The following is a 72,089-nucleotide window of genomic DNA, read 5'->3' on the forward strand; positions in this document are numbered from 1 at the left end:
GCTGAAGCTGGAAAGAACCCAGATGCCCTTCAACAGAGGAATGGATACAGAAAATGTGGTACATCTACACAATGGAATATTACTCAGCTATCAAAAACAATGACTTTTATGAAATTCGTAGGCAAATGGTTGGAACTGGAAACTATCATCCTGAGTGAGCTAACCCAATCACAGAAAGACATACATGGTATGTACTCATTGATAAGTGGCTATTAGCCCAAATGCTTGAATTACCCTAGATGCCTAGAACAAATGAAACTCAAGACGGATGATCAAAATGTGAATGCAGATCGCTCATGAGAGACACAGCCAGAATACAGCAAATACAGAGGCGTATGCCAGCAGGAAACCACTGAACTGAGAACAGGACCCCTGTTGAACAATCAGAGAAAGAACTGGAAGAGCTTGAAGGAGCTCGAGACCCCATATGTACAGCAATGCCAACCAACCAGAGTTTCAGGACTAAGCCACTACCCAAAGACTATACATGGACTGACCCTGGACTCTGACCTCGTAGGGTTGCAATGAATATCCTAGTAAGAGCACCAGTGGAAGGGGGAAGCCCTGGGTCCTGCTAAGACTGAACCCCTAGTGAACTAGACTGTTGGGGAGAGGGCAGCAATGGGGGGGGGTGGGAGGGAACACCCATAAGGAAGGGGAGGGGGGGGATGTTTACTTGAAACCGGAAAGGGAATAACATTAAATGTATATAAGAAATACTCAAGTTAATAAAAAAAAAAAATACTCAAGTTAATAATAATAAAAAAAAAATAAATTAAAAAAAAAAAAAAAAAAGAGGCATTTGGTTGGTAAATTTGTGACAACAGACAGATGATAGCTGCTAAAGATTTGGGAGACTAGACACCAAGTGTATTGGGGAGACCATGGCACAGACATACTTTATGATATCCACCTATATTTGGTATTTTCCTAAGTATACAAGATTGACTTCCATTATGTGTATTCAAAGCTGCCTGTGTGTTTTCAGATGCACCAAAGTGTTCAAAAACTGTACTAGTATAGTTCTACTTATGTAATGTTTTCGATTCTCGGTAGTGTATAATATTATTTGCCTAAAATTAATTTGAGACTTTTATTAATACTGAAGAAATTATCAGTGTCCTTTTATACATTGTGTCTTGATATATTTTTTCTTATTCCTTAAACACACAAGATTTTCATTATTTATTTATATCTTCTATGTCAACCACAACAATGATCAAGAGCAAATGCTCAAAGCCTAAAGCATGAGGATTCTTTGTGTTTTTGCCATGATACCTAACTTTTTTGACAATTCAAATTATATATTCATTTAATATAAAATAATCATATAGGATGCTTAGCTTAATTTGTCAAATAATATGCTAAATTCAGGCATAATATTGCTGATGGGCATAGAGTATTCTCCAATTTATTTTAGTTGACAATAGAAACATTATTACGCTATGTATGCCTCTCGAAGTGTAGAGTCCCTCAACAGTGAAATGAAAGAGCATCTGTAGATGTGTGACTTTCAAAAATTATGAGAATTAAATATTTCAGACTTGTTCTACCAATTTCTTTCTGGCTTCTACATTACTAAATTAATTAAATTAAATTATTAAATATGTGTATCATATGTATTGGGAATCTAATCTTCTTTTCTTTTTATAAAACTCTTGGATGTATTTCAAAATGTACATTAAATTTATTCTCCTGTCTGCTTGCTGTCTCTTCTCTACTGAGACAATATCATTGTCTGTGTCCATGTTTTATATTAGTGTGTGTAGCAATCATACAATGAGTAGTTTTTGTTATATTATGTATTCATAAATATATTTTCTTTACTGATATCATTCCTTACACCTTCTTTTATGTACAATGATTACACATACTTGTTCCCTTCTTCTCTGTAGAAACCCTCCTTCTACTTCTATGTAGTATGTATTCAATTTCACTCATTTAATTCTGGCCCTGCCTACTTATGATTGTTTTATCCTATCATATCATCCCTTTATACATTCATGAAAAACAAACAAATATATATTCAAATTACAAATATTTAAATGCAGAACTTGAATATGAGACATTACATTTAATGTTTGTATTTCAGACTTGTTAATATAAAATATAAAAATCAGTTTTATTCAACTTCTTATGAAGAATATAACTATATTCTTTACATTGAATGACATTTTATTCTTTTTTCAGTTTGTTTTATTAGATATATTTTTTATTTATATTTCAAATGTTATTTCCTTTCCTCATTTTCTGTCCATAAATCCTCATCCCCTCCTCATCCCCCATACGGGTTTTCCCACCCATCCATCCACTTACTGCCACCCCCCGACGTTCCCCTACATTGGGGGTCCAACCTTGGCAGGCAAAAGGGCTTCCCCTTCCACTTGTGTCCCAACAAGTCTATTCTCTGCTACCTTTGCAGTTGGAGTCCTGGGTCATTCCATGTACAGTCTTTTGGTAGTGGTTTAGTCCCTGGAAGCTCTAGTTGGTTGCCATTGTTGTTCTTATGGTGTTGCAAGCCCCTTCAGTTCTTTCAAATCTGCCTCTAATTCCCCCAAAGGGGGTCCTGTTCTCAGTTCTCAGGTTTGCTGCTAGCATTGACCTCTGTATTGGACATGCTCTGGATGTGTCTCTCAGGAGAGATCTATATCCGGTCCCTTCCAGCATACACTTTTTAGGTTCTTCAATCTTATCTAGTTTTGGTGACTGTATATATATATGGGCCACATGTGGGGCAGGCTCTAAATGGCCATTACTGTATTTGCTGCTCTAACATTTGCCTCCATATCCCCTCCTATGGATATTTTTCATTTGACATATATGTATTATCTGTCTGTGGACATCTATGCTGATTCTTATTCTTGCTGTTGAGAGCAGTGTATCAATAAACATACATGTGCAAGTATGTCTGCTGTAGGATATAGTTTGTTGGGTATATGCTTGGATATGGAGGGAAGTTGGGAGCCATGGAAGGAGTATGTGTGTTGTTTGCCAAGTAAATGCACACAGATATGTAATTACACATCAATAAAATCATATTTGCTCTCAAGATGTTTTAAAGATTACTGATATGATATTGAAGGACCCTAGTTCTTACTGAAGTGTAAGAGCTATTAAGACGTTTGGCCTGGTAGAAATTAGGTAGATTATGCAGTTCCTGTGAAGGACCCTAAGGGCTTTTGCCAGTTTTACACCCACTGCCTCGGGTCAAGATTATGCCAAGTACCAGCTTTGGGCCTCAGGTAAAGGCCAGGCCAAGTTCCATTCTCCACCCACAGTTCTCTGGAGGAGCAGGAACATTCTCGAAAAATCTGAAGAATGTACTGACATAGTCACATATACTGGGCCCAGATATAGTGCGAATGCATGTCATATGCTTGCCAGCCAATAGATTCAAAGGTCAATATGCTTAGCAAATTGCTTGCATATGCAACCTGTACCCGTAAAAAGTATAAAAACTGCTTATTTACAGCCATTCCGGGTCGCCTTCCAGTCACTCTCCACTAGGGGCTGATTGAAGGTCGACACCTACACACCTGAAAATAAACCTCTTGTGTTTGCATCGAACTCCAGTCTTGTATTTTGGGGGATCTCCCGGTAGTTAAGACTCACTCTGAGTCTTACAGTATCAATTTTCTTATATGCCTAATTATATACTTGTTTTTCTCTTGAGTGAAATCAATTTTATAGTAGAATTTATATATAAAATGTGTATATATATTCGTTTTACAAAGAAATTTATAGTTATATATATATTTTGTGAAAGTTTTCTCCTATCATCCTTTAATCAATTACAATATTCCTTTCTTCCAAAATCTTTACAGAAGATATTTTCTGTAGCATTCAATAGTCAAATTTATCCTTGCTATATTATTGGGTTTCTGCATCATTGAAGGCAAGCACTAGTTCTCATATTCACAATGATTTCTATTTTACATGAGAATGAAAACATTCTAATATTTCAACAGATGTTTCTTTCTCCTGAATGTTTGATAGGAATAGAAGGGAAAACAGTGGTCTTTGATGACACAATATTTTCAGATGATAGTTATAAGAACAAATAGTCTAAATATTGTATTTCAAACTATATGAGCCAATTCAGGATGAAATGCTAAAATAAAAGAAATCACTGTTCTTTTTAGAAGCTAAAAAGAACTGTTTCGAATGTCTAAATAAAACCCAAAATTTATCCATGCATAATATTAACTCTACAAATTGTAAAAGTATGTTTAATATCATAGATGAAGCCATAGATAAGCATTCATGAAAGACCTCAAAATACTATAATGTACAATGAGAAATTACTTAACTCCAAATTTTTGACAATTTTAATTATGTCTATCATTCTTAACACATGAGATCAAGTCATTATTTTTCTAATTGTGTCTAGGACATCCTTATTTCTCAGAGTATAGATTAGGGGGTTAAGCATGGGGATCACCACTGTGTAGAATACAGAGCCCACCTTGACTGTGAGCCTAGAATTCTTAGAGTTGGGCACACAAAAAAGGAATAAAATGGTACCATGGAAGATAGTGATGGCTGCTAGGTGGGATGCACAGGTGGAGAAAGCCTTGCGACGCCCACTGGCTGAATGCATCTTAAGGACAGTGACAACAATGAACAGGTAAGACAGCAGAATAATGAGTAATGTGCTGACAGCATTAAATGTAGCAAAAACAAATAGCAGTAATTGACTGATGCGAGTATCAGAGGAAGAAAGGGCTAGCAGTGAAGAGAATTCACAGAAGAAGTGATCAATTATATTGACAGTATGAAAAGATAATTGCACAGTAGAACATGTCAGTGTCAAGGAACATGTGAACCCCCATGTATAGGATCCCATCACCAGTGTGAAGCAGAGTTTCTGGGACATGACTGCTGTGTAAAGCAGAGGGTTGCAGATAGCCACAAATCGGTCATAGGCCATAACCACTAATAAAAAGGCTTCAGTTACTACAAAGATACAAAATAAAAAATATTGTACTATGCATTCTCTAAATGAAATGGTTCTGTCCTTTGCAACAAGATTCACCAGCATCTTGGGAGTAATGATAGAAGAATAGCAGAAATCCACAAAGGAGAGGTGGCTGAGAAAGAAGTACATGGGGGTGTGTAGTTTGGGATTAATTCTGATCACGAGGATCATGCCAATATTCCCAACCACAGTGATGCTGTAGATGATGAGAAATACTAAAAAGAGAGGGACTTTCAATTCAGGATAATCTGAGAAGCCCAAGAGGGTGAATATCATCTTACTATTGTTTCTCCCAGACAGCAACATTATGTGCCTGTTAGAGTTTGAAGATTAGCCCTGAAAATGAGAAAAAAAAAATAGAAATAGGTTAATTAGAAAACACATTTTTGCCTATGAAGCCTATAGGTAAAGTAAAGTATACATCATCTGCGTACGTATTTCTTAGACAATTTTTAAGAAGGATCTTGGCATAAACTAATAAAATCACCAAATTTTAATTTCTTTTTAAAATACATTGGATTAAAATGTAAGTCCTTGCCTTTTATTTCTGATTATACAATAATAAAATTGTTTTACACTTACTTTAAGTTAATTAGAGTTTTTATTATAATTCTCTATGTTCCAAATGATAGGGGTTATGCCAATGTAGTCACTGATTATCTTAAATTGGTATTCAGCACTACAAACTCTAAAATGATGAGCTATATTTCTGTCATATCTTTACATAGTCTTAACAGTTGTGTTGTGCTTCTTTTGTTATATCTTATCTTATGGCACTTTATTCTTTACTCTGATACTTAGTACAATTTAAAATTAGATGCATGCTTATCATTTTTTGTTAATATGCTCTTTACTTCAGATAGATCTAATTATTAATAATTGTACATCAAATAATAAAAGTAGAGCAGAAAATTTACTTCTTTTTAGTAGTATTTTACTTCTTTATAGTAATTGATAAGATTTAAGGCAGAAAAATTTGACTTTATCAATAGCATACATATAGGGACCACCTACATATTTATATCTACATCTCAGGTCATTACATAGCCACATATACACTTCCATACATCCTAACAATTCATGTTCTAGATCCTTAAAATGACATACTTCCTGTTTAATGATCTTCTTGTTGAGTGTTAGAAACTACTCTTGGGAAAATCAGAGCATTTATAATAGTAAATAGATATGCTTATACATTTACACTATTGCTAAGAACAAGCACAAGAAAATGGAAAGCAAGGGGATAGTCTCTTCTAAAAATAAGCTCTCATGAAGACTGACAAAAATATTGCATTTCTAAGTCAGTCTATCTGTTTGCTTGTCTTTTCACACTTTTTTCTGTCTTTCTAGTTTCCCTTCAAAATAGTTAATATTGTCATTCTGTCCCTCAATTATCTGAGGAGAAAAATGTAAAACAAACACTAACATTGCTTTATACAGGGTTTTATTTTTTATAAAATAGGTTGGTAACAAAAATAATACAAAATTTCTTCATCATATTATTTCCTTGGAGGTCAAACCTCAGATTCAGCCCTGTACAAGAATATCTACCTCTTTGCTTTCTCACAATATTCTTATGACCACACAGAGCATGAGATAATTTTAGATAATCCATTGACAAAGAGGTGAAAATATATGTAGAAATAAGTCATACATTTGTCCTTTCTGTTCTTATACTAATGAATTTGACTTAAGGCACCCTATTATTAAGGTAGGGATTCTAGTTGTCATAATGCATTCATTCACAGTGTGATTCATTTTACACAGTATTTCAAGTCACATAAGCCAGCATTGTAGAGAATGCAGTGGCTTCAGGAGAATAGTAGTTATTACATTGCTATAAAATGATATTACTCTTTCTTATACTCTTTTCTTATTTCTTGGTTCCCAAAACTCACAATTCTAGTGGAAACTGACACTTAACTCATAATTCTAATGGAAAATTGGTACTTTTGATATTTTTCTCTAGTGTAGACTGTTTGACATCAATTTGTTTGTTTAGTTAACATAAGCAAAGACCTTTTTTACGAAAATTTCCTTCTGTCTTCATCTCATCACCAAATCTGTTCTGATTGCACTACTCTCTGTCCAGTGTTCCTCTCCACTTTCAAATAATATGGGTTTTACTACCCTCACTCACTTTTTTTTTTAAAATCAGCTTTTCCTCTTTCATGATTTCTCAAAAATAATTATATGTTTTATGTTCTCTGTGATTCTACCCACTTACAGAAGCTAGACAAATATTTTTTCAGGTTTCCCCTTTTGTTTTATCCTCATATCCCATCTGGCCCTCTTTACAAGAGTGCTGAGAAGCCTGGCTGAGTCCCTCACAAAAGTTCAGCAGAAACAAATTATACCAAACCTGGGCAGAAAAAAAGGACTGGGATCTTCTCTTCAAAAGTGCCTTGATGATTGGAGGGGGGGGACTTTTCTTTTGAATCTGAAACCTTATTGTAAAATGTGTAGGATATCTTTTTGTCTGCAAGCGACACTTACCTTATTATATGAATAGTTACAGCCTTGGGAATGCAGAAACCTCTGGGACAATCTAGTCCCATTCTCTTGAGATCTTGAAATAGACAGCGGAAATTAACCACTTCTTTTGATGTAACTTTTGTAAATCAGGGATTGTGACATTTATTGCCTCAATTACATTTAACATTTTGGGGAGATAAACATGCTAAAACTTTAATTCTTTGGTTTAGCATTTATATCACTATTTATACTGTGATTTTTAAAAATCCTTTCATTCTACTTGGATAAACTTTTCTTTTTATTATTGACTATCTATATTTGTTTTATGTTCATATGTGTTTTACCTCCATTTTTGTCTATGCATTACATGTCTACTTTAGAGAGCCTTTTGGGGCTTCTTGCTTGGGTTTGGGTTAGACACTTGGGCTAGAATTCGACATTATCAAGCCAAAAGAAATAAGTTCAAGGCAGGAATCTGACTTTGGGCCAGGACTCAGAAAATAGGCCCAGATTAAGAACACTTACATTTGAGTTAATGCAAAGCTGAGAGTTGGGGCTCAACTGAGGTGTATGTGGCAGTCCTTTTGTCTTGGTCATCCTGGCTAGCCCCTAGAAATGTGTTTACAGGATTTTGTTTTTTGTCTTAATTGTTACTTGACTTAAAACTGATCTTATTATTCTGCATGTAATTAAAGTGGTATAAAAGCATATTGGGAAATAGAAAATCTGCTTCAGCCTCAGTACTGGCTGGAGTCATGTTAAATGTTGTCTAATTGTCATTTTCTTTTTAATCCTAACTCCTGCCCTGGAGAATGACTGAGCTGGCTTGATCAGTCTACAATACCAAAAGAACCAGGAAAGGGTGTCATATAATCTGGTTAAGTAGTAACAGACGACTGTTAGCCACTATGTGGGTTCTAGGAAGTGCTCTTAACCAGAGAGCCAACTGTGTATCTCGAGGTGTATTTTGAGTTTAAATTATAATTCCTGAAGCTGTAATTAAATAGCTATTCATCTATTATCATTCTGCCACTAATACTGGCCTTATTGTGACAAATTCCCATTTTAGGATTATCATAGTATTCCAAAGTCAATGCTTTCCATCGTTGTTTTTCAGATGTATCAAACTATCTTTTGTTTCATTGAATCCTTGATTACTAATGATTAAGTTATTCAGCTAGTCCATGTTTGTGCATTTTCACTTACCAAATACAATTTACAGAATCAACTGAATCCCAGTCAAAATCCTAACACAATTCTTCACAGGTATTTAAAGGTCAGTACTTAGCTTCATTTGGAAAATAAACACAAATGGCAAACACACAAACAAAAAAAATCATCCAAACAAACAAAAACAGTATGTCTAAAATAATCCTAAAAAAGAACTGCTGACCTACATGATGAATTCTACCAAGTCACAAGGTGGCAGATCTCACATGAGAGAGTTATTGGGGAGAAGTATAGAGAGGCTTAATCTGGGAAAAGGTGGAGGGAAAAAGACAGTACAGAGGGGAGGAAGTGGCTTTTGGTAAGGGGATATAGTTCATGTGCATAAGGAGAATATGTGACTCGTGGTGACAGTGGAGATGTGATAGAGCTTGGCAGCTGGTGACAGTGGAGATGTAATAGAGCTTGGCAGCTAGAGATGATGTATCCTGTTGTTGTTAGGTTCCTGTGGCAGGCAGTAGAGTTGTCTGGTTACAAAAATCATCATCCCTAATTTCATATTAGGAGTATTGAGGTCTGACCACCAATTCCACAAGTGTATCTGAAGCCGTTTTATCCCTTACCTGCCATCTATTTCATAATGTTTCTGTAATATGCCTGAAAGTTATTGACACATACCGAAAATTAACTTGATTTAAAGCAAGATCAGGCTGATCACATGTGCCATTTTGTTATGTATGAGGGTTGTTAGTTTTAACAAATTCCAGAATGCTTTATATAGGACTAATCAAATTAAAGATCAATATGAATTGTTGTTCTAAATTGGCTTGAGTTAGAGTCAACCACTGGCGACACTTCCTGCATGTGCATCTCAGCTCACTGTAGTTTTGGCAGTCTTAGCCTTTATAAGCTAACAGAGAGAGACATTCATTGCCATACCCTCAGCCACTAAACACTGAGCAACAGCTATGGACTATCAGTTATAGGATGTGTATTCAAAATACTTTTCTGTCTGAGATCAGTGTTTGTGTGGTTTGTGGGTGAATCTTGGACCCCAACATAGAGCTATAGTAATAAAAGCTCCATGGTATTGATACAGTAACAGGCATATCAATCAGTGGAATCTAATTGAAAGTTCGGACAGAAATCCAAACACATATATGACAACCTGATATGTTTATAATGAATAAAGAAATACATAATGGTTAAACGACAGCATTTATAACAAATGATTCTGCTTAAATTTTATAACTACATGTAGAAGACTCCAAATGCATGCTTATAACCTTGCCCAAATTCAAGACAAATTTGATCACATTTCTCAACCTGATAACTGAACCTAATAGAATAAACTAAAGATAAGCCTTGAACACTTTTGATATAGGAGACAACTTTCTCAACATAATACCTATATCCCAGGAAATAATATCAACAATTAATAAATGTGACCTCTTGAAACTGAGAAGCTTCTGTACATCAATGGACACTGTCAATCACAGAAAGCTGTAGCCAACAGGGTTTTTACCAAGTCCATTTCCCATAGAGGGCTAAAATAAAAAGAACTCAAGTACTCAATAGCAAAACCCAAATAAGTCAATTTCAAATGGGGTACAGATCTAAACAGAGTCTTCTCCAAAGGAGAAGAAACACTTGAACATTCAACATCTATAGCCATCAGAGAAATGAAAATCAAAACTACTTTGAGATTCTATCTTACTTGACTAAAATCAATAACACACATGTTGGCTCATGCTGGTTGAGTATGTGCAGCAAGGAAAAAACTTTTCCATTGCTAGTGGTAGTTCAAACGTATACATTCACTATGAAAATCAGTGTTGTGGTTGATTAGGAAGGTAAAAGCAATCTAATTCAAAATCCAGCTATGCTTCACATAGCGTACACTACCTACTACAAGGACGTGTAATCACCCATGTGTCGGGGACCAGTCTGCCGGACTGGGCAAATCTAGAGCCCTACCCTGAGCAGATTCCTGAGAAGGGCTTGACCTTTTCAAAGAAAGAACATGTTCCCGGAAAACTGTTGCCTCAAGGTCTAATAAGAACATCTTGCAGTTTAATTCCTTATGTCCTTGGGCACTTCCCAGTACTCCCCTCCCCCCCCCTGCCCTAAGCTTCAGTTCCTGCTTTAGAGCTTTAAATGCTGTACACTCCTCTCAATAAACAGAGCTTGACAAGGACACTGCTTGGCCTCACTCCTCTTTCTCGCCCGTTCTTCCACAGGTACAGGTCTCCCTTGACTCCCACGAATACTGAGTCCCCGCTGGCAGGGCCACCCATGTTCATTGCTGTTCTATTTGTGAGATCTAGACACTACAAACAATCTAGGTACCTCAGTCTGTTAGGGGTTCAGCAGAGACCTAGGAGGGGGGCAAAAAATGGGAAGAGGAGGTACAAAGAAGAAGAGCATGTCAATTCTCTGATCAAGCTCTCAAACTTTATTTCAGTGCAGTGGCTTATAAAGACAAGCAAGTGGGAAGTCCATGCAGGGCCCAAGACTGATCCATTACCGCCACCACCCTCCCTGTAGCCATAAACTGTAAATTGCAGGTAAAAACTGATGAGGACACATGGAGACCGAGGCTGTAAAAGTGATAAGAACGGACATCTGGCTGGGTTTTCCTGGGGACAAAGGTCATAAAATGAGAGGAGCATTCCTGAGAAAAATTCCTGAGACAGAGCATGCTTGGCTCCTGGCACCTAGGTACTCAAAAACAGAAGAATGAAAACAGAAAAGGTGATACATTTTCACAATGCAGAATTATTAAGCTGTTAAGAAATGGTATCATGATACTTGCAGGCAAATGACTGGAACTAGGAAAAAAAATCCTGAGTTAATATGAATATATCCACTTATATTTGCATATGAGTCATTTCATAAATGACAAACAAGCTATGATCCATAGACAAAGAAAGGATAGCCTGGCATTGAGGAAGGGGGTTATGTAGATACGTGGATGTCGCTGAGAATGTAAAATAGAATAGATTTTATAGGTGAGATAAAGTGGAGGAAGGGGACATGAAAAGAGGAGAATAAATTAGGAAGTGGGAGAGGAGATGGGATTGATGGAAGGAATGTTGTCAGAGACCCCCATAATTAAATGGCATTTGAGAAATAGTATGGAAAGCAAGTATACTGGAAAGTAGGGATTAAAATATCTCCTAAAGAGATTCTCCTATACAATCAGATTGGTGCTTTATTCAGGTATTATAAGAGAGGCTTCCTTCTTCAACAGATGGGTTCACATAAGTAGGCCCTTATAGACGAAGTCTAATTCAGCAACATAGCTGCGGCTCTGGCAAGCGATCACATCCAAAGACCTTCTAGGTCTGTGTGATCCAGCTGGAGTAGACGCACACACACCTTTAAGCAGATCACTTTGTTTAAAGTTCTTTGCCAGAACAAGTTTCAGGTAAAAAAAAAAAATGTTTAGGGCCAGGAACAATTGTGGTATATGACTTTGATCCCAACACTTAGGGGACAGAGCAAGGTATATCTCTGATTTCTTGACAGTCAAGTTGAGTCCGTGAAATGCAGTGGAGTTTGTGGCATTTCAGTTCATGGAGTTCAGAGGCAGTTTTTATTAGGACAGTTTTATAGAGACAGGTTGCAGAGAAAACGAGCTAGACACAGGTGAAGAAAGGAGCTGGAGAATGAGAAGCAGCCAAAAAATTAGAACAGATTGCCAACATTAGTGTGAGGTTAACAGCAATTTTCTGACAGGACAGATTGAATTAGCTTGGAGATGAGTTTGAGCCAGAATAGATGAGTTGAACCAGCCAGTCAGAAGGAACTAAAAAGCCTGAGCTTATTCAGTAGGTAACTCTCATAGGATGAAAATATTCTAGACCTACCTTACGTTGTATACAAGCTAGATATTTTCATGACTAGGCCTAGGTCAGCAAACAGGCAGTAAACCTCCAAGAAAACAAGTACATTTGGTTAATAGTTTATTTTACAGACCCTCATTAAGAAATAACAAAGAGAACAGAGAGAGAGAGAGAGAGAGAGAGAGAGAGAGATGAGAGACACCCAAAATTTAAGGAGATGTCTCCATTTAATCCCTAAACTGAGAGCTCAGGGTATCTGGAAGAACAGGCAGAAATGGGTGGAGGAAACAGAAGCTATGGAGGACAGAAGAAGAACAAAACCTTATTAGAGAAATGATCGCAATATGTTGTGGTAATTATTAAATAAAAAATGGCATCTTTTATCCTGAGCTAGTGCAGGCACTGCAGGGCCACATGGCATCTGTGAGGTACCTGCATCTCAGTGGTGGCTGGTTCTAGTGTGGCACCATGCCCAATTACCTCTTGTTATACTCTAACCCTGGCAGTCTCCTGGCCCCCATTGTTAGTCACCCTCTTCAGGCTGTCTCTCTGCCAGCAGGGAATTCTCTGGTCCCTGGCCTATCACTTCCAGCAACCGCCACCTGGTAGTTAAAGTATAAACTCCCAACAATCGTTAAAATCAAGACTCAATAATGTATAGTTTAGCAATCAGATTTATATGTTAAAGTCTCAATCCAATATACATCCACACAGTAAACTCACAACCAATTGATAAAGATATAAGCCAACCACCTAGATAAAATAAAGTGACCTATAGAAATCCATCCTTTAAGAAATACTCATAACTACCTATGGCCAATTAAGGCCACCCAGATCTGGGTCATCCTTCTCTGTCTCCATCTTGATTCTTCTTATTTTCTCTTCTCCCTCACCTTACCAAAACTTTGTACCCACCTTACTTTTTACTGTACAATCATGTACCTTGACTTAACCTTTGCAACCTGAATATGGATATCAACCTACAAAAGTGCATATGATTAGAAGTGCAGACACCCTGAGACTTCAGGACAGACTGCCACTTTTGCACACATCTGTCCACATCCCTAGTCCAAGGAGGAAACGGCACAGTGCCTCTGGACACAGGATTATAGGAATGGTCAGCCACTGGTGTCTGTGGTTCTGGTCTGAGCCCAGGACTGAACTGAACTGGCCAAACAGAACCCTGAACCCAAATCCTGTGGGAGAGAGAGCTGGAACCTCAGAAGTGTGGAAACTCTTGAGAAATCAGAGGAGACTACACTCTGACTCCACATTCCAGACCCAACAGGGGATCACCTAGTGCCAACTGTGCCCCCTGGGTGCAAGGACCTAGGAGTAATCAGGGGCAGGACCCTTCTGATTCCTGCCCACTCCTAGAGCTGAAAGACTGTCACCAGCAGCACCAATATTCCTGGAATCAGAATACCTGTTCTCAGAAAAGGCTGAAAGAAAACAGAAAAAAAGTTCTACAGGAGTGCTGACACAGAGGCCTACAGGAGGGTCAAGCCACTCTCAGAACAGCAAGACAAGCAAACACCAGAGACAATTCAATGGCTCCAGGCATGTGCAGGAAACTAAGCAACAGAAACCAAGACTAATTGGCATTATCAGAGCCCAGTTCTTCCACCAAAGAAAATACTGGATATACAAACACACTGGGAACGGCAAGATTTAGATTTATAATTACATTTTATGATAATGATGGAGGACATTAAGGACATAAATAATTCACTTATTTAGGTAGGACAACACAAGTAAATAAGTAAAAGCCTTAAAAAGGAAACACAAAAATCCCTGAAAGAATGACAGGAAAACACAGCCAAACAGATGAAGGAATTGAACAAAACAATCCAGGATTTAAAAGGGAAATAGAAACAATAAAGAAAGCACAAAGGGAGACAACACTGGAGACAGAAATCCTAAGGAAACCTAAGGAATAGACAGGGAGTCATAGATAGATACAAGTGTCACCAACAGAATACAAGAGATAGAAGAGAGAATCTCAGGGGCAGAAGATACCATAGAAAACATCGACACAACTGTCAAAGATAATGTAAAATGCAAAAAGCTCCTGCCACAAAACATCTAGGAAATCCAGGGCACAATGAGAAGATCAAACCTAAGTATAAAAGGTATAGAAGAGAGTGAAGACTCCCAACTTAAAGTGCCAGTAAATATATTCAAGAAAATTCTAGAAGAAAACTTCCCTAACGTAAAGAAAGAGATGCCAATAAATATATAAGAAACCTACAAAACTCCAAATAGATTGGACTGGAAGAGAAATTCCTCCCATCACATAATAGTTAAAACACCAAATGCACAAAACAAAGAAAGACTATGAAAAGCAGTAAAGGAAAAAATCAAATGACATATAAAGGCAGACTTATAAGAATTACAACAGATTCCCACCAGAGACTATGAAAGCCAGAAGATCCTGGACAATTGTCATACAGACCCTAAGAGAACACAAATGCCATCCCAAGTTACTATATCCAGAAAAACTCTCAATTAACATAGATGGAGAAACCAAAATATTCCACGTCAAAAGAAAATTTACGCAATATCTTTCTATATATACAGGCCTCCAAAGATAATAGATGGAAAACTCCAACCCAAAGAGAGAAACTACACTGTACAGAAAGCAAGAAAATAATCTCCTTGCAATGAAACCAAAAGAGAGACACACATACGTAATTCTACTTCTAACAACAAAAATAACAGGAAGCAACAATCACTATTCCTTAAAATCTCTCAACATCAACGGATTCAATTCCCCAATAAAAAAACATAGACTAACAGACTGGATAAGTAAAGAGAACCCACTGGAGTTGCACTCTAATATCAAATAACATTGACTTTCAACCAAAAGTCATTAAAAAGGATAAGGAAGGAAACTCCATATTCATCAAAGGAAAAATCGAACAAGATGAAGTCTCTGTCCTAAATATCTATGCTCCAAATATCTTTTACATTAATAAAAGAAACCTTACTAAAGCTCAAAGCTCCCATTACACCTCACACAATAATAGTAGGAGATTTTAACAACCCATTTCTCATCAATGGACAGATCATGGAAACAGAAAAAAAAACAAAGATGTGGAGAACCTAACAGAAGTTATGAACCAAATGGTTTTAACTGATATTTATAGAACATTCCATCTTAAAACAAAAGGATATACCTTCTTCTCAGCATCTCATGGTACCTTCTACAAAATTGACCATATAATAAGTCACAAAACAGACCTCAACCGATACAGGAAGATAGAAGTAATCCCATGCATCCTATTATATCACCACGGAACAAAGCTAGTTTTCAATAACAACAATAACAACAGAAAGCCCACATATATGTGGAAGTTGAACAATGCTCTACTCAGTGACAACTTGGTCAAGGAAGAAATAAAGAAAGAAATTAAACACTGTTTAGAATTTAATGAAAATGAAGGTGCGTTATACTCAAACTTATGGGACACAATAAAAGGTGTGCTAAAAGGAGAACTCATATCTCTGAGTGCCTACAGAAAGAAACAGGAGAGAGCATACATCAGCATCTTGACAGCATACCTAGAAGCTCTCGAACAAAAAGAAGCAAATATACCCAAGAGGAGTAGAAGGCAGGAAATAGTCATACTTGGTACTGAAATCAACCAAGGAGAAAGAAAAAGGACTATACACCAAATCACGAAACAAAAGCTGGTTCTTTGAGAAAATCAGCAAGATAGATAATCCCTTAGCCAGACTAAGAAGAGGGTACAGAGAGTGAATACAAATTAACAACATGAGAAATGAAAAAGGAGACATAGCAACAAAATCTGAGGAAATTAAAAAAAAAATCAGATCCTACTACAAAAGCTTATATTCGAAAAAACTGGAAAATCTGGAGGAACTGGACAATTTTCTAGACAGATAATAGGTACCAAAGTTAAATCAGGAACAAATAAACCATCTAACTAACCCCATAACTCCTAAAGAAATAGAAGCAATTATTAAAAGTCTCCCAACCCAAAAGAGCCCAGGACTAATAGGGTTTAGTGCAGAATTCTATCAGACCTTCATAGAAGACCTCATACCAATATTGTCCAAACTATTCAACAAAATAGAAACAGAGGAAGCACTACCAAATTCCTTCTATGAAGCGCAATTACTCTTATACCTAAACCACACAAAGACTGAACCAAGAAAGAGAACTTTAGGCCAGTTTCCCTTATAAATATTGGCACAAAAATTGTCAATACAATTCTTGCAAAATGAATCCAAGAACACATCAGAATGATCATCCATCATGATCAAGTATGCTTCATCCCAGTGATTCCGGGTTGGTTTAGTATATGGAAATCCATCAACATATTCCACTATATAAATAAACTCAAAGGGAGAAAAATGATCATTTCACTAGATTGTGAGAAAGAATTTGACAAAATTCAACAACCCTTCATGATAAAGTCCTGGAAATATCAGGAATTCAAGGCCTATGTCTAAACATAGTAAAAGCAATATACAGCAAACCAGTAGCTAACATCAAACTAAATGGAGAGAAACTTGAAGCAATCCCACTAAAATCAGGGACTAGACAAGGCTGCCCACTCTCTTCCTACTCATTCAATATAGTACTCCAAATCCTAGCCAGAGCAATCAGACAATGAATGGAGGTCAAAGGGATACAAATTAGAAAGGGGAAAAGTCAAAATATCACTATTTGCAGATGATATGATAGTGTACTTAAGTGACCCCAAAAGTTCCACCAGAAAACTACTTAACCTGAAAAACAACTTCAGCAAAGTGTCGGGATATAAAATTAACTCAAAGAAATCAGTAGCCTTCCTCTACTTAAAGGATAAACTGGCTGAGAAAGAAATTAAGGAAATGATACTCTTCACAATATTCCCAAATAAAATAAAATATCTTGGTGTGACATTAACCACGCAAGTGAAAGATCTGTATGACAAGAACTTCAAGTCTCTGAAGAAAGAAATTGAACTAGATCTGAGAAGATGGAAAGATATCCCATGATCATGGATTGGCAGGATTAATATAGTAAAAGTTGCCATTTCGCCAAAAGCAATCAATGCAGTTGGCATCATAATTCCTACTCAATTCTTTATGGTGATAGAAAGAGAAATTTGCAAATTCATTCGGAATAACAAAAAACCCAGGATATCGAAAACTATACTCAAAAATAAATGAACTTCTGGGGAAATCACCATCCCATCCCTGATGTCAACCTGTATTACTGAGCAATAGTCATAAAAACTGTATGGTATTGGTAAAGACACAGGCAGATAGATCAGTGGAATACAATTGAAGACCCACACACCTATGGTCACTTGATCTTGGCTAAGGAGCTAAAACCATTCAATGGAAGAAAGATAGCATTTTCAACAAATGGTGCTGGTTGAACTGGAGGTCACAATGTAGAAGAATACAAATCGTTTCATTCTTATCACTCTGTACAAAGCTTAAGTCCAATTGGATCAAGGACCTCAACATCAAATCAGATATACTCAAACTAATAGAAAAAAAAGTGGGGAAAAAGTGTCGAACATGTGGACACTGGGGAATATTTACTGAACAAAACACCAATGGCTTATGCTCTAAGATCAAGAATGGACAAATGGGACCTCATAAAACTGCAAAGCTTCTGTAAGGCATAGGACACTATTGTTAGGACAAAACGGCAACCAACAGATTGGGAAAAGAGCTTTAACAATCCTACATCTGATAGAGGGCTAATATCCAAAATATACAAGGAACTCAAGAAGTTAGACTCCAGAGAGCCAAATAACCCTATTAAAAATGGGGTCCAGAGCTAAACAAAACATTCTCAGCTGAGGAATATCAAATGGCTGAAAAGCACCTAAAGAAATCTTCGACATCCTTAGTCATCAGGAAAATACAAATCAAAATGACCCTGAGATTCCTCCTCACACCAGTCAGAATGGATAATGCTGACAAGGATGTGGAGAAAGAGGAACACTCCTCCATTGTTGGTGGGATTGAAAAATGGTACAACCACTCTGGAAATCAGTCTGGAGGTTCCTCAGTAAATTGGACATTGCACTACCTGAGGATCAGGCTACACCTCTTCTGGACATATACCCAAAAGATGCCCCAACATATAACAAAGACACGTGCTCCACTATGTTCATAGCAGCCTTATTTATAATAGCCAGGAGCTGTAACGAAACTAGAAGCTCTTCAACAAAGGAATGGATACAGACAATGTGGTATACCTACACAATGGAATATTACTCAGCTATCAAAAACAATGATTTGATGAAATTGATAGGAAATGGAATGAACTAGAAAATGTAATCCTGAGTGAGGTAACTCAATCACAGAAAAACACACATGGTATGCACTCATTGATAAGTGAATATTAGCCCAAAAGCTCTAATTACCCAAGATGCAGTCCTCAGACCACCTGAAGCTCAAGAAGAAGGATGACCAAAATGCGGATGCTCCCACTCCTTCTTAAAACAGGACAAAGAAAATATCCATAGGAGGGGATGTGGAGGCAAAGTTTAGAGCAGCAAATAAAGGAATGGCCATTTAGAGCCTGCCCCACATGTGGCCCATATATATACTGTCACCAAAACTAGCTAAGATTGATGAACCTAAAAAGTGCATGATGAAAGGGACCGGATATAGATCTCTCCTGAGAGACACATCCAGACGACGCCCAATACAGAGGTCAATGCTAGCAGCAAACCACTGAACTGATAACAGGATGCCCTTTTGTGGAATTTGAGCCAAGATTGAAAAAGCTGAAGGGTCTTGCAACCCCATAAGAACAACAATGCCAACTAACCAGAGCTTCCAGGGACTAACCCAGAGCTTCAACTGCATGTATAGTAGAGAATAGTCTTGTTGGGGCACAAGTGAAAGGGGAAGCCCTTGGCCCTAACAAGGTTGGACCCCAGGTGCAGGATATTGTCAGGGGGTTGGGGGAGAAGAGGCAGTTGGGTGGTTGGATGGAAGGGAACACCCGTATTGGGGAGGGGTAGGGAATGGAGGCTTATGGACAGGAAACCTGGAAAGCGAATAACATTTGAAATGTAAATAAAGAAATATGTCTAATGAAAGACAAAAATAAGTAAAATAAAAAGGAGTCGATCAGAAAAGAAAAGTGCACATGAATTCACAGAGACTGAAGCAGAATGCATAGACCTACATGGGTCTTCACTAGGTTGCCAGGATATATAATATACCTTTTATCTCTGCACGTATACTGGACTCCTGAATGTGTCTCAGATGCAAGAAAGGGAAAAAAATTCTTCTCTAAGCAGGGAAAGGCAGAAAAAAAATCTAGTAAGGGAAAATTCTACCCTCTTTTTTTTTTTTTTTTGGTTCTTTTTTTTTTTTTTTCGGAGCTGGGGACCGAACCAGGGCCTTATGCTTCCTAGGCAAGCGCTCTACCACTGAGCTAAATCCCAACCCTTCTACTCCTCTTTTTATTTCTTTTGCCCTCAGTACTTACATCATTCAGAACATGTGATCACATGTTACACAGTTCATCTCGAGTTTACATAAAAAATCAAATCATTAATTGAAATAGAAGTTTATGATAGAGAATGTTTACATACATATCTATAGGGAGCTAAACATCTATCACCCGTCACATGTAAACTGAATGTTTAAAACCATAACTAAGTTATTATTGAAGTTTTGTATTGATAAACCCAGTCAATTCTTTATCTTCTGTCCTAGCACCTATAACATATCATTAGTTGCCCTTTTTGTTTTTGGTTAATTGTTTTACAATCTCTTGAAATGTGCTCTGAGTAGGAGAAAGTCTTGTTACTATCTAAGAGCAATTAACCGGTAACACTTTGGAGACTGGTAGAGTTCCCATTGCAGTTTTGACTACCAGAAAAGGACCTGATATCAGTCCCATTATAAAACAGCTTAATCATCACATATAATTCTAGAAATTCTTATAGGATCATCATTAATATTTAAGAAGCCATCTATTTGTCTATATAACATCACTACAAGATAGTACATCTTCCTAGATTTGTAGAGGTCTGCTCCAAAGGGGTGGGCTATTACTTATTGATTGTCATATATGTTTCCTAATAACAGAAAAAAAATATATTACTACCAAGAATCTTTTCTAAGATGAATTCTCCTATGCCCTTGCTTCATGAGAGTTAACCTGTTGATAATTATTATAAGAATATGAGGCAGACAATCTCAGGAAGATCACCTGCTTGTTATTAGCTTGTCCCATTATGGCTCCTAACACTTGTTCAATTCTCCCCTTAACTCCTCCATTGAGGTCCCTGTGTTGAGTGGGATAGTTGGCTTCAAGTATCTACATATTTATGGTGGTTCCTCAGAAAATTGGACATAATACTACCCGAGGACCCAGCTATACCATTATGGGTATATATCCCAAAGATGCTCTAACATATAACAAGGACACATGATCTCATATGTTTATTACAGTCTGATTTATAATCATTAGAAGCTGGAAACAACCGAGATATCCTTCAACAGAGAAATGAATGCAGAAAATGTGGTACATTTACACAATGGTGTACTACTACTCAGCCATTAAAAATAGTGACTTCATGAGATTTTTTGGCAAATGGATGAAACTAGAAAATACCATCCTGAAAGAGGTAACACAGTCAAAAAAGAACACAGATGGTATGTACACATTGATAAGTGGATATTAGGCCAAAATACCCAAGATACAACTCAAAGACCATATGAAGTCCAAGAAGAAGGTTTCATCCAATTTTAGACACATATGCTTGAATGTAAGCAACTATATTGCTTTTGTAAAATGTTCCTTTCTTTTAGTTCACATTTATTATATGTGATAAGAAGGACAAATTGGTAAACTAAAGTACCTTGACATACACACCATGAAGTATAGTATTTTATTACCACATTTTCTTATGACCTGATGCTGACTTTCTGTCACTACTCCATGCTTAATACATTTCTTACTTTCCAAATAAAATTATTTCCCTGTTCTTTGTTTTCTAACCAGAAAGGGAGCTGAAACAAAATATTCACAAAGTATGGTTGTTTAATGAATGAAGATTTTAGAAAATATTTTTGCCTTTGGTAGTTAGAATTTCAGTATAGATATAAAAATATTACATTCATAGTTTGTTTTCTTTCAACAGTTTTATTTTTTAACAGTTTTCTTTTTAAAGTCTAATTATAAACAATGATATATCTTATATCAACAAATGTTCTATTTCAATTCATTCTACTATTTTTTTTTTGCACATAATGTTCTCAATGCCATTTGAAAAATTGTTGTGGCTACTTCAATCAGAGGTCTAACAAATACTGTTATGTATTTACATAGTCCACAATTTGGAAAGTCAAAGCGATCTTTGAGGCGTTTCCAAGACAAATATTTGTTGCATCATTCCATTTTATGCTTAATTAATTCCTTTGTGAAACGGTTTAATTGCTCACTTATTTTCTCATGAGAATTTGGATACTAGAGTTCAGGTTCCTAGATGATCATATGAGATTAAAGTCCTAAATGCAAACATAAAATGTCCTGCTTTTCCTAGGAACTCAGCATTTTTAAACGAAGTGTACTTCCCTTGCAGAACACAGAAGGTATGTCAAAAATGGAAAATGAGAAATGCTATAATGGATTTATATTCTTTGTTTAGGTGTTACACTGTTCAAAAATAAACTGTGGCTAACAACAGTAAAGAAGGAGGTGAATGAAAGAAATGTAGTTGTCTGGTAAGTATTGTTATCACAATCCTCAGACACTGACACTGGGTGGGAATGCAGTGGTTCAGTTCTCAAAATTACCATCTAGAAAGCTGGTGATTGAAAATGACTCCAAGAAGGCATGTTTTTCATAAGTGTACTAGCAATAAATCCAAGTACACTTAAAGTATGATATTTTAAGACTTTAATCCATATTGTTAAGCCTTGAGGCAACATTCAAATATAAATACCTCATATTAAGTTATTAACTATTAACTAAATAAATTAAACAGAGCCAGGCATGATGGAACACACCTTTAACCTAGTACTTAGGAGGCTGATGTCTGTGGATTTCTATTGATAGATGGAAGATCAGCCTGGTCTTTTAGTGAGTGCCAGGACAACCAAGTCTAAACAATGAGACCTAGCCTCGAAACATCACCAATAAACACATAAAGAAACAAAAAGGACAGATTTAGTTAAAATTGGTGTAAATTTAGTTTGTAAAATTCATTGATTTCTCCTTATTTTAACTTAATGAGATCATTACTTCTTAAGCAAAAGCATGTAAGAAACCTGCAGGAGAGATCATAACATTCAAAGAAAATTAGGGAAAGAGGTATGACTTTTTGTGTGTTAAACTCTGAATAAGATAATGATTTATTGGTCCATTTCAATCATTCTCAGATTATTGATGAGCCTCAGACATGGTAGATGTTTTTCTTTCTGAACATCCCTTAGCTTCTGAGGAACAAATCTAATACTCACAAAATAAACATCCCTAGTTTTATTTGATTTTTATTTTATATTATTAATAATAGTTGAATAATTCTAAGGACATCCCTTGTTCCTCACCTGGAAACCACCTCTTAAAGTGAAAAATAGTCCTTCAACTCCTTTTCTGTAGATTCTTTTGGAACTTAGATATATTTATCTTCTTCAGAAATTGATGAGAGAAAATATTGAAAACTGACAATATTTTTTTACAGTTGTAAAACTACACACCAAGTAACCTGCTGACAATGTTGATAGCGAGCCAATGAGATTAATAGTCAACTGTCATCTATATTAAGAGAGCACAACAATGTGATGGTGAATGTGATGAATAATTTTAAGAAGACATGAATTCCAATTTAACATCAATATTGGAAATGTATTAATTTAATATGCTATAATTCTTACTCTATAAGTATGAAGTAGATTATAAATCACTTTTCTGTTAATTTTAAAATGTTTCTGTGTTTATTCCATTTTTATTTTACCTAGGCTGCAGAAACCAAAATTTCTACAAATAATGCACCTGGAGAACATCACTGTGAAGACTGAATTCCTTCTCCTGGGATTCAGTGATCACCCAGAACTCCAGACTCTTTTATTTGCTGTGTTTTTCTCCATCTACTCTGTTACTCTGATGGGGAATGTTGGCATGATCTTATTGATCACAGTCAGTCCTAATTTACACATTCCCATGTACTTTTTCCTCTGTATTCTGTCCTTCACAGATGCATGCTACTCTTCTGCCATTGCCCCCAAATTACTTGTGGATCTCATTTCTGACAAGAAGGTAATTTCTTACAATGGCTGTGCTACACAATTGTACTTTGTCTGCACTCTGGCTGACACAGAATCTTTCCTTTTGGCTGCTATGGCTTATGACAGGTACATTGCAATCTGTAACCCCCTGCTTTATACTGTAATTATGTCCAAGAGAGTCTGTACTCAGCTAGCATTTGGTGCATTCTTAAGTGGAACTATGAGTTCAATAATCCATACTACTAATACATTCCAGTTGTCATTCTGCTCCAAAGAAATTAACCATTTCTTTTGTGATATTTCTCCACTCTTCTCTCTGTCATGCTCTGATACCTATATACATGACATAATATTGGTGGTTTTTGCAAGTTTGGTGGAAGCTCTATCTCTTCTTACTGTTCTCCTCTCTTATACGTATATTATTGTGGCCATTTTTAAAACAGGTTCTGCAGAGGGAAGAAAGAAAGGGTTCTCTACTTGTGCTTCTCACCTGACAGTAATCACTATTTATCATGGCACCCTGATTTACATTTATGTGCGTCCTAGTACAGGACATTCAATGGATACTGACAAAATGACCTCTGTGTTCTATACATTGATTATACCCATGCTTAACCCCTTTATATACAGTCTCAGGAACAAAGATGTCAAATTTGCCTTCAGAAAAATCATTAGGAAGAATGTATTTTCTTAGGTAAATAAAGATATGTGTCACAAATTTAGCAAATTTCTTCAGTTTCTCCTTCTAAAATTTGGCAAAGTCAGTTGAATGTTTTATTTCCCCAACTGTATGTATAATGAATTTCTATTAAGAAAGCTCAGTGTCTAACATTGAAACTGGGCATCATCTGAAGATCATTTTTTAAAATTTATTTTTACACTCCAGATATTATTCCCCGAACAGTCCACTTTCTGACTGTTACACATCCCATTCCCTCCCCGCCCCGTCTCTATGATGATGTCCCCACCTCACCCATCCCACCAGACCTCTAAATTTCTTGGGGCCTCCAGTCTCTTGAGTGTTATATGCATCTTCTCTGTCTGAACCCAGAACCAGGAATCCTCTGTTGTATTTGTATCATGAACTTCATCTCATCTGGTGTATGCTGCCTGGTATGTGATCCAGCGTTTGAGAGACCTCGAGCATCATGGTTAATTTAGGCTGCTGGTTCTCCTACAGTGTTGCCCTCCTCCTCAGTTTCCCCTAGCTTTTCCCTGATAGAACCAGAGGGGTCAGCAGCTTCTGTTCATTGATTGGGTGCACATATTGGCATCTTGTTGGGGCTTTTAGGAGGGCAGTCATGATAGGTTCCTTTTTGTGAGTGTACCATTACCTCAGTAAGGGTCAGGTCTTGGGGCCTACCTTTGCATTGGATCCCACTTTGGGCCTGACACTGGACCTTCTTTTCCTCAGGCTCTTCTCCATTTCTATCTGTGCATTTCTTTCAGGCAGGAAGAATTATCAGTCAGAGCTTTGACTTTAGAATAGCCTTCCCATCCCTCACTTGATGCCCTGTCTTTCTGCTGTAGGTGGGCTCAACAAGTTCCCCCTCCCACTATAGGGCATCTCATGTAGGGTCCACCCCTTTGAGCCCTGAAAATCTCTAACCTCCCATGTCTCTGATACATTCTGGAGGGTCCTTCTAACCTCCTATCTCCTGAGATTGCCTGATTCCATTCTTTCTGCTGGCCCTCAGGACTTCACTACTTTTCTCCAACCCAATACCAGACCATGTTCACTTCTCACACCACCCTCATTCCCTTTCTCTCCTGTGTCCCTCCCTCCCTTTTTGTAGTTGCTTTCTTCTTCCTCCCAACTGGGACTAAGGAGTCCTTGTAGGACCAGATCTGGCCTATCTCAGGGAGGTCCCAGTCATGAAAACATGGAGACTGAGAGCATTACAATCAAGCAAAAGATTTAATGAGGCAGCACATCCGGGTGACCTGTAATAAGGACAGAAGCCACACCAAGTAACAAAAGCACTCACTTTTTATACACTTGTGAAGGACAGCCTTTGGCAACAGCTTGAGTTAGTCTTTGATGATGCACATTGACCCTTACATTCCTCAATGGTGAGATATCTTTGGTATGCAAATGGGAGACTTCTAAGGGTCCTTCCCTCTTCAAAGTTAACTCATTTCCTGGAACAGGGTTTTATCCTAAATTCTTTGGACAGGATATTATTCTAAATTCTTTGGAAATTCTCTCTGGTTAAGATAATGGGGAGTTCCAGCCACCTGGTGTTTTCCTTAAGGTGGCATTCATTATGTTTGTATTCACTATGTATGGATCTTACATCCCCCCCCTTTTTTTAAAAAAAAACTTCAATCCTGTAGCTATGTTCAGGGGTCTTGGGTAACTAACACATATTCCTCAGGTCTTGTCTCAGGGTCTCATTGTTAGCACAGGACCATCAGTTGTAGTGCACCTATTCTTTCTTTTATGAAGTTTATAAGCTTGTTCAATATGCGGGGTCTAAAGGTCAACAATAGCAGAACAAACAGGGGTCTTAACAAGATGGGTATGAGGGTGGTTAGCCAAGGGGATGAGTTAAACCAAGCTTTCACCAGCCCTGACTGTTCTCTCTCTTCAGTTTGGCTAGCCCTTCTCTCATCTTGGCCATCATGTCACAATTTGTACAACCCCAACTTTATGTCTCTTTAGCCATCTTATTCGATCTTTGCCTTTCTGAGTGAATCTGAATATATTCTCGGTTCCCCTGGTAGGGCCCCTCAGTACTGTAATTTCTTTTTACCATGATCAAATCCCAAGAGAAAGAGGGGTTGCAGTAGGTGTCTCCTGTAGTCTCACACCCCCCAGGTGACACAATAAAACTGGTGTGGACACCCACATCAGTGAACTGTCCAGTTTCTTCCATTGAGGGTAAACATAAGTGGGGGGGGTCTCCTGCAGTGACAACTCTGTGCAGGGAATGAACATCTTATCACACCCCCTCCCAGCCCAAAGCCCTCCTTCTCCCATATGGGCAGTTTGCTTCCACCAGCACTCCCGTCATGGGTGGGGATGTCTCACAAGAAATTCCAGCCACCAGCTGACAAAGATCAAAAGTGAGGTTAGGCCACTGGTGTTGAGGGGTTTGGAGGCAGTCAGGGAGGTGTCACTGTCTCCAGTTCCAGCAAAAACCACAGTCCAGGTTTGATAGAACGGCACATGTGGGCAGCAGGAGTCCCTGAGGAGTGAGGCTTTTGCAGGTTTCACATGGGATGAATGCACAAGGACTGCAATACCATCCACCCTAAGGCAAGAGTCCCTTCTACAGGGGTTCCAGCGACCTTGCCGAATGCCTCTGGATGTAAACCCAGTCACCAGTCTGGAAATGGTGAGGGGTCTCTGGCATTCCTGGAGCATATAAGACAGACAGGGCCAAATCTCATGTTGTATTGACTGAAAGGCTTGGAGCCCCAAGAAGCAGTTCCTATCAGTGAGTTGGGATACCTCTAGGGAGTGCCAAGAGGGTATCAAACAGAATTTCAAAACGGGTCAAGTTAACATGGTAGGGGGTGTTCTGGGCTCAGAATAGGGCCAGGGGAAAGAGCACTACTCAGTCAGCACCAGTCCCCAAGATCAACTTAATTAATGTCTATTTTAGGTTTCTGTTCATTCTCTCTACCTGCCCTGAGCTCTGGTGATGGTATGCACAATGGAGTTTCCAATTAGTCCCCAACATCTTTGTCAATCCCTGTCTTACTTTAGATGCAAAAGCAGGACCATTGTCCCATCCAATTACCTTGGGCACCCCAAACCTCAGGAAGGTTTCTTCTAATATCTTCTTGACTACCACAGTAGCTGTTTCCTGCTTGGTGGGGAAAGCCTCAACCAATTCAGAGAATGTATGTAAAAACACTAGAAGGTAATTGTAATCATATTTTCCTGGCTTAACTTCTGTAAATTTGGCTTCCCAACAAACTCCCTCGGTCTCTTTGTCCCGTTTGCTTTTGGCTACATAAGCATTTACTTGCTGACATACCTTCCACTGTTCTACTGTCTCTCTGGCTAAAACCCTAAGGTCTATTACATATACCTTAAGTGCTTGAATATGCTTCTTATCCCCTAAATGAGTCCTCTTGTGTATTTGGCAAAGTGAGTCTTTTGTTTGTTCTCTGGTGAGTATAGTTTTCCCCATTCACTGTGCCATTGTCCTTCCTTTTCTCAGCAATTTGGGCCTTTTCTTCTGTTGTACATTCCAGGTGAGGCCATCCATTACTCCAACCCTAGTTCCCAATGGCTGTCACTTGCAGGTCCATAATCAGTATAGGCTCCTGCATAGCCACTTATCGAGCCACCTGATCTGCCTGGTTATTGTCCCATGCCACTGAGTCTCTTCAGTTCTGATGCCCTCGGCAATGAATAATACTCACAGTTGCTGTTTCCATCATGGCATCAAAGAAATCCAAGATTTTCTGTGTTGATTTTTCTTGGTATATAACCCCATGGAGTGGGCTGTGGCAAAGGCTTCTGTGCTGATGTGCTGGGGGGTAGAGGTTCAGCCATCCTGGATGACATTTGCGTTGTCCAGCATGGCAGCACCCACTCATCTTTGATCTTCCTGAAGAAAACTGCTCCTCTCTGAGGGCAAGGTAGCCTCAGCTTCCAGCAGTGGCAGGTTGGTCGGTCAGTGGGAGAGGTCTTCCCTCCACCCATGGGCTTCTGCCAGTATTTGACACTCATGCTGTGGTGGCTCCAGGTTAGGATTGGTCAGCAAGGTGACCAGACTGAGCCCAACTGGTGGAGAATCTAGTCCATGTCAACTGACCGGTGGTCCCATCCTCCGAGTCTTTCCATTCAAAGGTGAAGTATTTTTGACTTTTGGGGGCCAAGCTCAGGCAGAAGAAAGCACCTTTCAAGTCTAAAATGGTGTACCAAATTCTGGAATGTGGCAAATAACTCAGAGTGTACAGATTAGGCACAGTAGGGTGGAAGCCAGCCACTTTACCATGGCTTATCTTTCCAAAGTCCTGCACTAGGTGATAATCATTGGTGCCCAGCTGGCAGGAGCTGTGTGTTCCAGGCAGAAGGACACTAAGAAAACCCCAAGGTGGAGGAGCTGGGAGATGTGTGGCATGATCCCTTCTCATGCTTCCCCGAACATCAGGTACTGGTGCACTGAGACAGGGTCAGTCTGAGTCTCAAGCTCCACATACACAGCCTGCAGCTATGCAAACATGTGGCTTAGCCTAGCCCTTTCAGTCCAAGCAAGAGGAACCTTTTTGCCATTTTGCAGAGCAAATCTCTCCTGACTAAGGGATAGGGGCAGTCAGGGATGACCATGAACAAGTGGGATACCCAGCCCACGCTCAAGTCTACCATTCGTCAAGTAGTCCATGTATATTGTTTAGTCTCTGTGGCCTCTTGGACCCACTAATTTTTTTTCCTTCCTGGGGACTGGTTCATCAGCTTGGAGGACTGAGTGTTGGGCACCAGTATGCAACAAGAATTTGGTAGGTTTCCCTTCCACTTTTAGGATTACCCTGGGCTCAGGGAGGGGGTCTGAACCCTATCCTCCTATTCACTGTCTTCCCTCAGGGCTTACACCCTTGCCTTTGGGAGCTCTTTTCCCAAGACCTGGGATTTCCTGCTCCAGGCTTCTGTTTGTTAAGGCACTCTTGAGCACAGTCGCCCCTCTCTATAGTAAATTCCTTTCCTCTCACCTTTCTTTTTGTAACTCTCTTTCATCTTCTTCCTTTTTCTTTTTCTGTTCTTTCTCCTCCTCTGTCTCCCTGTTATTGTAGACTTGTTCATCAGCCTGCACTAAATCCCTCAGTGACTTATGCTGTAGTGCCTCTATCCTCTGAAGCTATTTCCTGATAGCTTTAGTACCCTGGTCTATAAAATCCAAAGTCACACTTCACCCAATACAACAGTGGCTCTCTTGCTCCAGGTGCCCACAGCTGGTCCTAGTTCTGAGGGCCCTCCCCATGGTACCCCCTTGCTGGGGGCCTGAGAAAGGGTGGGGTAAAGGGATGCTGGATGAGAGCTCGAAGGAGATCTCTAAGGAGGGGTCGTGGGAACTTGGGCCATTTTAGTGGGGTAAGGGGTTAGAAGAGCCATCAGCAGAAGATCTGCAGTGGAAGATTGCTGGAGGATCTTCATTACAGACTTGGTTCTTCTTCATAGTCAGGACCTGCAAGAGTCGGAGAGACAAAAAACATAGTGGAACACGTGCTCCTGTGGCATGCAATATTTAGTATATATTTCATGTAAGATTGCCTTTTCACTTAAATTGTGTTTTATGCTAAATTTCTCCACAATGGTCAGTAGCAGATAAATCTTTTATCATTTCTATGAGAATGTATTATAATGCAGTTGTATCAAATTTACTCACTCTGACAACTCTTCCCAGATCTATCATACTTCACAATACATTCATTTTTGTGTCTTTCTTATTGTTCACTCAAAAGTGTGATCATTGGAGGAGCAGGGTAGTTGTAGCATCATAATAATTACCTTAGTATAAAAAAGTTGATTCATATATTTCCTCCTTTTCTTTTCAATTACAAATAATATAAAAACATTGTAGTTTTTTGTTCAGATAGAGCAAACTTTTGATTCTTTGATAACTAATCTTTTTTCTAAGCACATATTTATTTACAAAAGAAATTTGTGTTTTAAATTTCAACTCAATTATGTATATAAGAAATTTTATCAACTTTTTTGAATATGTATGTTGTCTATCCTTTCTATCTTGCTAGTTATATGTTGTTTTGTCTTCCACTTCCTTATTTGTCCATTCCTGTTCATCAAATAATTCAATGACATTGATGACAGTATCTGCCTTAGTGTCCTGAGTGCTTTTTTAAAATAAATATCAGTTTGCTATTGGTTGCTTTTAGTTTCATTTATAGAACTTTGATATTCAAAACTGTAAATTTTCCTTTTGTAGTGTTTTGACTTTATTCTTATGAATGGTCCTTTTGATAAAGGTATATTTAGGAAGATATTACTCAACATGCCTCTTTTGAAAATAATAATGTAATAATAATTGTATGAATATTTGTATATGCTATATAATCTTTTGTTAAAATATGTGTTTTTAGTGATCAGGGGTATTTAAATTACTTGATCTCTAATTATGGTGGTAAAATTATTAGAGGCATTTGTTGTAATGAGGGTACAGGCATAAACTGGAATCAAAGAGTTGGCGATGAAGGCTTATTTGGTTGTTTTTAGGGACAAATACTGTTTTGCAGGAATGGCAAAAAAGAAATGTCAAATATGAGGTTAAATAGAGAAAATAAATTAAATGGAAACATTATGATACTAAAAATGTTTGGAAAGTTTTGATGCTATACCGGGCTTCTATTCACTGAAGTAGGTAATATTTTTTAAGGAATAATTTCCCCAATAGATCTATAATATGATAGAGACCTGCGAAAGGGGCTTTAAAAAGTGAAGACAGGTTGACACCTTGATATTGAATGCAGTAACTATTTCAGCTTGAATAGCCAAGAGTAAATATTATGTGAACTACCTGATAGATCATGATTCTTTGTAGGTCAATGTGGCATTTCAACATGCCCCTTAGGCAAGGACTATATAGGCTAATATAAAATATAGTGCTTTAGTCTTCATAGTCAAATGTGGTTTGGGATGTAGAGTATGGGATTTAGACATCATTGTATTTAAAGCCTCAGCAGGAATATTAGATGTACTGCATGTATCACCATATGAAATCTTATGTACAGTTTTACCTAGTACTAAAGATAGCAAAAGGAAACATGGCATCATAGTTAAATGCTACGTAGATTTGCATTTGGAGCCTGAAGCTAGCAGTCATAGGTTTATTACGACCAAATAGACAGATGAATTTTAAAAGAACAGGGTTTGCGAAAAGTCTGTGCTTCATGACATGTTGATGTAAATATTATTATCTTTTAAACACTTAGGACTTGATTCTTCATATGGTTTGATATATTAGTAAACACTCTCTTGAATAATATTATATATGATAGTTTGTAATGTTTTCACTAACTCTCTAAGAGTTGGTATCTATGAGAATTGACTATAGCCACAAGTTGTTATATAAATAAGATAGAGGTTTGAACCCATATCTGCCTCAAGGAGTTATTTCTTTTTCCTTATGTAATACGTTTTTGAATTACAAATGAAATTAGCAGTACAAATATAGGATGCCTGAAAATATGTGTGGACGATTGATGTCTTCATGGAAGAATCTCTGGTTGCTTAAAGGTTCAGAACTTGAATTAATCACCATGACTATCAACAGCTCTGTACCTGATAATAGATTTTGCAAATTATTCATAAATTATAGCCATATGGTTCAGTATGTGGAATTTCATACTTGTAAGGTGATTCACAAGCAACTAAAACTTTTTTATTCTAGAAGAGTTAGTTGTATTTAATTCAAGAGTGTTGTAGTTCACTGTTATGCCACTTGTTTATCATGACCAAGGTCAGGGCTTCAACTTTTAACAGGCAAAAATTTCTAACCCAATCTAGATTACTAGGACCAGTTTTTATATCTAATTAGCAAGAGAAAATGCTTCAGAGAGTGAGTCATACAATTTAATGGTATAAAATATGAACATGATACATCTCTATATATTTACAAAGGTAAGTATGAAAAACAAACAGTCTTCCTAAAATGCATTACAGAACAAAGTACTGGAAGTGGGGCCAATATTAATTAATTACCACATAGTATAGGTACAAAGTGGGTATGAAAAGTTACTTGTATATATTTACTCTAAACTTATGTTTTAAAAGGTAGTCTGTCATGTATAATAACTCCTCCAGGTTACTCTTAAAGTGTTATTTGCCTGTATGTGAATGACATGTACAAAAAAAATGGTGTTCAAGGAACATAAGGGTTTATGTAACATAATACTCATAGAATGCTTCATGTCTCTTCTGAAACCCAACTAAGACAGTGACTGTTATGTTGTTGCTGTTGTGGAGCTCTTTGTTAGCTTTCTAAACAGTTACCATGTTCATGATATACACTCTTACGATTTTATATATTTCACAACTGATTTCTATGACAATTTTTATGCTATCTACTATATTTTAGTAGGTAGAGGAGATTCCAATGCATTCCTCTGAGAAATAATGGGGCAAAGTAATTACCTAGAGTTTCAAACCATGTTAACCAAATAAAGCTTGTTTCTCTAGAGCTTTGTTAATTGCTTGATGCATGTGAAAATTTTCTGTAGTCATGCTGGTCTACTTCTTCTTTTACATAACTCATTTATCTCACATGCTTCTCTTTCTCAGGACGTATCCTTGGCATAGGCTATCACGTACTCCAACAGTGCCGGGAGCCAAGCCCACTTATATGCCCTCTGTTTCAGGAATGTTCTCAGGAATGTATCAGTCCCATTTATATATCCTCTGTTTTTGGGAAACCTAGCCAGTTATCTTTCCTTATCTGAATTTTCACACCTGAAATTTGTGGCTTATGGTACAGGAACCAAAAGAACAATGGGAGGGTGGCGCTGGTGATGAATTGGTCTTGGGCCCTATGTGGCCTTTTTGCTTGCTTGTCTTTATAAGCCACTGCCCTGAAATAAAGTTTGAGAGCTTGATCAGACAAATGACTTGCTCTCCTTCTTTGCCCCTCCTGTCCCCCATTCTTTCACCCCCTCTCAGGTCTCCACTGAACCCCCTGCAGGTCAGGGCATGACAGCATCTAAACTTTTCTAAGGAATAATCTTGCCTGCCAAGTGGTTCCCATCCATGTTCCTATTAAGCTCGGAGAATGAGAAAAATGCATAGTGAAAAACAGATTAGTTCAAGAAATTTCTGGTGGTTCTTTAATCCTGTAAAGGATACAATTAAGGTAAATATTAAGACATCAGAAACAAAGAAGCAAGGTAAACACAAAGTAAAACTGTATTTATAAATTTGGACTTTCTAATAGCAGTTATACTTCTATACATATTAATCAGAGACTGAAATGAAGTCCTTATTTCAGAAAATATTTCGCACTGAATTGAACTTACTGTCAAGTGAGTTCAAAGGGTGTGGCTGGTGCCAAAAATAAATAAATAAGTCTGTTTTTCTAGACATAAATAGGAAATGCTGTTTGAAAAATGGGAACAACTCTGATTTATAGGAAAACCAGTATATTTCAATAACATGAATATAGTAGGGGAGTTTCACTACCTAAAATATTTTAATTTCTTTAATCACATAACATTGGTACAATCCATACTTATCAAATCCTTCTACCACCGCCACCTCTCCAGCTTCGCAGTTTCCCTATCTCCCTTATAGCTTATAGCTATATATATTATATATTCATATATATTATATATATTATATATTCATATATTATATATTATAAATTCATTTCCTTTTCACTCGCCTGTGTACTGGAGGCTATCCATGGAGATCTCTGACCAGGCCAGGTAGGAGGTTCAAGCCAAGAGTAAAGGATGCCAGTAAGGAGGGTTAATTGACTCTATCACTTCAGCTGCTGCCTCCACTGCTGCTGTCTCTGCTGTTCCTCCTAGCGACAACACTGGTCATGCTGCACTGAGCCTTCTTGACTGACCTGAGGGGGGCTGACTAGCCAGTAAGGGGGTGCAGGGGAGTTTCTGCTGGTGTTTCTGGAGAGCAGATCCCTTCCCTGGTGGTGGTGTTATAGCTCTTATGGCAGGAGCTCTCAGACAATGGAGTGATTCTCGCACACCTTTATTCTTTTGGACAGAATCTTTATTACAGCTGTGGGGTAGGTTGGCATCTGACAGTCGGTGGTGTCTATTGATTTGGTCTGAAAAGATAGAAAGCCCTCATCTATATGTAGAAGGGCTTGGGTTGTTGCCCCTACATAACTAATGACCACAAACCTCTCTAAAGAGGGGCTGTGGTGGGGGGCTGCACCTATAGCACAAGGGGCAGATGCCAGGAGCAGCAAAGCTCCTACCATCCCTCCATCCCTTAAGGTTCTCCAGGGCTTCTAGCCTTAGCGCAAGTAACAGGGTCATCAGGTTGGGAGCAACTGCCATTAGCCCCAGAGTCATTTTCTCAACCAAGGATAATTATGAGTACTAGTTTTGCATTACTTAACTTTACACACATAACCACAATATTGATTTTGTCAAGAAACTTGAGAACATTAAATGTCACAGTGAGAACCTACAACCAAATAAAGAATGTTTATGTTTAATAAAAACAAATGTAAATGGATACTTTTACATTTACATGTTCATAAGTGTTTGTACATTTTATATGTATATATCAACAATATATTTCTGTAAATAATACTACTTCTGCACCAAAATTTCAATTAAAAATGAAACTAAACAGCCATTTCAATTATGTGCATTATGACAAGTTATTTTGTGTACTTAAAAAATGATATTGGGAAAAATTATTCAGTTTAATCCCCTATGATTAGTTTCTGCCCTTTTTTTCTGTGAGATTTCTGAAATCTCAATCATTATATTTATTGACAGTTCATTCATTTTTCTTAATGAGCAGTGTTATAATAAAAGATGTATCAAATGTTATATATTTAATTCCTAGTAATGATAATCTGACAATTTTTTATGCATGTCAGTGTACATATAAATATAATTCTATGTCATTTAAAATAGGAAATATGATTTTTTTTTTCGGAGCTGGGGACCTAACTCAGGGCCTTGTGCTTGCTAGGCAAGCGCTCTACCGCTGAGCTAAATCCCCAACCCCAAGGAAATGTGATTTTTTGAAAGTGGTTCATAAAATAAGTATGAAAATGGTCTCCCCATTCAACTACCTTTCATTACCAAATGACAATGTAGACTTTTTTCTGATTAGCATACTGTGTTCTTTTTTTTTTCTTTCTCATGAACTATCATGGTGTCAACAACTATAACTTCATATGAACTCATGTAACCCCTTCAAAGCACACTACAATAATATTTCTAACTTTAGAAGCAAAATGGCCTAAGGAATACACAGATATATCTTCAGACTAAAATAACCAAGCTCTGAAAGTCAGCACACAGAAAACCAAGAAAGCAAATTTGAGAAAGCCAATGTTTTCCAAGCATCTTATGAACTGATACCCTTCATGGTACATTACACAGTGAATTACAAGAAACACTTTAAAACACAATATCTAACCAAAGAACCACTCTATTAACTCGAATTCTGGCATTAAGCCAAAATATCAGCATTGGGTTTTTTCCAATGTAATTAAGATATAGTTGGCAAATAATAAAGTATATTATGTGATATTTATATTTTTAAATGATTACTGCTTTCAGGATAATTAATATATTCATTACTTCACACAGTTATTGTCTTAGGGAAGATGATGAGATTATTTGGTACCTAATATATTGATAAACTTCAAATGTATAAATAATGCACTATGAACTATAGTCACACAAATATATAAAACAGAGGATATATGAGTAGAATGCCAATATAATAATACAGCTTATGAATCTTTCATTTGCTTTCTAAGTTATTGTAAGTAGTACCACAGGGGGAAAAAAAGAAAGAAGATATGTCCTGAGACACTGTCATACTCTTTGGACATACATTAAGAAGCAAATTTCTACATCCTATGGTGGTTCTAAAGGAACTTCCACATTGGTTTCCATAACGATGATACTCATTCACATTCTCCCTAACCATGGATCACTGCTACTCTTCCTACTCTTAATAACAGCTGCTCTACTGTCTTTGAGCATGAAACATTCCCTAGAGGCTTGTGTGTTTATTTGATAACTTGAACCTAAGGTGATTTGGTTCTGTTCTAAGAAGGTTGTAGAACCTTGGGGATGTAGAGCTTAGGTAGATGATATGAAACACTAACAGTTACTTATGGAGACTATAGTCTGACCCCTTTCCTGTATAAGCTCTTTTTAGTCTGAGGTCCACCAAGACGTGAGGAATCCTAGACATATACTCTGCCATCATTTGTTTGCTATCATTCCGGATCTTCTTAACTGGTGGGTCGGAATGAACCTTTTTTTCATTAAGTTGTTCCTGAAAGTTATTAAGTCATGCCAACGGTAAATGAAACTAACAAAATGATGTCACACTGAAGTTTTGAATTTCATTGTTTTATGATTCATGACAGCATTTATTCACAACCATTTTGGTATGATTTCTTTTCTTTTTTGGGGGGGGGTTAAATGGGTTACACAGTTTTAGATTTTTCTAATCATAGGTTAATACTGACAAATTATGCAATTTTCACAAATGTGCCATGCCCTCAAATATACATAGTGTCAAGTTCAACAATAGTGAGCATCCTGAATTGTAAAATGGCTTCCATCTTTATGATTTTTTTCTTTATTAACTTGAGTGTTTCTGATTTACATTTCGATTGTTATTCCTTTTCCTTGTTTCCGGGCCAACATCCCCGTAACCCCTCCCCCTCCCCTTCTTTATGAGTGTTCCCCTTCCCATCCTCCCCCCATTACCTCCCTCCCCCAAATAATCACGTTCACTGGGGGTTCAGTCTTAGCAGGACCAAGGGCCCCCTTCCACTGGTGCCCTTACTAGGCTGTTCATTGCTACCTATGAGGTTGGAATTCAGGGTCAGTCCATGTATAGTCTTTGGGTAGTGGCTTAGTCCCTGGAAGCTCTGGTTGGTTTGCATTGTTGTACATATGGGGTCTCGAGCCCCTTCAAGCTCTTCCAGTCCTTTCTCTGATTATTTCAATGAGGGTCCTGTTCTCAGTTCAGTGGTTTGCTGCTGATATTCGCCTATGTATTTGCTGTATTCTGGCTGTGTCTCTCAGGGCAGATCTACATCCGTTCCTGTCGGCCTGCACTTCTTTGCTTCATCCATCTTATCTAATTGGGTGGCTGTATAAGTATGGGCCACATGTGGGACAGGCTCTGAATGGGTGTTCCTTCTGCCTCTGTTTTAAACTTTGTCTCCCTATTCCCTGCCAAGGGTATTCATTTTCCCCTTTTAAAGGAGTGAAGCATTCACATTTTGGTCATCCCTCTTGAGTTTCATGTGTTCTGTGAATCTAGGGCAATTCAACCATTTGGGATAATAGCCACTAATCAATGAGCACATACCATGTGTGTTTTTCTGTGATTGGGTTACCTCACTCAGGATGATATTTTCCAGTTCCATTCATTTGCCTATGAACTTCATAAAGTCATTGTTTTTGATAGCTGAGTAATATTCCATTGTATAGATGTACCATATTTTCTGTATCCATTCCTCTGTTGGAGGGCATCTGGGTTCTTTCCAGCTTCTGGCTATTATAAATAAGGCTGCTATGAACATAGTGGAGCATGTGTTTTTGTTATATATTGGGGCATCTTTTGGGTATATGCCCAAGAGAGGTATAGCTGGGTCCTCAGGTAGTTCAATTTCCAATTTTCTGAGGAACCTCCAGACTGATTTCCAGAATGGTTGTACCAGTCTGCAATCCCACCAACAATGGAGGAGTGTTCCTCTTTCTCCACATCCTCGCAAGCATTTGCTATCACCTGAGTTTTTGATCTTAGCCATTCCCACTGGTGTGAGGTGAAATCTCAGGGTTGTTTTGATTTGCATTTCCCTTATGACTAAAGATGTTGAACATTTCTTTAGGTGTTTCTCAGCCATTCGGCATTCCTCAGCAGTGAATTCTTTGTTTAGCTCTGAACTCCATTTTTTAATAGGGGTATGTGTCTCTCTGGGTCTAACTTCTTGAGTTCTTTGTATATTTTGGATATAAGGCCTCTATCTGTTGTAGGATTGGTAAAGATCTTTTCCAAATCTGTTGGTAGTCGTTTTGTCCTAACCACAGTGTCGTTTGCCTTACAGAAGCTTTGCAGTTTTATGAGATCCCATTTGTTGATTCTTGATCTCAGAGCATAAGCCATTGGTGTTATGTTCAGGAAATTTTCTCCAGTGCACATGTGTTTGAGATACTTCCCCACTTTTTCTTCTATTACTTTGAGTGTATCTGGTTTGATGTGGAGGTCCTTGATCCACTTGGACTTAAGCTTTGTACAGGTTATAAGCATGGATCAATCTGCATTCTTCTACATGTTGACCTCCAGTTGAACCCGCGCCATTTGCTGAAAATGCTATCTTTTTTCATTGGATGGTTTTGGCTCCTTTATCAAAAAATCAAGTGACCATAGGTGTGTGGGTTCATTTCTGAGTCTTCAATTCTATTCCACTCGTCTATCTGTCTGTCTCTGTACCAATACCATGCAGTTTTTATCACTATTGCTCTGCAATACTTCTTGAGTTCAGGGAGAGTGATTCCCCTAGAAGTTCTTTTATTGTTGAGGATAGTTTTAGCTATCCTGGGTTTTTTGTTATTCCAGTTGAATTAGCAAATTGTTCTGTCTAACTCTTCGAAGAATTGGATTGGTATTTTAATGAGGATTGCATTGTATCTGTAGATTGCTTTTGGTAAAATGGCCATTTTTACTATATTAATCCTGCCAATCCAAGAGCATGGGAGATCTTTCCATCTTCTGAGTTCTTCTTCAATTTCTTTCTTCAGAGGCTTGAAGTTCTTATTGTACAGATCTTTTACTTGCTTGGTTAAAGTCACACCAACGTATTTTATATTATTTGGGACTATTATGAAGGGTGTCGTTTCCCTAATTTCTTTCTTGGCTTGTTTCTCTTTTGTGTAGAGGAAGGCTACTGATTTATTTCAGTTAATTTTATACCCAGCCACTTTACTGAAGTTGTTTATCAGCTTTAGTAGTTCTCTGGTGGAACTTTTGGGATCACTTAAATATACTATCATATCATCTGCAAATAGTGATATTTTGACTTTTTCTTTTCCAATCTGTATCCCCTTGATCTCCTTTGTTGTCTGATTGCTCTGGCTAGAACTTCAAGCTTCAAGTTTCTCTCCATTTAGTTTAATGTTAGCGACTGGTTTGCTGTATATCGCTTTTACTAAGTTTCGGTATGGGCCTTGAATTCCTATTCTTTCCAGGACTTTTATCATGAAGGGGTGTTGAATTTTGTCAAATTCTTTCTCAGCATCTAATGAAATGTTCATGTGGTTTTGATCTTTCAGTTTGTTTATTTAATTTATTACGTTGATGGTTTTCCGTATATTAAATCATCCCTGCATGCCTGGGATGAAGCCTACTTGATCGTGGTGGATGATTGTTTTGATGTGCTCTTGGGTTCGGTTTGCCAGAATTTTATTGAGTATTTTTGCATCGATATTCATAAGGGAAATTGGTCTGAAGTTCTCTTTCTTTCTGTGGTTTAGATATAAGAGTAATTGTGGCTTCATAGAATGAATTCTGTAGTGTTCCATCTGTTTCAGTTTAGTGGAATAGTTTGGATAGTATTGGTAAGAGGTCTTCTATGAAGGTCTGATAAAATTCTGCACTAAATCCATCTGGACCTGGGCTCCATTTGGTTGGGAGACCTTTAATGACTGCTTTTATTTCGTTAGGAGTTATGGCGTTGTTTAACTGGTTTATCTGTTCCTGATTTAACTTCGGTACCTGGTATCTGTCTAGGAAATTGTCCATTTCCTGTAGATTTTCAAGTTTTGTTGAATATAGGCTTTTATAATAAGATCTGATGATTTTTTGAATTTCCACTGAATCTGTAGTTATGTCTCCCTTTTCATTTCTGATTTTGTGAATTTGGACACACTGTTTGTGTCCTCTCTATATTCTGGCTAAGGGTTTATCTATCTTGTTGATTTTCTCAAAGAACCAACTTTTGGTTCTGTTGATTATTTCTATTGTGTGGCGGGAGGAGTTTCTTTTCTGGTCCAATCTGTTTGGAGTTCTGTAGGCTTCTTGTATGCTTATTGGCATCTCTTTCTTTACATTAGGGAAGTTTTCTTCTATGATTTTGTTGAAGATATTTTCTTGTCCTTTGAGCTGGGGGTCTTCATTCTTTCTATACCTATTATCCTTAGGTTTGATCTTCTCATTGATTCCTGGATATCCTGTATGTTTTGGACCAGTAGCCTTTTCCGTTTTAGATTATCTTTGACAGTTGTGTTAATGATTTCTATGGAATCTTCTGCTTCCGAGATTCTCTCTTCTATCTCTTGTATTCTGTTGGTGATGCTTGTATCTATAGCCTCTTGTCTCTTCTTTTGGTTTTCTATATCCAGGGTTGCTTTCCTGTGTTCTTTCTTCATTGCTTCTATTTCCATTTTTTATTCCTTCAACTGTTTGATTGTGTTTTCCTGGAATTCTTTCAGGGATTTTTGTGATTCCTCTCTATAGGCTTCTATTTGTTTATTTATGTTTTCCTTCGTTTCTCTAAGGAGTTCTTCATGGTCTTTCTTGAAGTCCTCCAAATATGATTTTAAATCTAGATCTTGCTTTTCTAGTGTGTTTGGATCTACAGTGTTTGCTTTGATGGGAGAATTGGGCTCCTATGATGCCATGTAGTCTTGGTATCTGTTTCTTGGGTTTCTGCGCTTGCCTCTCCTCATCAGATTGTCTCTGGTGTTACTTTGTTCTGCTATTCTGACAGTGGCTAGACCTTCCCTTAGGCCTGTGTGTCAGGAGTGCTGTAGACCTGTTTTCCTATTTTCTTTCAGCCAATTATGGGAACAGAATATTCTGCTTTTGGGCGTGTAGTCTTTCCTGTCTACTGGTCTTCAGCTATTCTTGTGGGCCTGTGTCCTTAGTCGACCTGGCAGGGCACTTGGAGCAGAAAAGTTAGTATTACCTGTGGTCCTGTGGCTGAAGTTGCTCATGGGGGACTGCTTTTGAGCTCTCCATGAGGGCAGCAACCAGGAGGGCCTGTGCAGCCTTTTCCAGGAACCCACTTACACCGGGGTCCCAGATGACATTAGGTGTTTTCCTCTGGAGTCAGAAATGTAGGCAGAGTGTAGTCTCTTCTGGTTTCCCAGGTGTGTCTGCCGCTCTTAAGTTTTATCTCTCTCTCCCATGGGATTTGGGTGCAGAGAACTGTTGGTCCCTTCAGGTCCGGGCGGTGTCTAGAGCACAAGGGACCTGCAGCTCCAGTGCCCCTATCTTCCGGTTCCCAGAGGCCATATACAGTTTCCTCTTGGGCCAGGGATGTGGGTAGGGGTAGGCAGTATTGGTGGTCTCTCCTGCTCTGCAGTCTCAGGAGTGCCTACCTGTCCGGGCGGTGAGCTCTCTCTCTCAAGGGGTTTGGGAGCAGTGAGCTGCAGCCTGGGATCAGCTAGGTTCAGGAATTTCTAATGGCCAAGAAACACTTAATTAATTTTTCAGCACCCTTAGTCATAAGGAAAAATGCGAATCAAATGACTCTAGAATATACCTTACACCCATCAGAATGGCTTAGATCAAAGACAAGTGACAGTGCATTCCAGTGAGTATGGGGAGAAAGGGCAATACTCCTCTATTGCTGGTGGGAGTGCAAATTGGCACAACCACTGTGGTATCAATTTAACAGTTTCTTAGAAATTTGGGGGTATTTCTACCCCAAGACTCAGCTATACCACTGCTGAGCATATAATCAAAGGATATTCCAACATACCCCAAGGGCATTTGTTCACCTATGTTTATAGCAGCTTAATTTGTAATACCCAGAAACTGGAAACAACCCAGATGTCCTTCAACTGAAGAATAGTTAAATACAATGTGATTCATTTACATGATGGAACACTACTTAGCTATTAAAAACAATGACATCATAAATTTTGAAGGCAAATGTATGGAACTGGAATGTATTATCCTGAATGAGGTAAAAAAGACCCCAAATTACATTCACCATATGTAGTAACTTCTAAGTCAATATTAGACATAAAGTACAGGATAACCATACTAGAATTCACAGACACGAAAAAGCTATATAACAAGGAAGTCCCCAGGGAAGATCCTTGAATGATATTTAGAAGGGGAAATAAAATAGACATAGGAGGTAGATGCAATGGAGAAAACTGGGTGGGAGAGAATATAGGGGTTGGAATTTGGTAGGGGGAATCAACTCTAGAGAGAGTCAGGGAGAGACAGCAGCAATCAACACTTGGCAGATGGAGGGTATCTTTATTATTTGCCACATATGTGGGATGTGGAAGCCCCCAGGGAGCATATGGGGGTACCTCTAGCTGAGACATGTAGCAGTGGGGAATATGGCCCCTGAAGTGGTCACCAACTGTAACCAGTCAGGATTCCCAGTGGAAGGATAAGGACACAAGCACACTAAAAAATCTTTGACCCAAAATGTGTCCTGCCAATAAGATGTGCAGGAACAAAGGTGGAACAGAGTCTGATGGAATGAATGGTCAACCAATGACTGGCACAAATTGAGACCCATACCATGGGAAAGAACCAATACCTTACCTTATTACTGCTACTCATACTCTTTTATGCTTCCAGACAGGAGCCTAGCATAACTGTCATCTGATAACTCCACCAAACAGATAGTGGAAACAGATGCTAATCATTAGATTGGTCCTTGTGGAAGAATTGAGGATATAAAGGTGATAGATACTCCACAAGAAATCTGAGTCAACTCATCTGAATGCTTGGGGGATCCTACAGTCTGAATCAACAATGAAATCATAAGCATGGGATTGACCTAATGCTCCCTCAACATATTTAGCATATATTGGTGTTCATATGGTTCTCCCAACAACTATAGCAGGGGATTTCCCTGAATCTGATCCCTGTTTGTGGATGCCATTCTCCTAACAGAACCACAGAACTACCTGGGCCGGCCACAGTGTGAGAGTCCTGCAGTGACTTTATGTGCCAGGGTGGTACCCCAGAGGAGGGGAGGAGGAAGTCTGAGGGGGCACAGAGAAATTGGGGAGAGGTGGCTATAATGGGGATACATAGTGAGTAAACATTAATTAATGAAAAGGAAACAAAAAGCTTTATAGAATGTGTTCTTTATAAAATACATTTTAATTAAATGTTTAATTTTGTCCTTATCTTGGTTATTTGTAGTGTGTAGTTTCATTCTACTCATTTTTTTGTATATTTGTTTGTTTTTTGTTTGTTTGTTTTTTGATATTTTAAGTTCATTAGTCACATTATTAAATAATTTAAAATGTACTTATTTGATAAAGAAATATAATCAACAATTTTTCTTTTTATTTCTTTTTTTCTCTATCCTCAAAGTTGGTATTTTTTATTTTTATATCTATATATTTTATTAATTAATCTTTTATTTGAATATATATCATTCATGAGATTTTGTTACTTCCATATATTTATAACATTTCTGAAAAATATCTTGATGATTTTTTCTTTTTCTTTTTCTTTTTTTCATTGGATATTTTTATTAACATTTCAAATGTTATTCGCTTTCCAGGTTTCCCATCCCTCACTCCTTCTTCTATGGGAGGGTTCTCCCTCCCCAATCACCCTCCTTCCATTCCTTCCCACCTCCCTGCCCTGACATTCTCCTACACTGGGGGATCTAGCCTTGGAAGGACTAGGGGCTTCCCCTCCCATTGATGCCCAACAAGGCCATCCTCTGCTACATATGCAGCTGGAGCCATGGTCTTTCCATGTGTAGGTTTTTGGTAGTGGTTTAGTTCCTGAGAGCTCTGGTTGGTTGGTATTGTTGCTCTATGGGGTTGCAAGTCCCTTCAGCTCCTTCAATCCTTTCTATAACTCTAGCAATGGGGACCCTGTTTTCAGATCAGTGGTTTGCTGCTAGCATTTGCCTCTGTATTTGACATGCTCTGGCTGAACCTCTCAGGAGACATGTATATCAGGCTCCTGTTGGCATGTACTTTTTGGCTTGGATTCATCAATATTGTCTAGGTTTGGTCAGATATGGGCTTGATCCCCAGGTGGGGCAGACTATGAATGGCTGTTCCTTCAGTCTCTGCTCCAAACTTTGTCTCCATATCTCCTCCTATGAATATTTTTATTCCCCCTTTTAAGAAGGACTGAAGCATCTGACTTTGATCATCCTTCTTCTTGAGCTTCACGTGGTCTGTGGATTCTATATTGGGAAACTTGAGCTTTGGGGCTAATATCCCCTTTTCAATGAGTGCACAAATGTGTGTTCTTTTGTGATTGGGTTACCTAACTCAGGATGATATTTTCTAGTTCCATCCATCTGCCTATGAATTTCATGAAGTCTTCATTTGATAACTGAATAGTACTCCATTGTGTAGATGTACCACATTTTCTGTATCCATCCCTCTGTTGAAGGGCATCTGGGTTCTTTCCAGTTTCTGGCAATTAGTATGACCATAAAAAATTGATGCTATGATTCACTGTTTTCTTGGGATTTAGATTTTCATCCTGGGTTTCATATTATCTGTTCAATGTACCTGTGCGAATAAGAAATATTCCCTATTTTTATGTAGTACTTGTAAACATCTGAAAGTATAGTTTGGTTTGTATTATTTTTCACCTCAGAAAGAATTATATATACTATTGATATGAGATAAAAATAAAAAAATCATTACAGAAAATATGGAGAATCCTCTATAAAGGAGTGATTAAAAAGAAAACATAATTAAGAATTAATAAACTAAGGATGTTAACTTATTGAGTCTAAAAGGTATTTTCACAAGAGCTGATGAACTGACATTTATTGCGAAGACTGTGGCTCATAAAGGCTTTTTTCCTTAAGCATTTTTTAGTATTTTGATTTTGATTAACATGGATTGTTGTGAAAATGTCCTCATTATAGCTATATACATGAACTAAAATTAGTGCTGAAAAATATGAATTCACTTATATTTTGCCTACATTTATGATTTGTCAAAACTTAAAGCCCATGATAAATAGATTTTAAAAACATATACATGCACACAACTGATTATTTATTTATTTGTAAAATGTGAAATCTATTGCTTTTAGTTATATGGACAGAATGAAAGATATTACTGTGAAATAATCTGGGTAACGATGGAAATGGATCCATGTTACTAGAGCTTGTGTAGACTTAGAGAAGAGCTTGCATGTTCCCTGAAGACAAGCATGGAGTTGGATGGGAGAATTAATTATTAATGCTAATTAGCAGAGTAGAATAATTATGGGCAGTATCAGTTATCAAGCATATTTAAATTTTCCTTCAGAGAGTCTTGTACATTTTCAGTACTAGAATGACAGGGCTGGCATTTTTATACCCATCATTTAACTTGTCCTTCATAGTATGCTGCATATGAGTACTGAATGCCATACAATACTTCATGAGACATGTAATTTAAGACATACTTAAAATATTTTGTGATTTTGAAAATATTACATCAGCTTAAAGTAATTAATTTCTTATGTAAGGCCTCAAAAGATCAACAAGATTTAGTCTCTAGAGTTTCTGTCCCTAAGGGTAGAGTCATAAGTATAAAAATATTTACACCACTCCCACTCACAGATACCACCTTCACCCACAAAAGATTTGCTTCAAGGCTACAAAAGAAAGGTACATATTAGCTTATATCAGAAAAATAAGTTCACCTATTTTGATACATTGTATCACTGAGCCAAATTCAGTATCACTTTTTGATATACAATATATACTTGAGTGAGAACGATTCCCTCATATCTTATCTCAATGTTTTATCTTGATACTGTATTCCAGTATATCTCTGTTGTTCTTCCCTGATATTTTAAACTTTCTATCTTGTTACATAAATGAAGACATGATCATTTAAAAACATATTATGCTAATATTCAACAAAAGAGAATAATGGGAAGATTAACTTGAGAAATTAATGAAAATCTTTTAGTCTAGTTACAGATCTGTAAATGTGTCTGTATTTTAACATTAATGGAATGATTCTCATATAAAAAACATATTCCATGTTTGTCTGTGTGTGTGTGTGTGTGTGTGTGTGTGTGTGCGTGTGTATTTCAGTGTCTGTGTATCAGGATTTCATGCTTTTTTGTCTATTTGTCTCTGACTCTCAGTATCTTCATGTCTCTGATTCACTATATGTGTGTGTTTCTTTATGTTGTGTGTATTCACGTGTTTAGAGAATAAGTTCAGCAATGTTCCTTAGATACCATACGCCTTGGATTGGAAGGTAAGAAGGCTATGATGACTAGCCTGCAATCACACAAATCTACATATGTTGATCTCCCAATTGCGGCTCATTCTATTTAAAGCGAGCTAACCGGAATGAACCTCACAAGGTCTGCAGGACCACTAGGCAAGTACTCTACAGTCTGATCTGTCTTCCCTTATCCAGAAAGTATAATATCCTTTTCTTCTATTCTCTGTTTGTATTCTTTATGACATATAGAAAATTAATGAATACATTTCCTATAAAAGTCATTAAGACTGTTTTCATATAGTAGTTGTCCCAGTGTCAGATAAGCAAATTTTTTAGATCAAATATGAAATAACAAAAATGTATATAACAATTTGTACATATATATATGTATATTATAAATGTGTGACTATATGTTATATATTATACTTACATATTTTATATTGTTATTAAATACAGAGTAAAGAAAATAATATTTTATTTAGGCTATTCGTTTATGAATGCACACAATGAAAAAATAGACTATTGTATTAGGTATAAAATTAACTGGAAATGAATACGATATAATTCAATGTTCTTGAAACTATAAACACTAAAACTTGCAGTCTAGCATAAATTTAACTCAGTAATTGTATTGCCTTTAAGAAGCTGTAAAAATGGTTTAGAATTTCTAAAATGTGTGATTTGTAGTTTCTCTGGCATACCAAAATCCAGATGTTCAAAGAGTAATTTGCTTTTAAATTCAAGAAATATAACAAATTCCTTTTTCTTCATTCTCTGTTTTATTAACCTTTAGAATAAACTACATATTCTGGAGAAGACAAGACATGTTACTAATATATGGGAATAACAGTGGGCCAATGTTCATCCTATTGGGCTTCTCAGATTACCCAGAATTAGCGGTCACTTTCTTCTTGATGTTTCTCACCATCTATAGCATCACTGTTGTAGGGAATATTGGCATGATTGTCATAATCAGAATTAATCCTAAACTGCACACTCCCATGTACTTCTTCCTCAGCCACCTCTCCTTTGTGGATTTCTGTTATTCCTCCATCATTTTCCCCAACATGCTCGTGAATCTTTTTATAAAAGACAGAACTATCTCACTTTTAGAATGTATAGTACAATATTTTTTCTTTGCTATCTTTGTGGTAACTGAATCCATTTTATTAGTGGTTATGGCCTATGACCGATTTGTGGCAATCTGCAGACCACTGTTCTACACAGTAGCCATGTCTCAGAAACTCTGCATCACTCTAGTGGTGGGATCATATGTATGGGGACTCACATGTTCCTTGACAATGACATGTTCTATTATCCAGCTGTCTTTTGTTGGTTTCAACATAATTGATCATTTCTTTTGTGAGTTCTCCTCACTTCTAGTCCTTTCATTATCTGACACTCGTGTAAATCAAATACTTCTGTTCTCACTTTCCACTATGAATGCTGTTAGCACTCTTCTCATCATCCTCCTGTCATATGTGTTCATCCTTCTCACCATACTCAAGATGCAATCATCCAGGGGCCGCCGAAAGGCTTTCTCTACATGTGCTTCACACCTGACTACCATCACCATCTTCTATGGTACTATCCTGTTTCTGTATTCTGTACCCAACTCAAAGAACTCCCAGCTTACATTCAAAGTGGCCTCTTTGTTTTATACCCTGGTGATTCCCATGCTCAACCCTCTGATTTACAGTTTGAGGAATAAAGATGTGAAGGATACAATAAGAAAAATCATGAAGATTAAATTTACAGCTTTCTCCCTTTCGTCTTCTCAAATAAATTGATCCTGTCATAAGTACAGAAGTTTTAGAGAATTTTAAGTATAAGATCATATTAAAATTAATAGCTTCTTCTACTGAACAGAAATGGTTTTATTTTGAATAGAATTCCCTCTTCGCTGTATCAATTTTCAGAAATAAATCAGAGATAACAAATTATTTGTATCCAATCTCCAAAACTGAAGTAACATTATAATTTATAATCTCATTGTAATATTTAAATATAACTATCAAGGATACTTTACATTGCATAATAGCATTTCCACTATACCACTTTTTTATGACACCTCATGTAGCTGAGTACAGAGGACATATGATTATTTGATATATATTTTAAATAAACGAATTTCATTATGTGTGCATTGGTGAAGTAATACAAAAGTTCCTCGAATTGACTGTGTGAATAACTCTATTTTCTATTATATGTATCTATTTTACTGATTTTACACAATTTTATATGATAGTACACATATGAACTTACAGTAATTATGATAGCTTCCACAAGGCCTATGTAAGTTCCAGACAGTCAAACAGGGTGGAAGGAAGGTAGAAACATATGTCCACCATAAACCAAATAATGAAGTAACTGTCATTTGAAATCTTCCAGGAAAGAAATAATTGGTTTCTTTGTAATAATGTGGTTCCCTGCTATACTTACCCTACAACATAGCTACCCTACCCCAAAGACTAGATGGGCAACAAAAATGAGACTTGATAGGAGAAAATATATCTCAAAGTTGAGTGGGAACACATGAAAAAGGTTGAGATAACTGATGGAATAAAAACTGAGGAACAATTTCATAATATGCCTGAAGTCTATGAAATTTTCAAATATATTCATTTGTGCTTTAAGTAAAGAAATTCAGTTAAGAGTAGATCTTATCTGATACATATCTATACTGATGCATGTGTAAATGTAAAGCAAGTGATAAAAATATGGGATTTCAGCAAATAAATAGATAACAATAATCTTAGCCACACCATTGTTTGCTACCCTTCCAACCCCAAATGAGAAATAAAGACAAATACCCAAGTCAGAAGGTAAAAAAAAGAATAGATGTAATAATAGCCAAAAGGATACTAAATTAGTACTGACAATATATAAGAGTATAATGAATATAATTAATCTCAAAATATTGAGACTACTGAAGAATATTTAAATTAAAATTATTCTTTCTTTCAAAATTGGTAATGAAAAACAAAGATGTGTTTTTACAAAAACAAATTGTTGAGATTATACAACTCTCCTATCCAAAACAAAATAGAACTCCTGGCAACAGAGGGAGGCCATTACCAGAAACCACAAGCAATTAAAATGTAGAGTCCCAATGGATATGTGAACAAAGAAGTCTTAATCCTAAGAATCAGGTAGCACTGAAGGGAAAAAGGCAGAAAAGTTTTAAGAGACAGGATCAGAAAGTGCCTGTGAGATTCTGTCTTCTAGGCATTTCAGAAGCAGCATCCATAAAGTCTCACCAATATGATTGCCCAAGCATGAGGGCTAAGTAATTAGAAATGTATTTGAAGCAAAAAAGAAGCTTTATTTAGAAGGTAAAAGACACAATAAAATCATGAGTTAATAATGTAGTACTGGGTTGAAAAATATGATAGTTACTTTATTGGGAAAATTTTTTATGATTTTCATGGTGTTGTTCCTCTATTGTGTGCATGTGTTCTGCAAGGCATCATGTAGATGACCTGAATAGAAACTTGTATGAGATGATTTATTGGGTATTTGTCTTAAATATACTTTATTTTTTTCTTCTTCCTTTTTTTCTTTTTCTTTTTTCTTTTTTTTTCGGAGCTGTGGACCAACCCAGGGCCTTGTGCTCTCTAGGCAAGCGCTCTACCACTGAGCTAAATCCCCAACCCCAAATATACTTTAAATAAGTGTGATAGTTAATGATAAACTCTTGAAGTCTATAAATGATTGAATGTACATTCATATATGTCTTCCTAGCTTCAATTGTACAATACTAGTCTATTTACATGATTGCAAAAATATTACAATACCCTGAATGAACTTTTACTGAATGTTCATGAAAAATCTTTGTCTTTGCCTAGATAATTCAAATTTATTATAAATGAAAAGGTGATTGTGATTTGAAATACTATGAGCTTATTACTTATAGAATAGTACTGTAAAAGAGAGAATAGTCACTATGTACTATTTATTACCCATGCATGATTAAAAATACCAGATTTTCCCTCTGTGAACCACTTGGTTGAACTATCTTCTTCAGCCATCTGTCCTAGTACCCAATATTAATGTGTATAATTTTAACTGATGATTAGTCCAATAGAACAAATACATTTCTATATAACTTGAATAATGGAAGAATGCACAAGTAAATAATCTGTACTATGATGCTACAAAAGCTCAATAAAGATATTATATGATCAAGTTATTTTGTATATGTGGTAATTATTAAAATGTTATTTGTTATAAATTCTAAACTAATGAACAGATTTTCAATGTATATGCATATGTAAAGTATTAGGAAAGTAGTTTTAGAATTGGTTGTTTGAAGGAATCTTTTTTCTATTGTGTTTATTTCTATTTTTTTGAATTTCACAATTCTATCTTTTACAATGTATCACTTGGAAATTATTTAAATTGTAAGTACAAGACTAACATTTAAATTAAACACATAGTCTGTGTTTACTTCTGTCCTCCTTTAAAAATCATGTTTATATTTTGATATAAGCCAAAAAACCAAATATGCAAGTTCATAGCTTTTATTCTGACATAAAACTAATGACATTTTACTCTCAAATTTGAAGAGACCAGTGATTCATAGCAACCCTACGATGAAGATGGTAGAGCATCTGTCTTTCTGAATATAGCTAACTGTAGTTTATAAAATGCTTGCCACTTCAATCTATATTTCGTAAATTACACACTTAATAATTCTTAGGGATGCCTAGTGCTCTACTATGAAACACATTCTTCGTGTATTTGTTGATGTGCATTGGGTTCCTGCTTTTGACAATATGCATAGTTTTTCAGTTCTTCATTGGGAAGAAAAGATAAGTTTGATGATTGACATGATGGCCTCATTGGGAACATGTGCTCTATAAAAGCTTCTGGATAATATAAGGTAGTTTTTAATTTCACCAGTTTTATTTTATTCCATTTTGCTTGAATTATTTTAAGATAGAATCTCATTATACAGACCAATGCAGTCTCAAATTCTGGCCCCAACCTTCCAAGTTCTGGTACTAAAAAAGCATATTATTACAAATAAGCTTTACTTTTGTTTGTATTTTGTTATTTTAGAGAAAGCTCATTTTTCCATAATAGATATAACAGTACATTTTAACTCACATTGTGTAAAGTTTTCTTTTTCTCCACATGTTCGTAAGCATTCCTTAGTTTTCCACTTTTTAAACAAACATTGTTATTATAATGATGTGATTTCCCATTGTGAATTGATTTGCATTTTTCTGATGTTGAATTTAGATTTCTTATGCTTGTCCCTTGTATGTGACCCAGCTTTTTATCTGGCATGTCTATTTGGTTTTTCAGCCATATAAAGGTATTTCTGTTTTGTTTTGCTTTACTTTGGTCACTGAAAATTTGAAGTTCACTATATATAGTAGGTTTAAACCTGTGACCTAAGCTTAATTTACAGATGATCCGTCTTTTGTATCACAGACCTTTTCCTGGAGACACAATACATACTAGGTTATTCAGCCCAGGAAGGGAACCCCACTTATTGTTCCAAATTCAAAGTAGGAGTGTCATTAGAATTTCATTGAGTCACCAAACAGAGTTGGATGAAGAAATACAGAAGCAGGAATTAGAAAATGTCTTCATCATTGAAAACCCCAAGCCAGTGCAGGTGAGGACTCATGAAAGCTGCAACCATAGCACTCTCTGAATAAGTAGCTAGTGGCTTATTCTACAGGATTAAGGGTATACTCATGTTTTTCAGAGTCTGATTTCCAAACAATTGTTTACTTTTTTAAATAACCTTTGAAGGGGTCTTCCTGAATCTTTCAAGTCTCTGATTTAGCAATTCTATAGCATTTTATATATTATTTGAGTCTCAAGAGTCTCCCCTTTCATCTTGAAAGCAATATTTCCAATCAAAAGGAACTGCTATATTTCCTGATCCCATTCCAGAAGCTGTTCTTTTAAGTATCTCCTTTATTATATGGAGGTGGTATTATGTGAGTTATTGCAAATATGATAAGGACATTAGGGTCTTGTACTCACAGTAACTGTAGTTACCCGCAACAGCAAAGTAATTAACATTAAAACATCGATGTGGTAGGGACGCATGAAGTCTCCTAATTGACAGTCTATTAGAGGTTAATGGCTCTTCAGAGAGGAAGAGTCATTTTTCCCCAAGAAAATGATTGCTGGTAAGTTTTTCATGCTCAGTTAGGATTGCTCTCATCCATGGCAGTACAAGGTACTACTTTGGCTTAATATTCTTTAAAAAGATGGACAAAGAATTAAGTTATGAGAGTGATGTTTTGGAATATACTAGAAGTTAGAGATAATAGCCTTGGATTGTATGTGATAGACTGTATATGGCTATGAAATTCTCAATGAAGAATTAACAAATATTTTAAAAAAATGCTTTGACATCACAGGGAATAAATTGGAACTTTAAAATTATTAAAAATTATTTTTCATTTTTGATCCACATATCTGTTCAGACATTTAGATATGACCTATTGTTTCATGTATGTGTCAGACAAATCATATGTATCACCTAAAATTTCTTTTTTATTTATTTATTTTTTTGATTAGATATATTTCTTTACTTATATTTCATATGTTATTCCCTTTCCCAGTTTCCTGCCCATAAGCCCCATCCCCTCTCCCTCCCCGCTATGAGTACTCCCCCATCCATCCCTCTTACCCCCTAAACATTCCCTTGTACTAGGTGTCCAACCTTGGCAGGACCAAGGACTTCCTCTTTCACGGGTGCCCCAACAATGCTATTCTCTACACAATGAGCAAATTAAACATTTTTGTAGTTTTTCTGAGATCTGTAATATTTTATTATTAATCTTCTTCATATAGAGTGAGGTAACAATCAAGAAATTAAAAATTCTCAACCAATATATTATCAAATAACATATTTCAGACTATAATGTTAAAAGAGAGTATTTGAATTTTCATAAAATAAAAGGCATTTATTCTATTGTCATCAAACTCAATTTCCACTCTCTTGTGCAATATGAACTATATTAATTTTAATAGATTCTATTACATCAGGCTTTATAAACATATTTCACATTAAGAACAAGCACAAATGACATAATATGCTTAAGAAGTATAGACTTTAGCACCTATTACTTTTTTTACTGTGTCCTTAACATCTTTGTTTCTCAAACTGTAGATTAGCGGATTCAGCATAGGGATCACCACTGTGTAAAACACAGAGGCCACTTTGACAGTGTGCCTGGAGTTCTTGGTGTTGGGTACACAGTATAGGAATAGGATTGTGCCATGGAAGATGGTTATGGCTGTCAGATGGGAAGCACAAGTGGAGAAGGCTTTGCGGCGTCCACTGGCTGAGCGCATCTTCAGAATCGTCACAACGATGAGCATATAAGACAAGAGGATGATAAGGAGTGTGCTAATCTCATTAAAAGTGGCAAAAATGAAAAGCAGCAGTTGACTGACAGATGTGTCAGAGCATGAAAGTGAAAGGAGAGAGGAGAACTCACAGAAAAAGTGATTAATCATGTTGAAACCATAAAAAGATAAGTTCAAAGCAGAGCAGGTCAGTATCAAGGAACATACTACCCCCCAAGTGTAGGATCCCAACACCAGCATGGCACAGAGCCTCTGGGACATGGCTACTGTGTAGAGTAAAGGGTTGCAGATGGCCACAAACCTGTCATAAGCCATCACTCCTAATAGAAAGGATTCAGTTACCACAAAAGTACAGAAAAAAAAGAATTGCACCAAGCATCCTACAAATGATATGGTTCTGTCCCTTATAACTAGATTTATCAGCATCTTTGGAGCAACAATGGAGGAATAACAAAAGTCCACAAAGGAAAGATGACTGAGGAAAAAGTACATGGGGGTGTGCAGTTTAGGGTTAATTCTAATTATGATGATCATTCCAATGTTCCCTATCACAGTGATGCTGTAGATGATGAGAAATATCAAAAGGAGGGGGACTTTCAATTCTGGATAATCTGAGAATCCCAAGAGGGTGAACACAGTCACACTATTGTTTCCATCTGATAGAGTCATGACTTCTGTTTGTAAGACTTTAGAAGACCTAAAAGTAAAAATAGACTGTGAAGATATACACAGCTTGTTTCATGCTCTTCACAAAGATTGGAGAATAAAGCATAACACTTGTAAAAGGTAGTATATTTATAATAAAGTATAGATATTATACATAATATAAAACATAAATACTATAAAGATATGCAAAATTAAAATAAACTATTTAATAAAATTATCTACTTACATAAAATATATTCATCATAATTAAAGTAAATTGAGAGATATGGATAGATTTTAGGCCAATTCAAGTCAAGTACTTATATATAAATTTTAGTGATGCTGTATTATTTTAAGTTCACAGAAGATAGGCTAAAATACCAGAATGACTGGCTATATTGTCCTTGTTATCAGTAATAAAAAACCAAGAAATTTATAAAATAACTAAAATATATATCCATATTAGAATATTTGAAGTACCAACAATTCTGATAGCTCAGCTTGAATGGTTGCCTTTTTATGAGTTTATTTTCTTAGTACTGTATGTGTTTATCTCACCCTTCCTTCCACTCTCTTTGGTTCATTTTATGCCTGTGTCTCCATATCCTATTTAACTTGTCCCCTTGTCCATTCATTTTATCCTTGTGTTACCTTAGATATACAAGGATTGTTATTTTATTTTAGTAATGGAATATGAAGGCATTTGATGATAAAGAAAAACCAACATTGTATGCAAAATAAACTTTATATTTTACTTCGTAGTGAAAAACAGAATTCCTGCTGTATAGTGCTTACACTGCTTTCTTTTATTCCCTTTAGGAAGTGCTATTCTGGTCACACTATTGTTTCTAGACAAGCTCCCAAGATTATAGGCAAGGATAAGACATTTGGTGACCATGCTTCTAAATACATCACTTTGTCTCTGAAGACATTTGTATTTCAATAACAAAATTGAGCCCAAAATGTTGCTGGTGGTTTTTTTTTTATGAAATAATTTTTTCTTCAGGATTTTTAAGTTTTTAAGTTATTTCCTAATATCTTTTTCAGTCCATTTATATATAGAAGGTCTGTTGATTTTTGTGAATCTATTTTGTATCTAGCTACTGTGCTAATAGTGTATATGAGCTACAGGAGTTTCCCATTGCAGTGTTTTAGGTCACTTTGTGCATACTTCCATTATCATCTGCAAATAAAGATACTTTAACATCTTCCTTTTCTATTTGTAATGCCTTGGTCTAACCCAGTTGTCTACATCTTCTAGATAAGGTTTCAAGTATTTTATTAAATAGGTGTGGAGAGAGTGGACAACCATGTCTTGTTCCTGATTTTAGTCTATTCCTTTGAGTTTCTATCCATTTAAATGTATGTCAGCTATGGGCGTAATGTAAACTGGTTTTTTATATTCAGGAATGCCCTCTGTATCCCTGAAGCCTTCCACACCTTTATTATGAAGGGGGGTAGGACTTTGCCCATAATCTTTACTGCATGTAATTCTAATGAAATATAAAATGGAAGCAGATCTAGATGGGAGGGGAAGAGGTAGGAATTGGGTCAAGAACGGGGAGGGGCAAAACTAGTCAGAATATATTATGTGAGGGAAAAACATATATTTCATTTAAATAACAAAAAGATTCAGGATGAAATCTTGTTATCACTTTGACATTATGAATGATACTCAAATTGAAAGTATGAGTTTTAAAATTATTTTTAGAAAGATGAAGCAAGAGACATGTTGCTACTTGCAAACATACTCAGAATATGCATTGAAAAAGGTGACACAAAGTTTAAGTGGGTAGAGAAGGAGAGCAGACGTTGGAGACCTGAGGGCATACCAAATATGAATGTATGAAGCCAAACTACACTGTATGAAATTCTCAAAGAACTATTGATTTAACATATGTTCTTAATTTCTTAGTTAATTATGCAAAAGAATTCATATTTTCTGTTTATTTCTGCAATGACTCTGGTACCTCTATCATTTAATTTTCTTAAATATCTGGTGAAGGCTTCTATCTTTTGCCAAAACACAAAATCTACCTTGTTATATTGATTTTATACTTTCTAATCTTAATAATATACTCTTTCATTTGTGTTACTTAATAATGTTTATTTTACCTTAAATAAAGAACTGAGAACTTTTCCCTGAATTATCCTTTAAAATGTTATAAAACATAGAGCATTAAATCCATTTGTCCTTTTACCTTCCAGAGGCATTAGCTTTCCTTGGTTTCTCATGTTACTTACCTAGACCAGGAGCCCTGAAGCAAAGCTTCACGGAGAGACTGAACTCTATCACAAAACCTCATTCAGAAAACCATTAAAGAATGTTTTATTCGTGAATGCTGAAATTTCATTGATATTAAAGTTTACACATTTGAACCTGTCTTGCTAGGACAAAGGCAGGGCCTCTCCTTTTGGGGAGTAGCAGACAGATCTTGTATTCATTGTTATAGCCTTGGAGACAAGAACCTTAGAGACAGTCCTATATTCTCTTGAGATAGTAAAATAAACAATTACAATTAATCACTTCAATCTGATGCAATTGTGGGTGGAAAATTAGATCATCATTCAGGACAGTTCATAAATCGAGATATATATATCCAAACTTCTCTGAAATTTAAGGAATTATTCTCCATACTTTCTGGGCATAGTTGAAATGTAGGTTTCAAATTTGTTTATATTGTACTTATTTTATAGATTTTTCACCTTGAAAAGATAAAATGTGCACAAAGCATGCATTTCATATTTTAGCTCACCAGTATCTTCAAAGTTGAACGACTAGCCCACAAATATTAATACCATTTTCGTGTTACTAAAAGATGGAATTCACCAATTTTTCAGAAAGAAAATTATTTAGCAAAACCAATTTTGGACTGTTTTTAATAAAATGGCAATTTAATGTCAGTATAGCCTATAGCAATTTAAAAAAAAAGTGAAAGCATCCAGTCAAAAATAAACAAAATTACACTATACTATAAATTTTCTTTCTAATTTCTAATTTCGACTTCCTTTGCTTTTTAAAGAATGAAATACACCAAGTTTCAACTATTTGAAACACAAATCAACGTCGCAATTACTCCTTTAGAAGTATGTACCAAAGTTTTATCTAGGATTTTGTGCTTTTTCATTGAGGAAACCTGTTTTCAAACCATTTAGATTTAGTCATATAATAAACTATTGAATGGAATTAACAGAGAAATATCTTCATTGAAGGTATTTATCAATTTTTTTCTATTTCAATGAACAGAACAATTAATTAGATTACTGTAAGTGTATGAATCATTATTTGGAATTTTAAAAATTTTCAGGAATGGCTTTCTTGTGAAGAAATTCAGAAAAATGAGTTGAGCATAACCAGTAGTCACATAAGTCCTCCAATTTCCTCATTTTTTACACTCTTATTGCCATTTATGGCAGGTTTAGCATGGGCCTTACACTATATTTAGTAGGGAACAGGCAGGGAGATATATCATTATTGACCAAATCTACATGTAAAAGGTAATTTTTTTCAACGTAATAGAATCATATTATGAAATGCTGCAAAAGACATTACTAGTTATATCATTATGAGAAAGAACAGACAAGGCCACTGTAAAGTACATTTATGAAGTAAGAAATTATTTATTCAAGTAGCTAGTAAAAATGTAGTGATTTTTATTTTTATAGCATACAAGCTCATTTGCTTTCAGATACTTTTAAAATGCTTGTGGCTTCTACATGGCCACCAGGTGAGAAAAGACTCCAGTGGCTCTATGTAGCAGCACATGCCTCCATGCTACAATACCAGACTGACAAGAAAGCTGTGCTCACTGGTGCAATAGTGGTGGGATAGTAATGAGCATAAGCAGTCATTTCCAACTGAATATGAACCCAGTTCTGCAGTCACGGATAATATAGTATAACTTTTCAAAAGCTGGTGAAGGGTGGTACCAGAGGTCCTATTGAGAAGTCTACAGTTAAATGGAAAGGGTATTAAATTGCCTTCTTAAAATTTTTTAAAAAAGTTTTTGTTTTGCTTTTAACCTTGCTTATAAGACTGACAGTTTATGGCAGCTAAATATAAAATAACACTTTTGTATCAGGATTTGGCTACCAGTATATTTATCATTCCCTGGTCAGTAAACGCATACTATATATCCTATGTTAGTTAATACTAATTTAACTCAGTGAGCTATTAATAATAGTTTTTTTAAGATAAAAATGTTAGATGAAGAAAGTTTGGTAAGTTCTGTGGGAATTTAAAAGGAAGTAACAGGAAACAGTTAACCTGAAAATACATACACAGAATTTTAGAGGCTAAATAAAAATATATGTATTTATTATTATTATTATTATTATTATTATTATTATTATTAAATCTTATTTACAGCCCAGTTCTTATCCCCTCCTGGTTCATGCTCTGACATTTCCTCATTCTATTCCTCCTCTGCTGTCTCCAACAGGATGTCCACACCCACCCCAACCCACCATACTTTCCCCCTCCCTGGAACTTCAAATCTCATGAGGGTTAGGTTCATCTTCTCTCACTGAGGTCATCCAGGCAGTCTTCCACTGTACATGTGTCAGGAGCCTCATATCAGCTAATGTATGCTGCCTGGTTGGTGCCTCAGTGTCTGAGAGATCTTGGGAGTCCAGAAGAGTTCAGAGTGCTGATCTTCCTATGGACTGGCCCTTCTTAGGTTCTTCTAGTCTAATTCAACCACAGGGTCATCGACCTCTCTCCATTTGTTGGCCCCGACTCTTTCAGCTGTTTGTTGGACCTCTAGGAGGGACATCATACTAGGCTTCTCTCTGTAAGCACACCATTGCCTCAATAATGGTGTCAGGCCTTGAGCTGGATCCCAATCTGGCCTGTAACTGGACCTCCTTTCCCACAGTCTCCTTTTCATTTTTGTCCCTACAGTTCTTTTAGACAGAAACAATATTGGGTCATAGTCATACATGATATGTACTCACAAATAAGTGGATATTCATCAAAAAAGTACAGAATAACCAGGATATAATCCACAGAACTCAAAAAGGTTAACAAGTCAAAAGGCCCAAGTGAGGAGGCCTCAATCCCACTTTGGAGGTAGAAGAAATCAATCACAGGAGGGTGTGAAGAATGGACCAGGGTGGAATAGAATACAGTGAGTTGAAGAGGGGAACATGATTAGGTATTGGGGAAAACAGGAGTAAAGCTCTGAGGGCCATCAGAAAGAATGGAAATAGGCAACCTCCTTGGGAGGTAGGTGGTGGGAGGACCCTTTAGAATGTACCAGAGACCTGGGTGGTAAGAGAATCAGGATTCAGAGGAAGGGACCTCAGATTAAATGCTCAAGAGTGGGGAGAGGGAAGTTGTAGAGTACACCGCCCCTAGAGAGATGAGGCATCAAGCGGAGAGATGAGGTTGCCATCCCATAGTCATAACAGTATGTTTTTAAAAAGAAGTTTATCAGCTATGTAATGTAGCAACTTTGCACTATGTGAGTACATTATGAAATTTTTGATGATGTTTGTTTTCAAAGCTATTCCAAGAATAGTAGGAAGTGACATTAGTTTTGATAAGAATAAATTATAGAACTCCACCTGAGAGTATACATACACATTTGCAAATCTTTCTTATGATTGTAATAACTTGGCATTATTTAATATAACTATGTGATTGTATTTTTAAATTTTAAGTTAAATTATTTTTAGTTCAATTTATTTGTTGACAATTTCAAACTTTTACATATTGAGGATTGGTACTTCCTTTATTTCACACTGTCTCATTTTGCCATCTTTTCTATGGAAATCTTACTTCTTACTTAACTTTTGCACTTGACATTCTTAGCATATTGCAACTTCAGAGATCGTTTAGCAGTTAAGAGCACTTCCTGCTATTTCAGTGAATTTTGATTCTTTTCCTAGTACCTATATGGCTCCTTACAACTATCAGTTGCCCCAATTACAATCTATTGTCTTCTTCTGATCTCAGAGCATGCCAGACACACACACATGGTGCACAAACAGGCATGCAGAAAATCACATAAATATTTATTATAATAATTAATTTTTACAAATTTTATGGAAATAAATTTAGGTTTACAGAAAAAAAACAGTAATGAAAGAACCAGAAGAAACATCTTAATTTTATTTCTTATCAGTATCTCTTTGAAAGCTTCCACTAAAACATCTTTGATGACATGTCCAAGACTGATAGCTTTAAAATAAAGGAGTGTATGAATTGTTCTCAGACTAATTCTTTTAATTTTCCCAGTATTTCTTCTCAAAAAAGTTCTGTGATCAGCCTGCAAAAAGAGTATGTCAAATATTCACTTTGTAAAACTCAAGACATTCATAAGGACAAGTTGCTGACCTCTGACCCCATTAATTTGGACCATTTAAACTATTACCATATTTCTATGTTTCTTTCTTTCTTCCTTCAATCCATTTAGTAATTGTGCTTTCATTTATGGCTTATGAAAATGCTAACCATTATTTCTTGTTTTTGACATCATCTCTCTGTGTAATCCCGGCTTCCCTGGGACTTGCTCAGAAAAGAAGACTGGCTTTGAACCCTGAAATCTGTCTACCTCTGCTGCTGGAGTCCTGGAAGTAATGTGCCTACACCAACTGGCTAAAAGTGTAATCACCTGTAAAATAAAGACTATTTCGATACTTTTAACAAAAATGATTACCCATAAGGTAATATTGTCAGTCTCATTACGTATTTAACCCATGCTTAGTTTTCTGTATTTGCCCTTCATACCTCTCTTTATGTTAGGTTTAATCAAGAATCAAACTAATTCAGTTAATAACCAGGTTTTCTACCTTCTGTAATTGGTGTGTACATTAGATCAGATGTTCGTATTTTGGCAAAATTGGGAATGGAAAGAATCAAACATTTCTAGCTCATTCTTACTTGGACTCTCCACTGCTGCTTTATTTGGTATTGATTTCATCCTTGAAAAAGTCATTTTAAATATGTAGTGAAATTAAATACTTAAAAATTTGAATTAATTTTAAAATTTCTCTTAGGCAAAAGTTCTCAGCACTTTAGAGGTCATAGCCAACTTGAGGTCCATGGAAATATATTTCATGCCCCACGCTTATGAGTGGATTCAGATACAGCCAAAATGAATATTTAATTTTTTAATTTATTATTAATTTGTCATGAAATGATTTTATAACATAAAAATTGTTACAATCCATCGTTTAAATTAACATTTTCACATGGTATCTTCCTAAGTATCTGTACTGTTTCCATTCTTTGATTCTAAATTAATTCTTCTAATATTGTGGTGAAATCTTAATGTTAATTTTAAAAGGGAAAATATAAATATTTGTGTTTTTTATTTTCATAACAATGATAATCATGTTGAAGCATTTAGTCAGAACCAAAGCTTTGTTATTTATACATTAATGTGGCATTTTTAATATCAAAAGCACTGACCATATTATGCTCTTAAATAAACTAGTATGAATATTCATTTTGTAAAAATTTCTTATCTTAAACTAAATAAACACATTTAAATTACTATTTTCAGGTCCTTGAACTTGCTATTGAAGGTTAGATTCCCCAAAATTCATCTTTAACTCTTAATAATTTAGATTTCAACATCAATTATTTACCCAAGAAACTTCGGTTCTGTTTCAAAGGAAAGTATTGGTCTTTTATAGAATATTTTGTGGTTAATGATATTCTTCTTCAGTATTTTTTATTGATAGATGTTCTTTGGGCCATTTCTTTCAATGAAATTCCTAAATCAGAGATTAAATTATCTGTGCATAAATTCTCAAAGTTTTGAGACCTAACTCTTTTCTCAAATTCTGAGAATCCTAGCCTAAAACTACTTATTCATTAACATATTTAATCAAATATTATTCCATATTTCTTTTATATTGTTTCTATTTTAACTTGTACCATTGGATAAATCTTTTCTTATTATAATCTCTCTTGCAAATATTGTCTTTACTTTTTAAGAATGTAAGCGGACATCTTGAGAAAGGGCTACGTAGTTAGCACCTGGGATAAAGTTCCAGAACTCAAACAGCATGCATAGTCATCTGTATTGTCTGTCACTTTACGTTGGCATGAAGAATGAACATGTTATACATGTAACCAGAACATTCATGCATTTAAAATAAAATAATAATATAAACATTTTAGAAAATATACCTGAAAACTCAAATGCTAATATTTAAACATTTTCCTATGTCATTACTCCTTGATAGTAAATAAAATTTTACTCATTTACTTTATTATTAAGGAGTTCTTTATTTCTTGTTGTTATTCTAAATTATGCTCTTAGAAATATTTCTGTAAGTTTCTTACATTACCTCTGGGAATAATTCCTAGTACAGCCACTTTTGAATGTAAGAGGGACAATATGAATTTAATGTTGCTATTCCTTCAAATAGCCTAATATGAATGATAAATCTTGTAGCAATACTTGTGGAATGCTTATAAATGTTTCTCTCCTTACCACTGTAGCTAAGAGTGTAGTCTCAGTTATTTTTTTCATTACCATGACAAATACTAGGATGAAGGCAACTTAAAACGAAAGTGTTTATTGGTGTTGCACAGGTTTAGAATTTTTATAACCATCATAGTGGCAAACATGACAGCAGAGACAGGCACAGTACTCGAGAAGCAGCTGGGGCCACATATCTGATTCACAATCAGGACAGAGAGAGAGAGAGAGAGAGGAGAGAGGGAGGAGGAGGGGAGGAGGGAGGGAGGGAGGGGAGGAGGGAGGGAGGGAGGGAGGAGGAGAGGGAGAGAGAGAGAGAGAGAGAGAGAGAGAGAGAGAGAGAGAGAGAGAGAGAGAGAGAGACTGGCATAAGCATTTGAAACCTCAAAACCAACTCCAAGTGACATACCTACTCCATCAATGCCAAATTTTCTAATCCTTCCCAAAGAATTCTACTAATTGGGATCCAAGGATTCAAACACAGGGTCATTTGTATTCAAGACTCCACAGCTGTTTCACTAAAATTTTGGTTTCCAACTATTCTTAGAGAAAAGAAATCATAATACAGATATGCTTTTGATCTATCTTTATGATAAGAAACACCTACTTTAAAAATGTCCTTGTAGTTTTAATAAAACCTAACGATATCTTTTATCAATTTTTGTATGTAAATGAAAATAACTATGTTTAGTAATTTTAAATACCTGTTAATGTTTTTTCATACAATTTAAAGTTTACCATTATCACATAGACTTTGCTTGAGAAATAAATAAAATAATACATAATATGATTTTTCATACGATTATTTCCTCCCAAATGACGATGTTTTAAAATAGATACATTATAATGTTTCTAGATAATTTGATGACCAGTTTTATTCTGGGAATGAAACTTTTTTCATAATAACATTCAACTTATACCTTAGAAATGAAATCACTCAAACATTTTCCTTTCTGATACACAGAATTAACTATATATTCAATAATTGCTTTATTTAAAAGAAAGTACACATTCAATTTTAAAGTTAATTTTTAATTTTAACTCATAGCCTGTCACTATTTCCTTAGATGTTTGTGTCAGTTTCTACCAAAGACATACAGTCATTTTGATGACACCCTTTCAAGAAACATGACTGTCATGTTCAGTGTTCTCTATACATATCATTTGTAGGACATAAAAAATGAAATAAAAATATGTTATAAAGATACTCCATTGTGTTTTAATAATGTAGTTAAATAGCAAACATCTACTACCAATGACAATTTCTGGGAAGTTTTTCGTCAGATTTCTGTTATACATATAACAAAACTAGACATGTTTCTGCATTTCTACATTAGGTATTATCATTCTTTGAAAATATATGGTCTACAATATATCTAGCTATGCTGTTTAGTATATTATGTTGTCAAGCACATAATTATTATTATTATGACTATTATTACTGATTTGAAATAAATATTGTACACCAAAATATTTTGCATTTCCTCCAAGTAAAAAGCATCATTGTTTTCATCTTCTGAGTTGAGTTTACCTATCTGTACATCATAACAATTTAAGAATTACTACAAATATATACCACAGAAGTGAGAAATAGCCATTGCTTTAATTTTCTTATTGTAGTGAGCATACTTTAAGATGGTTCAGTGAAGTAGGACCTTTGTGCCTAATAATTTCTGGAAAGCATCCTTCACATCCTTGTTTCTCAGACTGTAGATCAGTGGGTTCAGCATGGGGTTGACAACAGTGTAAAAGACAGAGGCCACTTTGATGACTTGTCTAGAGTTTTTGGAGTTAGGTACACAATACAGGGAAAGTATGGTTCCATGAAAAATGGTGATGGCAGTCAGGTGGGAGGCACAGGTAGAGAAGGCTTTGCGACGTCCACTAGCAGATTTGATTTTTAACACAGTCACAAAAATGAACACGTAAGAAGTGAGAATGATCAGTAGGGTACTCACTTCATTAAAGGTTGCAAAACAAAAGAGTAGCAGGCTGGGGATGTGTATATCAGAACTAGAGACAGCAATGAGGGCAGTATATTCACAGAAGAAGTGGTTGATCACATTAAATCTTGAGAACTTTAGCTGCAGAGCATAGCAGAGGAGAATCAAGGTGGCCAATGTGCTCCAGATATATGATCCTGTCACAAGCAGGATGCACAGCCTCTATTGACATGGCCACAGTATACAGCAAGGATTACAGATGGCCACAAAACGGTCATAGGCCATAACTGCTAACAAGTAGGACTCAGCCACCACAGCCACACAGGACAGGAAGTACTGCAGCATGCAGCTGAAATAGAGTATAGTTTTATCTGCCAGGATCAAGTTCTCAAGCAGCTTGGGTGTGATGATTGTTGAGTAGCAGAAGTCAACAAAGGAAAGGTGGCTAAGGAAAAAGTACATGGGAGTGTGGAACTTGGGGTCGATATTGATGAGCACTATCATCCCAAGGTTCCCCACTACAGTGATGATGTACATGAAGAGAAAGACTAGGAAGAGGGGGATCTGAAGCTCAGGGTAGTCTGTGAAGCCCAATAGGACAAAGATAATCTCCATACTCACATTTCTTTCCATTGGCACCATAATGCCTATCAGTAGAGAGTTAAGGCTGAAGACTCTCCTATTTAATACAAATTTATGTAAGAAATATCAAATATTTTTAAAGGACAATACAACATGCCTTTCTACTTTGATTATTTGCACAAATTTAACCACTGATGTCTTTTTCTTTTTAATTTAAAAAGATAAAAGATTAGAGAAAACTAAGAAAAAGATGTAAACAATGTCATTTGGCAATATATTGTTTTATAATATCAATGATGCCAAGAAACCTCAGAAGTTTAAAACTTTCTTTGTTAGTTATTGCCAAAGGCTGAGGCAAAAAGAAAATCTATGTATATACAATTCTCTTCTGAACTATATTTTCTCTGCATTAATGAATTAACATAGAAAAAAATCAAAGGGAATTTTAGTTACCATATCAGGAAAAAATACATTTTTCAAGTAGCAAGAAAATTTGAATAAACTTACTAGTTGCAGAGAGTCACCATTCTCTTGGTGCTCTGTGAATTAAGAATAGCAGGAAGTTGAGATCATTTATGTTTACCTGATATCTCTGGGGATTCCTACTCTAGAGAAAATTCAGGAAAATATTCCCTAAAGCCTTCTGAGTAGATAATTAAGAATAAATACCAAACCTTATCGTGAAGAATCATAATAATGGGACTTTCCATCAAATGAAAAAAAATACTGTATCTTAAAATTCACTCCCTATCTCTGTCAATACATGATTATGACATCTTCTGTCACTGCAATAAAAATAACATCCAAATACTGACTCGTCTTCTGCAAAACTATACCTCTTTAGATTTTGGAAACAGTATATAGCAAATTTAGGAAAACAATTGAATCCTTTTTTAAAAAAGAAATCCAAAATCTTGTGGATTGTGTGTAGGACAAAAAGCAAAAGAAAACTCTCTGTCATATCCATTGTACCATGCAAGCCACTGTTTTATTTGGGCCCTTTACCTCAGAATTCATGATATTTCCTAGGAAGCATTTGGTACATTGATGTTATTAACAACACAAAGTACACCACACTACTTGTTGAATAGATTTTCAGTGTTGTCAAGTAATACAACAAAACCCTCTTAAGATATTTTATTTTTTTCTTTTATTTTTTTCCTGTTGCATTTTTTAAATTTTATTCTTTTCTTGGCTATTTTATATATTTACATTTCAAATGTTATCCCATTTTCCCAACTTTCCCATACATCACCTCTACCCTGCTTCTATGAAGAAGATCCCACTCCCACCCACTCCAAGTTGCTGGGTTTTTTTCTTATTGCATTATTTTTATTTACATGTCAAATTTTCAAATGTTATCTCCTTTCCTACTTTCCAGTCCATAATCTGCCTATCCTACCCCTCCCACTTTTTCTATGAGGGTATTCCCATTCCCAACTAACCACCTCTTCCTGCCTCCCCACCCTGATATTCCACTACACAGGGGGTCCAGCCTAGGCAGGACCAATGACTTCTCCACCCATTTATCTCAACAAGGTCATCCTGTGCTACTTATGCAACAGGAGCCATGAGTCTGTCAATGTGTAATCTTTGGGTAGTGGTTTAGTCCCTGGGAGATCTGGTTGGTTGGTATTGTTTTTCTTATAGGGTTGCTTGCCTCTTCAGCTCCTTCAATCATTCTAACTCCTTCAATGCGGACCCTAACCTCAGTTCAACGGTTTGCTGCTAGCATTCGGCTCTGTATTTGTCATGCTCTGGCAGAGCCTCTCATGAGACAGCTCTATTAAGCTCCTGTCAGCATTCACTTCTTGGCATCAATTATTGGTTTTGTATATGAATATATATATATATATATATATATATATATATATATATATATATATATATATATATATATATATATATATATATATGCTGTATACCCAGGTAGGGTAGGCCATGCCTTTAGTCTCTGCTCCATACTTTGCTGCCATATCCCCTCCTATAAATAATTTGTTCCCGTTTTTAGGAAGGACTAAAGTATTCTCACCTTGGTCATCTTTCTTGGACTTCATGTAGTCTGTGGATTGAATCTTGGTTAATCTGAGTTTCTGAGCTAATATCTACTTGTCAGTGAGTGCATACCATGTGTGTTTTTTGTGATTGGGTTACCTCACTCAGGATGATATTTTCCAGTGACATCCATTGGCATATGAATTTCATGAAGTCATTGTTTTTGATAGCTTAGTAGTACTCCATTGTGTAGATGTATCACATTGTATCCATTCCTCTGTTGGACATCAGGGTTCTTTCCAGGTTCTGGCTATTATAAATAAGGCAGCTATGAACATAGTGGAGCATGTGTCCTTGGTATATGTTGGAACATCTTTCGGTTATATGACCAGGAGTGGTGTAGCTGGGTCCAATTTTCTGAGGAATCTCCAGACTGATTTCCAGAGTGGTTTTATCAGCTTGCAATTCCACCAACAACGGAGTAGTGTTCCTCTTTCTCCACATCCTTGCCAGCGTCTGCTGTCACTTGAGTTTTTGATCTTAGCCATTCTGAATGGTGTGAGGTGGAATCTCATGATTGTTTTGCTTTACATTTTCCCTGATGACTAAGGATGATGAACATTTCTTTAGGAACTTTTCAGCCATTCGAAATGCCTTGTTTAGCTCTGTCACCCATTTTTTTTAATAGGGTTATTTGGCTCTCTGGATTATATCATCTTGAGTTCTTTTTATATTTTGGATATTAACTCTCTATCAGATGAAGGATTGGTAAAGATCTCTTCCCAATCTGTTGGTTGCTGTTTTGTACTAATGGTAATTTCCTTTGCCTTACAGAAGCTTTGCAGTCTTATGAGGTCCCACTTGTCAATTTTTGAACTTAGAGCATAAGCCATTGGTGTTCTATTCAGGAAATTTTCCCCAGTGCCCATGTGTTCCAGGCTCTTCACCACTTTTTCTTCTATTAGTTTGCGTGTATCTTGCTTGATGTGGAGGTCCTTGATCCACTCAGACTTAAGCTTTGTGCAGGGTGATAAAAATGGATCAATTTGAATTCTTCTACCTGCTGACCTCCAGTTGAACCAGCACCTTTTGTTGAAAATACTATTTTTCTTCCCTTGGATGGTTTTAGCTTCTTTGTCAAAGATCAAATGACCATAAGTGGGTGGGCTCATTTCTGCATTCTCAATTCTATTCTATTGATCTACCTGCTGTCTCTGTACTAATACATACAGTTTTTATGACTATTGCTCTGTAAACTGCCTTAGGTCAGGGATGGTGATTTCTTCAGAGGTTCTTATATTGTTGAAAATAGTTTGTGAAAAACAGCCTGTGTTTTTGTTATTCCAGTCTAATTTGCAAATTTTTCTTTCTAATTCTATGAAATATTGAGTTGGAATTTTGATGGTGGTTGCATTGAATCTGTAGATTGATTTTGGCAAAATGGCCATTTTTACTATATTAATGCTGCCAATCCATGAGCAGGAGAGAGAGATTTTTCCATCCTCTGAGATCTCTTTTAATTTCTTTCTTCAGAGACTTGAAGTACTTGTGATATAGATCTTTCATTTACTTGGTTAGAGTCACACCATTGTATTTTTTGTTATTTTTGACTCTTGTGAAGGGTGTCATTTCCCTAATTTCTTTCTTAGCTTGTTTATCCTTTGAGTAGAGGAAGGCTAGTGATTTGTTTGAGTTAATTTTATATGCAGCCACTTTGTTGAAGTTGTTTATCAGGCTTAGTAGATCTCTGGTGGAACTTTCGAAGTCCTTTAAGTATACTATCTTATCATCTACAAATAGTGACATTTTGTCTTCTTCCTTTCCAAATTATATACAATTGACATCCTTTTGCTTTCAGATTGCAGAGGCTAGGAATTTGAGATCTATATTGATTAAGTAGGGAGAAAACGAGCAACTTTGTTTAGTCCCTGATTTTAGTGGAGTTGCTTCAATTTTCTCCCCATTTAGTTTGATGTTGGCTATTGATTTGCTGTATATTGCTTTTACTATGTTTATGTATGTGACTTGAATTCCTGATCTTTCCAAGTCTTTTAACATTATTGGGTGTTGAATTGTGTCAAATGCTTTCTAAGCATCTAATGAGAACATCATGTGTTTTATTTTTCCTCTTTTCTTGTTTATATAGTAGGTTACTTTGATGAATTTCTGTATATAGAACCATCTCTGCATCCCTGGGACAAATCATATTTGCTCATGGTAGATGATCTCTTTGATGCTTTCTTGGATTTGGTTTGCATTAATTATACTGAGTATTTTTGTTTCAACATTCATAAGGGAAATTGGCCTGAAGTTCTATTTTTTGTTGGGTCTTTGTTTGGTTTAGGTATAAGCATAATTATGGCTTCATAGAAGAAATTGTGTAGTTATCCTTCTGTTTCTATTTTGTGGAATAGTTTGGACATTATTAGTCTTAGGTCTTTTATAAGGGTCTGATAAAATTCTCCACTAAAGAAATCTGGTCCTGGGATATATATATATATATTGGTTGTGAGACTTTTAATAATTGTTTCTATTTCTTTAGGAGTCATCGGACTGTTTAGGTGGTTTATATGATCCAGATTTAACTTTGGTACCTGTTATCTGTCTAGAAAATTATCCATTTCATCCAGATTTTCCAGTTTTATTGAACATAGGTTAGTGTAGTATGATATGATGAATTGTTTAATTTCCTCAGTTTTTGTTGTTATGTCTCCCTTTTCATTTTGATTTTATTAATTTGCATACTTTTCCTGTGTTCCTTGGTTAGTCAGGCTAAGGGTTAATCTATGTTGTTGATTTCTTCAAAGAACCAACTCCTTGTTCTGTTCACTCTTTGTATAGTTTTGTTTGTTTGTTTGTTTGTTTCTACTTGGCTGATTTATACCCTAAGTTTGATTATGTCCTGCTGTCTACTAGGGAGTATTTGCTTCTTTTTCTTCTAGAGCTTTTATGTGTACTGTCAAGCTGTTAATGTATGCTTTCTTCCAGTTGTATCTTCATTTTCATTAAATTCTAAAATGTCTTTAATTTATTTCTTTATTTCTTCCATGACTATGTTATCATTGAGTAGAGCATTGTTCAACTATATGTGGGATTTCTGTCATTTTGTTGTTACCGAAGACCAGCCTTAGTCTATGGTGATCACATAGGATGCATGGGATTATTTCAATCTTCTGGTATCTGTTGAGGCTCATTTTGTGACCGATTATATGGTCAGTTTGGTGAAGGTACCATGAGGTGCTGAGAAGAAGGTAGATTCTTTTGTTTTAGGACAAAATGTTCTATAAATATCTGTTAAATCCATTTGTTTCATAACTTCTGTTAGTTTCTCTATGTCTCTAGTTAATTTCTGTTTCCATGATCTGTCCAATGCTGAGAGTGGGGTGTAGATGTCTCCCACTATTATTGTGTGATATGCAATGTGTGCTTTAAGCTTTAGTAAATTTTCTGTTATGAATGTAGGTGCCCTTGCTTTTGGAGCATAGTTATTCACAATGTGTGTTTACTTTGGTGGATTTTCCTTTGATGAATAAGAAGTGTCCTTCCTTATCTTTTTTGATAACTTTTGGTTGAAAGTTGACTTTATTCGATATTAGTGTGTCTGTTTCAGCTTGTTTCTTGGTACGATTTGCTTTGAAAATTGTTTTCCGGCTTTTACTCTGAGGTGGTATCTGTCCTTGTTACCTAGGTGTGTTTTCTCTATGTAACAAAATGCCGGGTCCTGTTTATGTGTGTCTTTTTATTGAGGAATTGAAAGCATTGATGTTAAGAGATATGAAGGAATATTGATTGTTTATTCTTGTTATTTTTGTTGTTAGAAGTACAATTATGTTTGTGTGACTCTCCTCTTTTGGTTACATGGCAAGGACATTAGTTTCTTGCCTTTTCTAGGGTATAGTTTCCCTCCTAGTATTGGAGTTTTTCCTCTATTTTTTGTAGGGCTTGATTTGTAAAGAGATATTTTGTAAATTTGGTTTTGTCATGGAATACCTTTTTTTCTACATCTATGTTAATGTAGAGTTTTGATGGATAAAGAAACCTGGGCAGGCATTTGTGTTCTCTTGGGGTCTGTATGACATCTTCCCATGATCTTCTGGCTTTCATAGTTTCTGGTGAGAAATCTGGTGTAATTCTGATAAGTCTGGCTTTTTCCCTTACCGCTTTTAATGTTCTTTTGTTTTGTTTTGTGCATTTGGAGTTTTGACTATTACATGATGGGAGGAATTTCTTTTCCAGTCCAATCTATTTGAAGTTCTGTAGCCTTTTTGTATGTTTATAGACATTTCTTTCATTAGTTAGGGAACTTTTCTTCTATAATTTTGTTGCAGATATTTACTGGCCCTTTAAGTAGGTAATCTTGCCTCTCTTCTATACCTATTATCCTTAGGTTTGATTTTCTCACTGTGTCCTACATTTCCTGGATGTTTTGGGTTAGGAGTTTTTTGTCCTTTACATTTTCTTCGATGTTTGTGCTGATATTTTCTAAGGTATCTTCTGCCCCTGAGATTCTCTCTGCAGTCTCTTGTACTTTGTTGGTAATGCTTGCATCTATGACTCCTGATGTCTTTCCTATGTTTTCTATATCTAGGGTTGTCTCCCTTTGTGATTT

General features: G+C 36.3%; 5 protein-coding genes across 5 annotated transcripts; 2 read left to right on the forward strand and 3 right to left on the reverse strand.

The window, feature by feature from the left end:
• Positions 1-4,334: 4,334 nt before the first annotated feature.
• Positions 4,335-5,284, reverse strand: LOC116900379 (olfactory receptor 5D18-like). Its single transcript, XM_032902127.1, has one exon. The coding sequence runs from the start codon at positions 5,282-5,284 to the stop codon at positions 4,361-4,363; it is 924 nt and encodes a 307-aa protein (XP_032758018.1). The 3' UTR covers positions 4,335-4,360.
• An 18,150-nt stretch (positions 5,285-23,434) lies between these two features.
• On the forward strand, positions 23,435-24,388 carry LOC116900380 (olfactory receptor 5I1-like). Its single transcript, XM_032902128.1, has one exon. It carries the CDS (start codon positions 23,456-23,458, stop codon positions 24,386-24,388), a length of 933 nt encoding a protein of 310 aa, XP_032758019.1. The 5' UTR covers positions 23,435-23,455.
• A 22,969-nt stretch (positions 24,389-47,357) lies between these two features.
• LOC116900880 (olfactory receptor 5D18-like) lies at positions 47,358-48,323 on the forward strand. Its single transcript, XM_032902558.1, has one exon. The coding sequence runs from the start codon at positions 47,358-47,360 to the stop codon at positions 48,321-48,323; it is 966 nt and encodes a 321-aa protein (XP_032758449.1).
• Positions 48,324-53,604: 5,281 nt separating this feature from the next.
• On the reverse strand, positions 53,605-54,546 carry LOC116900381 (olfactory receptor 5D18-like). Its single transcript, XM_032902129.1, has one exon. The coding sequence runs from the start codon at positions 54,544-54,546 to the stop codon at positions 53,605-53,607; it is 942 nt and encodes a 313-aa protein (XP_032758020.1).
• Positions 54,547-64,600: 10,054 nt separating this feature from the next.
• Positions 64,601-65,545, reverse strand: LOC116900382 (olfactory receptor 5D14-like). The gene is given in 1 exon segment (XM_032902130.1): positions 64,601-65,545. A coding segment is annotated over 1 exon segment (945 nt).
• Between the last annotated feature and the right edge of the window lie 6,544 nt (positions 65,546-72,089).

This window comes from Rattus rattus, chromosome 5 (assembly GCF_011064425.1).
Source record: "Rattus rattus isolate New Zealand chromosome 5, Rrattus_CSIRO_v1, whole genome shotgun sequence".
Taxonomy (NCBI): Eukaryota; Metazoa; Chordata; class Mammalia; order Rodentia; family Muridae; genus Rattus; species Rattus rattus.

Excerpts from the sequence above, each read along its gene's own strand:
- LOC116900379 (XM_032902127.1), bottom strand. The coding sequence starts at position 5,284 with ATGTTGCTGTCTGGGAGAAACAATAGTAAGATGATATTCACCCTCTTG.
- LOC116900380 (XM_032902128.1), top strand. The coding sequence starts at position 23,456 with ATGCACCTGGAGAACATCACTGTGAAGACTGAATTCCTTCTCCTGGGA.
- LOC116900880 (XM_032902558.1), top strand. The coding sequence starts at position 47,358 with ATGTTACTAATATATGGGAATAACAGTGGGCCAATGTTCATCCTATTG.
- LOC116900381 (XM_032902129.1), bottom strand. The coding sequence starts at position 54,546 with ATGACTCTATCAGATGGAAACAATAGTGTGACTGTGTTCACCCTCTTG.